Source organism: Cinclus cinclus, chromosome 9 (genome assembly GCF_963662255.1).
Source record: "Cinclus cinclus chromosome 9, bCinCin1.1, whole genome shotgun sequence".
NCBI lineage: Eukaryota > Metazoa > Chordata > Aves > Passeriformes > Cinclidae > Cinclus > Cinclus cinclus.
The window spans coordinates 20435026-20488534 of record NC_085054.1 but is presented as its reverse complement, the minus strand read 5'-3'; the positions used below and the strand labels follow the sequence as shown (position 1 = coordinate 20488534).

Below are 53509 nucleotides of genomic sequence, written 5' to 3'. Positions count from 1 at the left end.
TCCCGGGCGAGCGGGCAGGGCTGGGGCAGCCCCCCTGCGCACCGGCGCTCCATCACAAACTGTTCCTGGCGGCAGGAGCACACCTCGAGCCCTCCGGCGGCCGGTGACACGGAGGGAACGGCGCGGCGAGAGGCATCGCCCCAGCCCAGGACACCTCCCGCCCGGCGGCCGTGCTCTAGAGCGGCCTTGGGCGAGTCCGTGCCCCGGGCCAGAGCGGCGCTGCCCCCCGCGCGGTGCCGGGCTGCGGGGGAGCAGCCCCGCTTTGCTCCGCTCCGCTCCACCCGGTTCGGCTCGACCCGGCTCCGCCCGTCGGGGCAGCGCTGCTGACTCAGCCGCGGGGGGGCCCGGAGGGCGCCCCGGCCCCGCGGGCGTGGCGGGCGGGGGGGCTGCCCTCCGCCCTCCGGGGAGATAAAGAGCGGCGGCCGCAGCCCGCCCGCGTCTCTCGGCGCTGCCGGCAGCATGACGGCCATCGGGGCGCAGGTACGTCCGCCGCTCCCTCCCGCCGCGGGGCCGCTGCCTCGGCCTGTCCCTGCGCGGCCGGGGTCGCTCCCACCCTTCCCGGAGCAGCGGGACGCAGCTGGCCGCGTTCTCTTTCCCGCCTTCTCCGGCCGGCGGTGGCTCCCCGGGACCGCGGTTCCCCCCTCCCCGCCGCACGTGGCTCTCCGAGGGGGCTGGGGGCTCTTGGTCCGACTTTCCATTACATCTCGTGTCGCTTGGAGGGTTTCGGCGAGCAAGGGAAGTGCGCTGCCCGCGCGGGCCCGCGGGGGCTGCAGCCGAAGATTTTGCCCCTCCCCAAGCCTCGAGGTAGCTGAGCCGTGCGACCTCGGGGTGAGGACCGAGGTCCGAGCCGCTGCTGCCGGCCGGAGGAGGACAGACCGGCTGGCTGCAGCTCAGGAGGGAAGCGCTGAGAGCTAGGAGTGCTGAGAGCCAGGGGTCCTTCCAGACCGCTGCTACCACCTCCCCCGTCCCAGCCACCGGCCTCCATCCTCACGGGGCTGGTGACTGCTTCCAGCCTTGCCACAGCAGGCTGTTCTGCCGCAAGTCCCTGGGGCAGGGACCTGGTTCAGCCAAGAACGTTTGTGATCCCGGTCCCAGCTTTGACGTGGGAGCATTGTCTGTGCAGCCAGGGAACCGGGAGAGCTTCACCCACCCTTCCTTTCTCTTGTGTACAGCCTTTCCCTGCGAGAAGGGGTTTGATGTGTGCGAGTAAATATTTTCAAATACTGAATCCCACAGCTTTGACCCTCTGGTTTCATTTCACCCTGAGACAGCACTGTTAACTCTGTTTTTCCCCCTCTCTCCTTTTAGTCACAGCACCTGCTGGCACACCGGAGACCACAGAAATCCTTCTTTGAGACACTCATCAGGAGCCTGATCATCCTCTGCGTGGCCATAGCCGTGGTCTTGTCATCCATCTCCATCTGCGATGGCCGCTGGCTCTTTGCAAGGGGGCAGCTCTTTGGACTGTGGCACTTCTGCACCGTTAGAAATGACAGTGTCCTGAAGTGTGTCACTGACCTCAGCCTGGCCCAGGTGGAGGGGCTGAGCGTGGGGGTGATTCCCATCAGGAGCATGGTGTCCTTTGCTGTTGTGGTTGCCATATTTGGGTTGGAGCTGCTGATGGTGTCCCAAGTCTGCGACGATGCCAATGCAAGGCGGAAATGGGCAGTGGGTTCCGTTCTCATCCTCATCTCTTTTTTGCTGTCAGCCACTGGTGTTCTGAGCTTCTCCATCCTGGTGAAGGACCACCTCACCTTCACAGGCTTTACGCTGACTTACTGGTGTGAGTTCACTGCTGCCTTTCTCTTCTTCCTTAATGGAATCAGTGGACTTCACATCAACAGCCTCACACACCTCAGGAGTGGGGTAGGCAAAATCTAGGCACAAAGGATGTACCTCTGCCTTTGTGTAATCAGCTTTGCCAATTAGACTGGAAAAAAAGAGAGTCTAATGAAGTTTGAAAAGGATGCCCTGTCTTAATTTGTGTGCAAGGAGGGGAAGCGTGAGTCAGTCTTGATGCCTGTAGAAGTACCCACCCACTGGTCAGCATGGAGGGCTGTACAACACCAGCCAAGCAGAGACTGGGACTGGCTGCTACTGCAATGTGGTTTTCTGGAGGAGTGGATTAAAGCAGAGAGTGTCCTGTTAAACATGCAGAGATTTGGAAGACTACAATCTATCCCACATGTTGATCTGAGGGTTACACAACACCTGTACTGCTGTGGGTTTGATGTTGCTGTGCTTTTCCCCATATTCTGTAGTCTGTGAAGAGGGTGATACAACTTCGGTGTGTTTCATGGGTTTGTTCTGGCTCAGGGACAGATGATGTCTGCCTGGCCATGCTAACTGGTGTGGAGTATTGAAAATCTTCACTGGATCTTACTCCTTTTTTTTGCTTTCAAAAGAAAAGGCACACAGAACTTGATCTGGTCACAGGTTTTGTTTCCTTCTGGCACCTTCCCTTTATCTGTTCTTTTCTTGATCAGTTTTTTTGGGGACACTTCGGACAGAGGTGCTGACCTGGACCAGGGGTAGGTGTTGGGTGATGCTGGTGTACAGGGAAGGGATGTGATCCTTTTCTCAGGCAACAGTGCATATCCTTGTGTTTGTGGCCTCTCCCCAGTGTCACCACTCTCCTGCCATCCCTGAAGGACATGTACCAACTGGTCAACCAAACTGGCTCTCTCATAACCCTTGCAAAGTTTATGGTAATAGGGCATTGCTGTGTTTTCTTTGTTTCTTGAGGGAAAGAGGGCCAGGCTCTGCAGAGGCTTCATGGGGTGCTCTGGCTGGGCAGACCATGCAGACCACCACAGCATCTGGGATGTGTTTTGCTTATCACAGTTTCCACTGGGGTAGTGGGAAATCTGCTTATCCTGTAGCTGAGTCTCCTGTAGAATTTCTTTCAGAGAGGAGAAAGCCCTAGATCCTCCTGAGCAGATCAGGTCCTTTTCTTCCTCGGACTAACAGTGAGCCTGGGAGGAGAAGCAGCCCGCGATTGCCTAAGGAGGGGCTGATGGGTGCAGCTCTAATCTGTCACCGCTGGTATAATGTTGAGAGACCTGGCCAAAATTATTATACTAAGGCTGGTTTCCTTCTGCCACTGTCTAAGTCAAGATCTCTACACCTTTACATAGTGTCTAATGTAAAAGGAGAGACCTCATTCGTAGAGCAGATTGCCCTACATGTGTTCTCCCTGTCCAACACAGCACTCGGTTGCTCGCTGTTAAAAATGTTGTCAGAGTATTTCAGGTTTTCTGGTTTACTGTTTGCTTTGTATCCGCTGGTAAAGCTGCTTATATCCTTGTTTTAGAACAAATGTTTCTGCATGTTTCATCCCTGTACTTTGTTGAGCAAGGTTTTAGTTTCCTGTGTAAAGAGTTTGACACAGTTTTTAACTTGAAACAAATGCATCATAGCACAGAGGACAAAAATCCCCTGTAAGTGAGGCATGAGTAAACAGCTTTGTCTTTGAAAGCTAAAACTCTTAATCTGTGCCTAAGCTGAATGTGCCACACTTTGAATGTGCCACACTTTGAATGTGCCTCTGTGGACTCTTGCTTTCAGGAGGACAGTCTCTATTCCTTGTTGGACTTCTGTAATTTAAGACAACACTCCTAAGCCCCTTTGGCAATGCAGGTTCAGACTTGGCTTGATCTGGACAGTGCCAGTTGTACTTTTGCACACAAATCTGCTCATCTTTCTGTCGAGATGATGCAGAGCTGTGCTACCCAGACAGCTCCTGAAGCTCTTGTGATGTTTGGGGCTTTCATGGGGTTCCTTGGCCCATTCTCAAGGACAAGGACTTGTGCCCTTAACTAGCCTCTGGAAAACTGCACTGTGACTGTGTCGGTTTGTGAAGGTGCTTTTGATTTGCTGAACAGCACTGTTGAAGACATGCTGCTGGGCTGAACTTGCAGATGCTTGTGTGAGCTGCTGCTGCTGTTGGCTTTAGCAGAGCCATTTAGGCCAAAGAGACCCTGCAAGGTCTGTTTCCAAACTGCTGCTGCACTTTGGTGTTACCAGGTGTGTCTTAACTAACCAATGATAAAATTGTGGTGCCCATGCCAGGCAGGACAGTTCTCCTACATGCGAGGGTGTCTATAGCTTGTTTAGAAACACGAATGTAACTTCAGAGTGACATTTTGGTGACATCCAGACTTGGAAATTACTTGTGTGTACATCCCTCATGCTAGTGACAGGCTGTGCCTCCATCCCTTTCCTTGGAAGGCAGCCACAGCCAGACCAGGTTCCAGGCTGGTGCTTCCCTCTTGGGTTAGAGGGAGACTGGACAATTGGCCATTGAGTTCACCCTTTTCATGGTGTAGTTGGGAATAAATTTAAGGATGCCCTCTGCTAGCTGAAGAAGAGGCCTTTTGTTGAGGGTAGGGAATCCTCTGGAGAAAACAGTAACTTTTTTTCCCAACTGTTTTGTTTTTGTTTTTTTTTTTTTTGTGTAGTACTGCTCAATTATACTGGGAAAAGATGCATTTTGTCAGCTAAATATTACAAAACAGAGCAAGCTGTGCAGCAGTGGGTCACTGTTCATTTTCTGAAGTGTGTAGAAATGTTAAGTAATATTCCTGAAATTTGTTAAATAAATCGATTTCAAATAAGAACTGTAATTCACTCATCTTTTGACATTGAGGTACAGATTTAAGGGGATGAGTGGGATTTTACAGTCTCACAGGCACTATTCTGTGTGTTTACCCAGCTAAACTGACAAAGAAATGATTGCTTGGTGCTCTGCCAAGCTCTGGCCAAGGGAACTGAGGCCACTACACGCTCCCCTCTCCTTTTCCCTCCCGAGTCTGCACCAGCCCAAGAAGCCAGTACTGCTTTCTTGTCTTGCAAAACAAGAGGGCCAGTCAGCTGTGTTGCTTCGTGGGAATTTGAGATAACCTTGTAGGCGCTTTAATGATTTCCTGCTGTTGCATGTGCTCTGTTTACCAGCTAAAGAGCTCTTTCCTGTGTCCTTCACCTTCCTGTTCCCACACTGCACCCCGTGTCTGAAGCATCCTTGCTCTTTTCCTCAGCTCTGATTGCTTGGCCTGCAAGAAGTGACATCTGAGTACAAATGTATTTGTGTTTTTGTCAGAGCTCACTGTTTTAGCAGGCTTGGTTAAATGTCAGGAAAATAGCTTCCCAGCTACACTGCCGAATGAGTTTATGTAATCTCAAGTTAATTAGCACCTGGTGTTCTCTTTCCAATAGGCGAGGTCATCGGTCTGTCTCAGTTTAACATCTCTTAAAAGCAGGGTAATGAACATCACTTCTTGTTAATGAGCCGTTCAGACTTGGTTACTAACTTTAATTGGACACTTGTACACAAGCCATTGCCTGTGGATAAGAATAAGGAAATGTTGACACAGGGCATGCTAGCTAGGGAAGTATCCTGCCTGGACTGTTTTTCCAGAATCACAGAACGGTTAAGGTTGAAAAGCTGCACTGAAGGTCATCTAGTCCGGCCTCCCTGCTCCAGCAGGGTCCCCTAGAGCATGTTATTTTGATTTTAAATCTCCAAAACCTTCATCAGCTGCGCTTGTAGAGGCATCAGGAATAGGGTTGAGCCTTGCTTGCTTTTGCAAGCCAGAGGGAGGTGATTACAAAGATGTATTACATGACCATCCTCACCTGCTTTCTCTTTCCCTCTGCTGGGGCCTATTGTAAGCTGATAATGGCCCTTTTTCTCAGCCTTCTAAGTCATCTGGCACATGCAAGAAAGGCCTCATTTCTGGGTGAAAACAAGGTGTGCCCCTGGCAGGGGTGTTGCCTGAATTCCTGAAGCCTCTTACCTTCACTGGACCACACTGAACCCTACTGAATCGGTACCAACCCTTCTGAAACAGCCCATCTCAGCTCCCCTGCACCCAACCGTTGTACAAGGTAGTTATTCACAGCACAACTCATTGGGTTTTGCTTCTGACAGTTTTGCTAAGAACTTCCTTGTTGCTGTGTTGGAGAGAAAATCCATTAGGGATTTCCTCTTAAATTCATTAGTTCTTAGGCTGCTGATGCTCAGGCTGCTGGAGCTGCTGCCTGCTGTGCTGGCTTGCAGAAGGACAACTGGCTCCTCAGGGCACCTGGGCTGAATAGCCAGAGGCTGTCACCAGTGTCCCTGAACAATGATAAGTACTTACGTGAAAGGTGGTACTCAGGTCCTATTTACTGGTAAAGTCACCTGCTTTACACTGAATACGCATGAACAAGTGCACTGAAAGGGAAGTGGGTGCTCTCTGTGAATATGGAGTTTGTGTTCACCCTGTGTGCCTTCATCTCCTGCTTTTGCATTGCTCGCTGAGATCTGCTTTCCTGTTCCTCTTCATCTGCTTATAAACATGCCAGTGTTTCCGGAGCTAAGTAGCTGTTTTCTCTAGTATCCTCCAGCACAGCTAAACAGGCAAGATCCCCAGCAGTGCGTGGAAGCCCCCGCAGTGCCTGCCCAGGAGATGGGGGAGGTAAGAACCCTGTGGTGGTGTTTGGCAGCACCTTCCTACGCCCACCAGAAACCAGGGCAAGGTCACAGCATTATAACTCCAGGGGCTGCCTGCTTCTGGTATCTTCCTGAGTGGATGTGCTCTTCCCCCAGAGCTGAGGACTCCAAAATTTAGATGTCATCCAGGAGTGTTTATGGAGCCTCGGCTCTTCATACAAACAAGGCTTACTCTTGATGCCTGAAGTGAACATGTTATACAGAATCTGGGAATAATTCCTTTTTCTTGGTTATTTCAGGCAAGACAAATAAAACCCAAGTGGCCATGTAAAACAGCAATTTATGTTCGAACTGGGGATTTTAAATTATAAAATCCAGCTGCATTTTTTTCTGGACCATATGGTATGCCCCTTCACAAATAGGTATCATGCTCAGCCTGGGCTCCTCCCAGTCTTGTGCTGGTCTGGAGCACTATGCACTGCAGGGCTGAGCTCTTACACTGGCTCGTGTGAGAGCCAATAATTGCATCAGATCTAATGAGTTACATGCTCTTGCATCTCTGAATCTGTATTTCTTCATTTCTGCTGGAAGGAGGCACTTGCATTTAAAACAAACAGCTGCTTTGGCTAGAAGGATGAATGTTTAATTTTCAGAGAGGACATGTACAAGTTGTTTCATCCTTCTTCATCTCATTTATAGGTCAGAGAGAAAAATTAAGGTTACATTTTTTTTGGAAGTATCTGACTTGCTAAATGCACTGGGACAGAGTGAACCCCCAAGAAGTTCAGAGGCTCTGCTTGGCCTGGGTGAGTCAGCAAAAAGTGAGATCTTTCATTCCAGCCTTCAAGGAGGGTCTTTCACTTCTCCTTTGGTCATGGGACTGATCCTGCTTCTGTTCTTCCTTCCATTTGTTTTGGCTGGCTTTTAAAGGACAAAACCAACTTGAAACCCTGCCATTTCCAAAAACAGAAGTTTAAAGTAATTCTTTGTAACACTTACCAGTTTACAGCTTTACATCTCGGGTTCTTTTGTTTTTTGGTTTTGTTTTTTTTTTTTTTTTTTTCTTGGTCATAAAGAGGTTCAGCTCTCCTGCTGCTGGGTGACCTGCATGAGCCAAGAAAGCCAGCCAGGGCAGGGCATGCTGGAGCCATCACGAAGCTCTCCCTGCTGCTTAGTGCCCTTCCTCTCCTGGCTGCCTTCTTTGTGCTGCTACCTGCAGCACCAGGGAAGGTGGGGGATAACTATCAGCACTGCCAGTGAAAAAAATATTCCTGAATCTCAGAGTTTCATAGAGAGCTAACAGCACTCAAAAACCTGCTTTGGTACAGGTAATTTAAGCTTGAATGTATCCTTTGAACTTCTCTGCATGTTTGTCTTCTGATAAAATGGCAGAGGCCTACCAAGTAGGCATTTGGTGTGATTAAAAGGTTGTTGGAGCAGTTTTGGCAGAGGGGTTTGGGGAATGCTGCTCAGGCAGTACTTGACATGCCATGCATGTTTTGCCAATGTCTTGTAGGTGATGGGAGGAGGGAGAAGTGATAAACACCTTTTGCTTTAGGTTCAATAATCTTTGCCCTTGAAGAAATCCAGCCAAAAATCACCCCAACTAGGGAAATCTGGATACAAAATCAAGTAGGTGATTTGATTTCCATTGTCAGATAAATTATTTTATCCCTTTCTCATTCAAAACAGGAACATTTGCTTGATTATGTCCTTAAGAGCATAAAGCTTGGTAGCTCAGATACTTTTTGACAGCATATTACAGTACACAGCCTTGCAAATTTCAGTACACTGAGGAACTATTGACCCTAAAGAGATTTTTGGTAGCCACTATAGTATTGTCTTTCACCAGATAGCTTCTACTGTCCCATTCAATTGAGCTTTAGATGTCTCAAGCGCTTTCATCTCTTCCCTTCTAATACAAGCTGGTCAAGTCTCAGAGGTACAGACACAATAGGGATGAGCTACCTTACTGAAGTTATTTTGGTCACCCTTAGAATATGTTGTAATAGCTTTTTTACCATTTCAAAATGATACAAATATCCAAATTGGACCACCGTTGTTTCCAAGACCTCCATCTTTAAAAGAAGCAAAGGTAAAAACCTGTCTGAACCTGCCACAGTCCCTGGAGCAATAGCTATGCAGTCAGAGGAAACTGGAGCTCAGCTGTGCCTTATGTTCTCAGTACCCACCACCACAACAGAAAGGCTTTGAACCTTGATAAATTCTAGGAATTAATTAATTTTGCATTTCAAACCCATGGAGGATGGCATGTAACTTTCATCATATAAAATTCAATGTCCTCCCAGCTTCTGCAGCAGAAGAAATAGAGAACACAAAAAAATCACCAGCCTGATTTAGCCCAGAACATGTTGGAGAGCCACATGGAAAATGGAAGGTCGCATTTAAAGTAGAACTAGCAGCAGGTGTGGAAAGAAACACAAATTACTGTGGCCAGAAACTCAAGGAAGAGCATAATATTTTGGCCCATTCTGCTTTGCAAAATAACCATGGTGCTGCACAGGATATACATGAACAGCTGTGCTTCAAGAACCGCTGATCTAGAGCCAAGTCCCACTTTGGATGTGGACACAAGACTCCCAGCTCAGTGCATGCGACTCAGCCATGTGTATCTGAGTGTGGAGGAGGTACCCTCAGGTGCACAGGGTTAAAGCACACTTGACCCTTGGAGGGTTCCTCTCCTGTGCTCTGGTGGGCTGGACCTCACCATCTGCATCTCTTGAGTCACGCTGCTTCCTCCGTTACTCCCTGAGGTGCTGAGATGCTGACGCCAGTGTTTGCTTAAATGCCACTGCCTCCATTTTCTCTGAACTTCCAGCTGAACCTAGGTAGAAAGGTCACAAAATACTTAGTTCAGCTAGTTTATGTTGGAACCCTGCAATGCAGAGAGCAGTGTAACAGGAAAATGAAAGTGGGTTACTTTTGCCAAGGTTTGGGCTTATTTATTTAAGCCCCAGTTTAAGGGGTTAAGGTAGGGCCTGTTTCTTGACACTTCCAGTGATACTGTTGTTGCAGACACACAACTTTCTATTTAATTGCAGGTGAAACTGTTCACAGAATCTAGCTGGCCTTAGGAAGTGTTTGGTTTAGATTTTTCCATAATTTTAATTTTAGATATATAACCAGGATATTTTGGCACTCTAAGGTAAAAAAAAAAAAAGCCCCAAGAAAACCCGATATTCTTTTTAAAACCATTTTTATCTGAACCCTGTTGAAAGATCAGAGTATTTCAAAACCCTCCTTCATTTCAATGTGACTTTTTCTTAGGCACTGCATTGCTGCTTTTTTGTTTTTTCCTTCCAATTAGCTCTAGATCTTCTAGGTTTGTATGTTTCCCCCCACCTCTAGCAGCAGCAGCATTTTAGTGCAAATTCTAGCCCAGAAGCCTGGGAGTTGTCATGCAGCTACAATAGAAATAGGTCCCTCTACCAAAAGATTTACCTTATAAGAATCCTAATAAACTTGGACTGGGTGTAGCTTTGATAAATTCCCTCTTAAGGACTGAGTAAATAAAACAGCCACGGATGGGATGGCAGATAATGGTATCATGGGTCAGAACCAGTCAGCTGTCAGTGTGACTGTGCGAGGGATGGTGCTCCCACCCTCGGTTCCCAGGCAGTAATAATGTTATCTGATTTATGAAAGGGGTGCAGTAGCTGAGAGGTGAAATTTGCATCTGGCATACAATTACCTAGGCTTGCCAGGTCTAGGAGGAATTTCACGAGTGGTGTTAGGTAGCTGGGAAGGAAACCCTCAGACAAAAGGTGTAATTCATTGGGGAAGGTATCCCACTGATTAATGAGGCATGCTTCAGCAATAAAACTGAATGTTATACACAGAAAACTCACCTCACCATTAAGAAAACAATAAAGTACAGCCACAACAAAGCCCTAAAAGATAAAAGAACCATGGTCACAGGACTACATTTTCAGCTTTTTATTGGGAATGAGGCATCTCAAGGGAAATCAGACAGCTTGGTTTTGCCATTAAAAACTCAAGTCTGTTGCAGTTATATATTCTACCTATTTTTCTTATTTTGAGGAAATAATAGCTTGTCAAATATTACCTGGAATGATCCAAGAGCCAATTCAAAAAACAGCTGAATTTCCATTGTGCCGCTGCTTGCATCCTCAGGGAAAAAAGCAAAGATGATATAGTGGACCCCAAAGAGAGGGATGAGGAGGAGTGTTGACTTTGCAAGTCTCCTGAGAATGAAAACAAAGGGAAAAGCTGGTATAGAAGGAGCAAGAAATGCTCAGGTGGCCTTGAATGTCTTATAAAGGATGTAAGGGACATACTTGTATTGGTTGAAATCACTGCTCCGTTTTTCAGGGGAGCTGAGCTTCCTCATCAAGATTCTTAAAATGTTGACAAAGAGAATGAAATTAATCTGAAAAATAAAAGACCAGAGTAAGAATGCAAAAGCAACCCACCAAACAACAAACCCAGTATCCATTTGTGTAACTGGCAGGTATCAGCAGAGCCACTTTGGGGGGTTTGGACCAAGCAGAAAGAATAGAGGGGTTGGGGCTGGTCTGCCTATGTCCGTGTTCCCATCCCAGTCTCTGTTCCTGCTTCTCCAGCTTGTTTGGCCACCCTGGGCTTGGGTGCTGGCTGCTGTCCTTGCTGGTTTGCTGCAGCTTTAGTTATGGACATGGTCAGGATTTGTTATCCAGGCAAATCACCAAAGGGCAGGGAAACAAGGAGCATCGGTTTGGTCTCGTCTGGCTGTGGGGTTCTGACAGCCTCAGCACAGTCTGGCCCCACTTTGGATGCCAGCAAAGGGGCAGCACTGAAACTATCATTTGCTAACCGGGACTACAAATGCTCCTTGTTCCCTGACAAAAACACTCCGTGTGGTTTGGGATCACGAGGCAAAGTAGTTAAATGTGGGGAGAAGACAGAGTCGACGCTGGAGTCCTTACTTTCGCATTTTCTCCCTCCCGAAGGGTGGATATCAGATAAAAATGCTGATCTGCTCAGTTTGGGTGCAGATGAGGCAATAGCTGTTTCTGCTCGTTTGACCCTCAGGCACAGAATGGGAGTTGCAGGAGAGGCAGAGCCGCCTGAGCGTGTCTGTCTATCCCGTATCTGTCTGTCCCTGGCCGGGGCAGTGCCTCGCAGCCTGTGGGGAGAGATCTGGGGCTGAGCTGCCCTTGTCTCGCACAGCCTGCAGATCTGTGCCCCTTCTGCAACACCCTGCACCCTTAACCCTGCCCTGAGCCGGGAAACATCCTCTGCACGCCCATGGTGGGCACTGCAGCAGGGCTCTGGGGTGGTGGCTCTCCCTAAAAGAACCGGGTCCCCCGGAGATGGGACAGGCACAGCAAGTCCCTGAGTGCTCTAAAGTTACTGGGTGGAAATGGCCCGGCTGTGACTGCTGAGGGAGTCTGGAGAGGGCTGGAGATTTGGGGAAGCTGCGGAGGGAGGAGGAAAGGAATAGAGCTGGGAGGAGCTAGAGGTGGAGAGCGTGAAGGAAAAAATTCCTTCAGGGTGGTGGGGAGCAAAGGAGGTTCATGTCTGGGTACGCGGGGATTTTTTTACCCATTAGGCCAGGGATGAGCCGTGTAGGCTGAGCAGGATTTTTGCTGATAAGAACCACGGGGGGTGGGGGAGCGTCGGGATCTCTGCCTGGAGGAATTGCCCGCAGGCAGCGCAGGAATGAGCCTGGGAGCACAAAGGTGTTTATCGGTGCTGATTTTCTGCCCTTTGAACTGCTGAAGGCTGTGAGGAATACAGAGATTAGATCTGGGTTCTTGAGATCTGGCTGTTTGTTTGGTTATGGGCTTGCGTAAAGCCTCTTTTTGGGAAAACCTGCAGAGTCATGCGGGCGGCTTCTGCCTTCAGTAGCTAAAGAAGGCAGGATTAGCGTTTTGAGGACACTTGGAAGGCAATAGCGGGTGGGGGCCTCCAAAAGATAAATTAAGATTGTGCTTTTTGTCTTGCAGAATGCCTGGGCCTTGTTGGCTTTTGTATACTGCTGAGTGGCTGCTAGCATGAAGGTTGTTTCATAAAGAAAAATAAATGTCATGGCCTCATTAAGTTGATCCCAAATCACTCGTGCGGTCTGCTGCTTGTCTTGTGGGGATGCAGGATTGCTCACTGGTCAATAGGACCAGAACTTTAACCCACCACCTCTGCTGCCTGGGTTTCCAAGAAGTGTGCAAGAGTTGCAGTTTGTGTTTTGCAAACAAAGTGGCTCTTACTGGAAAACGTGAAAACCTCAACCAGCCCTTGGGGGTCTCGCTTGAAGTGTCAGCAGGTTACTTGAGAGTAACCAGCAGCTCACATTTCTGGGCTAGGGTTTCAGACAGATAATTGCAGCATGGTCTGACCCAGAGCATCTTCGTCAGGCAGAACAACTATCCCAAGCAGCAGCTCCAGCCCCCTGGTACCTAAGGCTCTGAAGGAGAGTACCAGCATATGCTCAAAACACAGGTGCTGAGTATTATACACATTAAACTGCTCTTGTCATCTTGTCTACTGCCCTTGCATTGGGCAGGCTCACACTGATTTTCAACGCCTGTGCCTTAATTCACTGAACAGTGTGCTGTCACTGATATGTGGTGTGTGCAGCCTGTGAGCTGTTTTCATTCCTGAAAAAAAAATCCAGTGGTCGTGTAAGGCAAGTTGGTTTTGGCTTTGCTGAGAGAGGCATTGACCAGCAGACACAAAAGTAATTGTACTGAAATGTACAGCCACTCATTTCTCCTCCACAGCTTTCCTTGAAACAGTCCAAAACAAGCTTCCACAGAACAGCCAAGCTCATGTGAAATCAACAGGATGTGGAAACCTGATCTTCTTCAGGCTCTTGCTTCTTGGGAGGACACTCTGGCTTTTCTTGTGAACTTAGCTTTGGGGCATTAGTTATTGACTAAGTCCTGCTGAGAAGAAGTTGCTTAAGCATGGGTCACACCAGTTCAGACACATGCCTAAGATCAGTTCATTAACATACTTCTAAAGCATGTTGAGTAGATGAGCTCTGACTTCACAGTATTTGAAAATACAGTTTGAATCTGCTTGTCCCAGAAAAGACTTACAAAAATGGACAAAACTATGGGGCCTCTAATGATCCACCAGGTATTGGCATCAGTGTTAATGTCCCAACACCTGTAAAAATAGAAGAGAAGGTCCAGTCAGTTACCAAAACATTGGTATCTTTTCAAACAAGGTTAGTCTGTTTTGCACCTTAGATAGGCTGCTAGCCTCTCTTCTACAAAACTAAATTCCTGTTCGCACTGAGTGGTATAAGGTGTCTGACAGAAAACAGCCCACCTGCACTGGGCAGAAATAGGTCCTCTCCTTAAAGTACAAACACTGTTCAAATTTTTGAAAGGAAGAAGGGAAAGAAACCAAGTTTCATTGTTCAGAAAGTTAAATACAGATATTGAAAACATCATGGTCTGAATTCTTACCTGAAGGCTACCACCTACTCTTGAAAATGCTCAGATGGAATTGGAAGCTTTTTCTCGTGTTGCTCAGCTGTACCTCTACTCACACCCACACTAGGATCCAGGCTCCCACCACAGCAGGATGGTGATAGATTTACTTGTTCCGAGCAATTAGAAATGAGCAGGACCCCATGTAACAGCCTGCACAGGGGCTGCATGCTTCCCCCTGGCATGCCAGCTTCCCCCCTCCATACCACTTACCCAATATTTTCATGGAGCTGCCTAGCAGTTGCCCATGCAGCCACAAACACCATTGGGGCACCTGCAATGAGAAAAAAAACACTGCTTCACAAGTCCATCCCAAAGGCAAGAAAAACCCCCGTTATTCTCACTGAAAAGGACAACCAGTACCCCATCCAAGGGCGATGAACCACCAGAGGAACTTCCTTTCTGAGAAGAAAGAAATCACCAGGAGAGTGTGGAGGTACAGTCCTTCCACAAGGAGCCAGCTGTAGTTAGACATGATGCAGTACTGAAAGAAGACCATGGTGAGCTTACAGCCAGCCTGAGGAAAGAGAGGGTCATTAGCTCCTGCCTGGGTTTGTGCCTACCTTCTAATAGAGAGAGTGAGCTGTAAATTAATCTTGGCAAATAGAGATTTTATAGCAATTAGGGGACTAAATGGGTGTCCTCCAGACAGGGCTTCACATGACAAGAAAGCAGACCTGGCACTCCTAAATGCATTAATCAACTTCCTCACTAGAACTGAATGTGTCATGGACACTTGGATTCAGGTTACTGTCTCAGGGGAATTTCACTATCACCACATTCTTAGTACCAGTAACACTAATATCACCTTAGAGAATCACGTGAGTGTACTGCCAATCTTTTTTTTTCCCAAGAAAAGCAGCTGATAAAGACAAACTAAAATATTCTAAAAATGTTATTTTTCTGCACCAAAATTCCAGCAAATTCAGTGGGATAAATCAAAACAAGCCTATATTTGTTCCTCTCCCTAATTCTTATCTTTTAGTTTAAAGCATTGACCATTGTCTCCAGTGTTGCTCACCCCACCTCACACCTAAAGTTTCAAAATAGTTTGCTGCCAATAAAAAGAAAAAGGAAAAAACATTTCAAAATTCGTAAGGTCCCAGACTCTCTGAATGCAAGCCCTCATCTTACTATCACATCTCACCTTGCAGTGTAAGTCAGCAATATTTAGTGTGTTCTCAGAGAAGGGACAGAGCATACCTCTCTTCTCCCATAACCTTTCATGATGAATATAAAGCTGGGATGGAGATTTCCTGCCCTGTACACTAAATCCTGCTAGGATCCTGCTGGGAATTGAGGGGTAGAGCAAGCTGGTTACCGTGTATGCCCCACAGTAATTTATGTCTTCAGAGGAAAACAAGACAGCATCCTTGATGAAGTTGGATGAGGCTCGCAAAATGAACGATGTGAAGAGATGCATGTGGATGTAGTTCCTTGTGCAGCGAAGTCTTCTGCAAAAGAAAAAGAGGGAGAGATCCAGTGAAGTGACATTCCTGGCCAATGTAAGGAGCCTGTGACTGTAAACATCAGGTTTCAGTGCTTACTAATGATGAACAGACAAATGAAGAACAGTGTTCTGTCTGTGAAAGGAAGACTAATGCATCTCCCAAGAGGGATATCCTAGAGGAGACCTTAAAAAGCTACAGTCATATCTGCTCCTCTCAGGTACTAAAACAAGCTGAATGTTGCCAGGAAAGTTGTGATTTCATGCCAATATGCTTGTTCTAGCATCCCTCCCTCCTTTCTGTAGTAACATGAACCCAAGGTGTTTATTCACATCACACCTGGATGAATTTATTTATTCTACCAGCACATTGCACTTGTGCCTGCAGTGTTTTCCATATTAAATCTGCACATAGTCTGTGTCCAGAGGCTGTGCAGCCTGCATATAAATTTGCAAAGTAGTTGATTTTCCTTTTGCCCAGAGGTGCCGCCCTGACATTTACTGTAAGGGAAATGAATTTCACTGAATAAGCAGCACAGTACAAATTCCAGGTTACAGGGATGAGTGAAGATAAGCTGCATGTCAGATTGCTAATAGAAACCTGAAACACCTTGCCAGAACTTAGTGCAGTGGCACTTAGAGCAAAGTTTTAGCCACAGCCTCAAGTGGGGAAAAGAGCAGCAGGGAGAAAGACACTCTGCCCAAGGGACACTGAAATCATGGGAAGACCTCAGCAGGGAGTTGGTGCAAATGCTATTTGCAACATGCATCCAGCTATGATTTGGAAAGAAAAGGAGAGCATAATATAATCAGCAGCCCAGACATTTTCTAGGAGACAAGATTCAGCGATAAATTTTGTCACTGATTTCTGTGTAGGTTTTCAGATATACTTCAATTTCTAGTTTGCCCAACAAGTCAATAGAAGTATTTGTGTCAGCTGAGATGACCAGAAGTTCTGGCCAATCACAAACCAGAGATGCTTCTCCTCACCTAAAGGAGGCCAGGACCACTAAGGCTAGCATCAGCGTCACAAGGGAGGTGCAGTATCCGATGGTGTACATGGTCTTCAGGGTCATGAAATAGGAACGCTGCAGGGGAACATGCAATCACATCTTTACCTTGCCTGCCTGGTAGAGATCAGCCCACACCAAAGGAAAGATTCCTCCTCCTATTTAATGAATGAATTTTCTTGTAAAATCAACTACTGAGATTTCACCCCGAGCAACCACTTCCAATCATTTGCAAGAAGTATTCATGCTGAAAACCACCAAGAGCAATAGCCCCACCTGGGTTAAATAGCAACATCAATCAGTCTCTCCTAAAAGTGTTTTTCCCCAGGGTCACAGAGCAACAGATCTGTGGTCATGGGCACTCAGACTCACTCTGGCTTCGTTGGTTGTGTCGTTGACATTGTAGCCACAAGCAATGTCAGGTCTCGGGTACGGCTCTGACCAGCCCTCACTTGTACAGTTTCGGTACACAAAACCTGTGTGATAACAATAAAAAAAGACAGAATGGGGTATGACCATTTCCAGTTGTATCTTTGTTTCCTCAGGGTTCAGTCACCATGTAGGGTTGCTCCAGGAGCCAGGAGAGTAAGTTGGCCCAGGCAGTACACTCTGCATAGCTGGAAGAAAATGCGGCTGAGCTGATTCTGTTCATACTTGCCCAGTGTACTTGTGTGGGTCATAATATTGTTTGCCCACTCAGGGGTGACTGTGATGGATGTTTTTATTAATTGCAACATAAATAATACTGCTCAGTACATCTGGTGTTTCTTGGCCGCTATTCCAAGATCAGCAAACACATGACTTGTTCAATCACAGATTCAAACTCCATGCAAACCTGATACTCTGCTGAATGTTCCCACCTCCTTACTGTGGTTTGTCATGCTCCAAATAGAACACAAAACTGTAGATGGTCACAAATTTTCAGTAAGATTTAAATGAATACTAGAAATCTTTTCCCCACACTGGGCATTATTTTACACTGTTGATTTCCTTGCTTACTTGCAAATTAAAGGTTAGGAAGAAATTCCCCTCACTTAAGCTCAACTTCTGGAAAGCTGATTACTTGAGTCCAACTATGTCCCTTGTGGCTGTCTTTGGAGAAAAAGGGGCATTTGCAGAATTCAACTCATTTTTTGGACTAATATCCACAGAGGGCAGTTTGTCTGACCCTCTTCTGCTGGGATGTGTGACTTTTAGACTCCTAATGCTGAGGGAGATGAATGCCCAGCAAGTTGCACATGGATGAATAGGATAGTTTTGAACTTGTCCATACTAAGATTTGGCCCTAAAGAGGAAGTGGGAAGTCCTGCCCAGCACCACTTACAATGTCACTGGAAGAAAGTGGCCCTAGCAGGTGTGTATGTTACAGGCTGAAGAAAAATAAAACCACTGCCCACTGTCCTAATCATATTGATCTGTCTGTTAAGAATTATACTTTGGAAACATGGACTGAAAACCTGGCTTTGTTGTAGTGATGGCAATGTTAGCAGGTATTTAAAGGGGATATGAAACCAGCAGTCCTTCTTAGTACAAGCCTTGCCAGAGGGCACCGAAGAAGTCTATTTTCTTCCCACACATTTAGCCATGAGGGCTTTAAGGTGTCTGGCTCTTGCAAAACATCCCTGCAGTGCTGAGGGAACTGAGGGAGATTCATATGCAGCCCTGTTTGTCAATGGTTTGTCCTCTCTGGCACCCTGCTGGAATTGTCAGGACAGTCAGGGCTCCTGCTATCTCTGGGCTAATGCTGGTGACCTGACAGCATGTCTGCACTTGATTTGAACTCACCTCTGTAAACCTGCAAGGCACAGCACACATGCTTAGAAACCTGAGTGGGAAGAGCTCTGGGTATGTCCTTATCACACTATTATTCTGATTTTTTTTTTAACTTCTTGTTCCATCTTAGCATCTTTGAAAGGGCCAGGCTTGCTTTATAAGCAAGGTTTTCTATGTTTTGCTGCAGTGCTGCAACAACAGGAAAGAAACAGCTCTCCCAAAATGTTCTCCCCAGCCTGTCTTGGCACCCAGCAAGGTGGTGGTGTGGTGGCAGATTCTTTACTTCAGCATCAACTATTAAGACACACTTACTTAACTTGGAGCAAAGCACTGTGCTTGTAAACATGCCTGTGACTGTTTTGTGCTCGAGTCTGTCAAAGCAGATCAGACAAGAAGAGGTGAAGTTCTGTGCTGGTGTGCACATGCTATTGCATTACATGAAAAGCACAGGAGATTATGTCAGGCACATCATATAGATGGAATTTTAGCATTCTAGCATGAGGAAAATTTTTGCAATGCTCCTTCATTATAGGTGACACACACACTGGGGAAAATGCAGCATGGCCCACCCAGAGCAGACTGGGGGTCTGCAGTCGGTCTAAGGGTTTGGTTTGGTGTTTACTGGTACTTGAGAACTGCCTAGACAAGAAGGAACTCTGGCTAAAGGGATAGCTGTGGAACTGGGGCCATTTGATGTGGCCTTTGCCTCTGAATCATCACAATTCTCACGCCTTCCTTCATTCCTTGCCTGAGACATCACGGTCAGTTCTGTTACTTGGTTCCAGATAATTTTGTTTCTTTGGTCTACTATGTAGAAAAGGACCAGACAGTCTGGGCTGCAAATGCAAGTCTAGATGTGAGCACAGAGACGAGGTTTTGGGCAGAGCTCAGAGCCATCCACATGGCTTAACAAATGCCTTTGGCATTTGTGGCTGCCCATCTGCTTTGTAAGTGGTGAGGAGAGAAAACTTTTGCTTTTCTTTTGAAGCAAGCAGATCTTTGTTTTTCTTTTTTAAAATTGTTTCCAACAGGGCAATGATTGTAGCAGAAAATAAACAGAGAAGTCACAAGCCAGCCACAGTATACAATCAAAGAAAAAGGTGGCCGTGAGAATGAGGTTTGACCCAAAATGCCAGATGCAGAGATTGAAATAAGATGCTAATGATGATGGACCAGGTCTTGGGGTTCTGTTTTGAACACTATCACTCTGATTATTGTTTATCAGTTTCTTGATAGGGAAGGCAACTAAAGTTTAAGCTGACTACCTTCAAGATAAGGCAGTGAACATCTGAGATGTAATTATGACCTTTGGATGTACAAATTCCTGCTTTCTTCCCCGATGAGAAGGCCAGAGGCAGGGAGCAGTTCCCTCTAGTGGCTGTACCAGCAGGAATTTCAGTTGCTGCGTTTAAGAGGCGAATGCCAGATGGATAGTTTCTTCAGAGATCTATGCCTTTGTGTAGTTTATCCTTTGGCTTTAAACCAGCTTAAAGGGCTCAAAGGGCAGATAATGTTCGTGTGTACAGAAAGTAGCAAGGTTTCTATTTTAATCTGAGTGGCTCATGTCTGATTTCATTTAAAGAGCATTAAGTGCTTCTCCTCTGAGTTATGTAATCTCTATTAGACACTCTAATACTTTGTCTCCTGTTCCTCCCTTCATAAAATTAATCTGTCTGCTTTTCTGTAAGTGCTGGACTTCATTGATCTGTGCCCTATTACTGAAGAATGCAAAACCCTTCTCATTTGAATCATCAACTCATTTCTTAGGCATTTAAAAGCAGAAATTAACAGAAAGTGGGCTTACTTAATGCCTCATGATTACTGTAGCCTACTGGGAGTAAATTTCACTTAATTTCCAGCTTAGATATCCCAGAAAAAGGACAAAAAGTGTGGCTTGAGCCCACTGCTGTTTGACTGAATTGTTTGGTGAGCCATGAAACCTGAATTTCCATATGCCACTTGTATGGATCCTCTCACAGGCAAGAGAGAAATTCCCAGTGCAGATTTCCTCTTAATTAAGGCAAAAAAAGGGGATCTTTTCCACCTGCCTAGCTGGATGTTTTGCCAAAACTTGTGTGAACGTAATGCTGTGTGAGGTTTTGTCCCCATCAAGCTCCTCTGGGACCAGCCACTGGGTCTAGGAGGTATTAAAAGAAAAGAAATAAACACAGAACCTGAGTGGAAAAAACTCTTTTCCTTAAGAAACCATGCTATAAACCTGCTTTTCAGGATAACATTTAATTCCTGCACTTTTCCCTTCTGGATAGAAAAAACAAACACTTAAAAGATCTTGCTACTTTAATTCCCAGTTTTTCCACGTTCAGCTTAGTGTTGGAAACAGAGCTGCTAAGTAACTATTGTTCTTTAAAAGAAAATTTCATTTCAAATTCAGACCTGATTGTGGTGTCCTTGTAAATAAATAAATAATAAAGTGTTTAATAAAAAACACCTGGGCAAGAAAAGCATCATTTTAGCATTACCTTTTTTCCCAGTCAGCATCTGGAAGAATTCAGGGCAGTGAGCATTGACAGTCTGTCCCACAGTGGCTGAAGGCCAGCAGCTCATGTTATCCCACATTCCAGCACATCTGCCTAGGGGTACAACAAGGAAATACATCTTGTATTATACAAGCATCTCCCAGTGACATAGCACCATGAAGCTTCTTCCAACAATGAAACAGTGGGAGACATCTCCAAGCAGTACAACACCATGCAACATCTCCCACAGACCAAGGCAGTTACAGGAACAAAGATGCTCAGTGCTCTGAAAAGCAAGCTGGATGAGATAGACCAAGTCCTGCTGAGACCTGGATAGGACAGATCAGGTCCTGATTGCTTCAAACCAGCCCCAGCAAGCTCCAAGATCTGTCCCATTCTTGTCATTGATCCCACTGGTCTCCATTAGACACACAAATAGCAATTAGAGTAATTCTGAACTTCACATCAGGCCTTTTGGTACCTAACTGTTTGCTGGCAACTTCTGAATGGCCCTGGAAAGATGAAGGAAATCAGATGGGATTTTTAAACTTATTTTCAGTCTTTCTAACTCTTTCACCTTGAATCATCCTAATGTTTTCCTTACATAATATTTTTATAAATAAGAAAAAAATACAACTAGATGACCCTACTTGAGCAGGGAGGTGGGACCTGATGGTCCATTGGTCCCTTCCAGCCTCACCTATTCTGTGATTCTGTGACTAGGAGCCTAAACAGCTTCAGGATGATACTTAAACCTCAGATCACTTAAATCACAGACTTTTCTGAGTTGCAAGGGACAAGCAAAGAGAGTACAACTCTTAAGTGAATGGCCCATTTGGGGATCACACACACAACCCAGATATTATTAGCACTATCCTTTAACCAGCTGAGCTAATCTCATCATACTGGGGAAAGGATAGAGAGGAACAGCATTAATGTCTTCCTTTCATCAGCATAAATAAATTTTATCACCATAAATCCCCTCTTTCACTGTGCCCAGGCTGTGGTGAAGTGAACAATGACAACAGACCACTCACTGAGTTTGGTTGCCCAGACTCACCCCATTTCACTCAGTTAGGTGCAAGGACAGCTTATTTTGAGGATGGGCTTATCATGGTCTCCTCTCACAGGCAGGGGGGGAGGGAGAGTTTGCTAGCTGCACCCTCAGCTTGACTATATTACCTTCTGGCAGGGCTGGTAGAGATGAATCAGGGAGCTCATCTGGTGGCCAGTGGAGCACAGTATGATGGTGATCTCTATTTAGACATCTTGGTTAGGTCCTGGATGCTGGCATGGATTAATTTTGGCCTGAGGGGCAGAGTGTTAGTGGAGAAGACCTACATCTGATGCTCTTTGTAGCAAGGAGAAACTGCAATCCTACCATTTCTTATTTTGTTCTTCTCCAGATAGAGGTTGAAATCATTCAGAATCATTCCCCTTTGCCTCCACTCCCTGTCAATGGTTTTAGCACAGCCTTCTTTGAGGTTTCTGCAACATAACAGGGGAAAAAAGGCCACTGGGGCATGTCAAGACTACCCTGTGCCTGCTGTATCTGGACATGTGGGGAGAAAGTGCTGACCAAGCACTCTCCTCAAACACTTCATGCTTTATAAGGCCAACCTCCATTAGCCTGACGAAAATATTTACATTTCTAGAAATGTATTGATTTCCTCCTGTGCAACAGTCCTAGTGCCTGAAAATACAGAGCTGTTCACAGCTGAAGAGGCACCTCAGCCCTGGTATCCTCCCTGTGCCCCAAAGTTTACAAGTTTTGGAAAGGATTTACTTCAAAGCAAAAGTTTAAAGACAAACAAAACTTCAACTTTGATGATATTTATGACATAACATGATGGCTTGTTTGGTTTATCGAACCTTCATTCCAACACCACAGGCATAAAACCCCCAAATAAGACCCAATGCACAGAAACACCTGGCAAAATTATGATATTGGGTGGTTTCCATCCAGAAAGAGAAAACAAAAACCAGCTGAGCTATTCCTACTGCATGTGGGCTTCTTGCCGTGCCACAAGGATGAAAGCTGATGTCTCCCACCCCCAGCTAGATAAAGATCCTCGAGGTGGAGACAAAACACAGCACCATCTCCCTCACACAGCCCTGTACTCTTCGGGATCTCCCTCAAGCAGCATTCAGAGCATTCTCCCAGCAGCAATACACGGTGTCACCATGATCAGGGCTTCCAGGTCTACAGTAGCTTCCCTGCCCTGCTCCCTGCTCCCAAGAGAATTTTCCTGTCTTCACTCATGCACAAGAAAGAGCGTAACGGTGACTTGGGTTATGTTAATATTACTCTGCTCCCTTTCCCAAACTAGTGTAATCATAAAAGCAGAGCCCCTTTTCCCTTTCACTGCAGGAGGATAAGAAACACTCACTGCTCGGGTATTTTTGCCTGATTCCCCAGCAATGAATTCCTTTGTGCACTGCAGAAGAGATGGTGGTGGGAGCTTCTCCCCAGCTTTGCCTTTTTTCCTGCCTGTGCCAGTCAAAGCTTCTGGGCAGGTGTAGAAAGGACAAGATGTGGAAAGTGTCTAACACCTTGCCACCTTTATTCCTCCCTGCATGACCCACCAAGGGTATGCACTGGATTCCTCAGCTTTGTTTCTTTCTTCTTCAAACTGAAATTCTTGTATGGGATTTTCTCCAGATGTACTTCAGACATGAAGATATCTTAAAGGCTGGAGGCATTTTCAGGTGTGTTATTTCCCAGAATAGAAGCATTACTCCCTAATTTACCAAGGTAACAAACCCTTATTAGAGTCTGATAGAATTTTAGGTAGAATTACCCTGTTTAAAAATTCCAATTAAAAAGGGCCTTGGATGAATTTTAACATGTGGATCCAGTTTAAAATTGGATTAAATCTCTGCAGAGAAGCTACAATTTGACTGAGATAAAACAAGACTGTCTGTCAAATGGTACTCCCTGCTAGTGCTAGCATGGGTCCACACCTGTATGGTGCTGTGGAGTTTTACTCACCTGTATCTGCTGTGGAGCTCTGGTGCCATGGAAACACAGAGCTGAACATTAGAGCCATATCACAGGATCAAAGCAGAAAAAGAAATAGGCTAACAAACTACCCTCCTCTTTGCTGAAAGAAAAAATACTGACTTATTAATATCATCTAACTTCTTACATGCAATGAGACAGATCTGCCTTGTGGATTAGCTGGAAGCCTGCCATAAGGCATCCTGTCACTTCTATGTGGCTGTAATGCCCTGAAGCTGTGCTCACACCCTTCAGTCTGCAAGGGACAGGGGTAAAACAGTGACAGGGAAAAATACAAGACATCCTAAAAAGCCAGTCAATAGATCTTCCCTCTGATTTCTGCCTCGGGCCAGGTCATAGCGAGACTGTTCTGTGTCTCCAACACTCTCTGTGAGAGAGGAAGGCTTTGAAACTAATACCTTAACTCTAGTTCCACATGGTAGCCAAACTGTGGCCAGGATAGCCTGCACTCAGCACATCTCATGAGAGTTCCTTCTCATGCTGCTGAGAACCTTGCCCATGTTACTGTCCATTTTAAAGGTCACCAAGAATCAATTCAGTCTGCAAGATGCTGTGACACAACCCCATACTTAGTGGTGATGGCTGGTCAGACACAAAAAATAGTCACATGTGTTGCCTGCACCCAATGTTCTCTCCAAGATGCTGACCCAGCAGCTGCCTGGGGAAGCTAACACGCAGTTCACAGGCAAAGTTTAATATTCTCTTGCACATGACCCCAGTTGCTCAGCTGTGAAGGCAAAGCTGTCTACGTGATCAGGACTCAGTACCACAACTTTCCCAGGCCAAAAAACTCCTTTGTATGATGATAAAAATATTTGCTGAAATTCAAGAACTCTGTTAGGTGGCAGTAACTTGGAACAAGGAGGAAGCAGTGAAGACCATCAAGCCTTGTGTTTTAAATGTTGGCTGCTGGTCTTCATTGGTTTTTAAGGTAAATATAGTTAAGTAAATTTGTATGTGCTGGGGTGACTTTTTAAATTATCCTTGTCCAAGAAGAGATGATTGCACTTTGCAAGATTTTGTTGATGGTATGTTCCCTAGTTGTGAGGATTGCAGTCAAGCAACTGGGTTAGAAGGTTCCCACACTCTTCCTGTCACAGTAAGGTCAAAATCCTGCTCTCAAAACCTTGTAACAGATCCTACCTGGTTTTCTGCTCCTAAAGGAGATATGTATACTAAATGCATACGTCCTATGGGAAGGGATGCTGGGATATCTGAGTTTGAGGCATGCAGCTCATGTGAGAACAGCTTTTATCATGTGCATTTGTTCAGCCTTTACCTGAGCTCAGAAGCAGGTCATTTTCAGTCGTTTGGTTCCTTTCCTCCAGGGAAAGAGTCTCCACACATTTTTCTTCCTCCCTTTTCAGGACACTCAGAAGGTCACAGACGGGTGGAATAGCTTTGATCTAGAAATTTTAAGAGCAGTGGAATCACTTTTCCTTTTAAGACTTATAAAATCTCAATAGAATCTACCCTTTTTATGCTCATATTCCCATGCGAATCTATCACTTGATTGTGGGGAATATTTCCTTGAAATACAGATAATTTTCCCAGTTAAGTCTGCATTTTTATAGTAGCAGCAGGCAAGTACAGACTGAGTTTATGCCTTCTGCCTTTTGCTGACATTACTGACATTGAGAAAAATGTGTTATTCTGCTAAATTAAGTACATGAACAGGATGCTCTTCCAAAAGACTGCAGAAACATCCAGGACACTGCTGGAGTCTCCTAGAGTAACAGAGAATTAATCACTCACCCATGGCAGTGTTAAACCATACACCTGGCAGGTCATTTTCCTGGCCACAAGTGATCCAAATATGCCCACTGGTTGCAGACCACCCAAGCCTGTTTCACTGCTACCATCTGGTAGCTGCAGGAGCCCACCTGAAAGCAGAATCTCACCCAGATTTTTGTGAGAACCTAGTTGGGAACTTGTCCTAAGGTAATTTTCTTATCTTCCCATCTGCCTTTCTCATAATACCATGCAGAAATGTTAGTGTTCACGCAATCCTTATGTAGCAATTAAATGTGTGTTTATGTTTTATGCAGCTGGACCAAAATGAATGAAAAAAACAAACAGATACAGATCATTAAAATGACAAGTATTGAAAATAATTTTCAATCAAAATCAAAATCATGCAAAATTATCGGCAGTTTTGTCATTCAGAAAAAGAAGTACTTTTACCCTTTCTATTATTTTACCAGTGTCTATTCTTTTTGACACAATAAACCTGAATACAAGTGGATGTCCATTATGATGAATTAGATAATTTCTCTCTAATGGATAAACCCAAAATCTCAATAAATTCTCACTATGGAACCTGTATGTACATATATATATATATGCATATATATGTATACACATAATGAAGAGATTAAAAGCAAGTCATCAGGCTCTATTAGTTGAAAAGTATCAGATAGAATTTGTTTATGTTCTTTTTCCAAGAAAGTTAACCCTGCAACATCAAATTACTGCTCAACCTAATAAATCTTACAGCATTGTTGATTACTTTCAGATTAGATTTGGGAGAAAGAACAATCCTTGAAAACCTTGTAATGAGAACTATTACTTTTCTACAATTAAATTTTAGCATACCAGACTTTAGAGACCATATTCCCACTATTTTGGCTGGAAATTTTTTGAGTATTGTATTTTTGAACAGAGTTTGATCTTTTCAACAGTGTATCATATCTCATCTAATTGGTCTGGTGTGTTTAATTTCAGTATCTTTCTCCCTTGTCTTTGTGTATCATGGAATAAACAAATTAGAAACCACCTGGTTTTGCACAATGTAATGATTTTTCTGGAATCACACATGCAAAGACTTTATACAAAAGAAACTCTCTTCTGATGACAGGATTTGAATGCTGAGCATTTGAAGTGGCCAACATAACCAGTCTGGTTTGTGTGAGGGTTGTTAACATGATACTGAACATATGTAAAAATAAATGCTAGGAATCTTGTTAACAATGATCTCAGGAACAGGGGAATACTCCATCTTAAAAAAAGCCTCTATATTGTGTAGGCACTGTTTTCCTCTAAGAAATGTTGCTGGTAAAATGTTTGTTTTAGAAAGATAAATCCTGTTTTATTTCTTTATGGCTAGAGTGAGGCCACACACTTTTAGCACCCCCAGTTGTGGAGATCACCCTGATGATCTGATACAGCATTACTTTCTTACACTAAATTTATTGTTCAAGCAGGAATACAGCATAGGTCGTGCCTTACAATTGTTCTTTTACCCCACAAAGTGATTCCACCCTATTCTTTTAATCAGCTGGATACCACTTCGTGGTAATAGATGTGCAACTAATAGGAATTTAAGCACAGGGAAAGCAGAGAGCTTCCAGGTGAGGGTTTAAAGACCTTGTTCTCCACCAACACTGTCCCTGAGCCTGTCTTTGCCAACATTGGCATCCGAGGGGGGCAGGCTGGGTGTGAGCGCTCGGATGTTTGCAGAGCAATGAGAAATCTGCTCCCCATGCCGTGGCCGGATAACCCCACTCTGCTACCAGCTGTGCTCAGTCTCATTCGTGTTTACCATCCACAAGTGGGAGCAAACAGCCTGCCCCTGCTGCTTGAGGACGAGCAGGAAAAGGGCTCCTCTACGTGCGGTTTCTATGTCTCCTCCTCTGCTTCCTAAAGTTCCCTGAAACAGTTTTGATCTCCTTCACATTTCACCAGCTAAAAAGCTGGTGAATTAACTCTATCCCAACTGAAACCAGGTCAGAGAGAAAGCCGTCCTCATATTCTGGTTAAAGGCAAGATACCAAACCCATTCCAAACAGATATAACTGTGATAAATAAATTTCCAGAACAGGAAAAAAGCTGCAGTATTGGTAGCAGCAGCCAACACAGTTTTTAAACTGTGAAATGAATGGATCTAAACATTGTACAGAATTCACAGCCATTTCATTTTAAAATAAGTGGATTTAACGTAATGAGAGGATTTAAGGAGCAAAAGATGCCTGGCAACATCAAAATAGGTATTTTGAAAGATTAGAAGAACCAATAGAAGGAGGTGCTCTTGGGGACACCCTTAGCAGTGACATCTATTTACAGAGTCCTTTAGGAAGCACAAAGAATAAGAAACCAAAATTACAAGAACACCATGACAGTCACAATTTTTATTGCAGAAGATTATCAAAAGGAAAAAGGTTTGAAGATTGCATTCACTCTGCAATTAAAATGTCTAGGCTGAGCTCAGGTTTTCTCAAAGTTGGAACCAAATCCCCTGCTGGGACAAATAAATTGATTTTCCCATTTGTTGAAATGAAACAGTGATTTGATCCTTTCCCAACTTCTCACACCCAAGCTAGACATATTTCACCCCTTGTTTTATATGCATTCAAGATCTGAATAACCTGAGCAGCACCTGGAGATCACAGCCCATATTTCACTCTCCTTTCTGACTGGTCCAAGAGCCTGGAGCTCAGCAGTGACAATCTGCCACAAAAATCTCAGTACAGTGATAAAGCTAAAAAATAGAAACCAAACTTTGTGGTACAGACATCGCTTCACATTCCTTCAATCTAAATCTAATCTGAATGCTAGATGTGGGCATTGTCGCTTAAGGGATTGATTGCTGGTATAAATCAGTAAAACTTCTCTGAATGGAGTCAAATATTTTCTCCTTCATCATAGTACCTGCTGTGTTTGTCAAAGTGGGTTAGTAACACTTCTGTCTTTATAAAGGTGGAGAAACTGAGGCATCCAGCATCTAATCATCTGACCACTGTCAATTGGTGCAGGGAGCAGAAGAAGCAAGAATAAAATTTTAAAATCCTAGGATCTACACAGATCTTTTTAAACAGAGACACCACAACTTCATGGAATAAAGGTGCTCAGAATTACTCAGATAACATGTGATTCCATGCAAACAGGAATAAATAGGTCTGAGCACCTACCGGGACAGTTGAAATCCAGAAGATCACCCAGATGGTCCACATAGTCACTCACAGTCTGTTTTCTTCATCCCTCACGCATCAGAGGTCAGCAGGCTGTTTGTATGCTCCCCAGCGTGGTTCCTAGCTCTTTTCACTTCATCATTTTCCCTCCTTGCTTTTTTCTCTTCCCAGCTTTGACCATCCTTAGCCAATGTTTCTCTCCAGCTGCTGAGCTCTAGAGAGCATCAACAGCCGCAGGACCCCCCCTCCTGTCCACCCTGCAAGCTCTCCTCCTCCCCTGCAGAAGCGCCCTGTCCCAAGAATTACAGCACCTCTCTTGGGCATGTTCCTACTGCTGTCTGCCTCCCTTCCTGGCTATTATTCACTGTTATCGACTGGTGTCGCTAGGGAATGATCATTCCTCAGGCTCCCACGATAAGGGACCAAGCAGGACACCCCTGTAAGATGTCAGCCCCACAGTGGCAGGGGCAATCAATCAAGGGAAAGTACAGCCCCGGACTAAGTGCTCTGCTGAGAAGCCGAGTTGGAGGAATGTGACTCAGGCTGCCTGCACTGCTTCTGCTCTCAACAGCTTTGCACATGCTTCCCACAGGAAGCACACATCCCTGAGAGCCAGAAATCGGGAAGCTGGCAGATCCTGCTGCAGGTGAGCCAGCTGCCTGAATGTCCCACCAAGCCCAGCTGAGCACAGCTGCTAGAGCTGAAGACAACTTCTAGTCTGGGATAAACAGGGAATCTGCTCTTCCCTTCCAAAGAGGACTCCAAATACTCCCTAGATTTCATCCTCTTATCCAGCATCTGAAGAAACAACCAGTCTGCATTTCATCCCAATACTATAGGCTGCAAGGTGTCATTGCATTTGGATCCCACTGGTACCTCGTTGTTTGGATGTAGATTCCAGACATCCTGGGTTTCCCAAAGACAATTCCTTGGCAGTCCCCTCACCTGTCAGCAGAGCACTCTTTGTTGTTCCTCCTCCTTTTTGTTTCTATGGCAAAACTATTGTAAAGGGGCTGTGTGCTTAGCTGGGTATGAGTTCCCAGCTGCCAAGGCAGGTGCTCCAAACCCTTGCTTGTCACATTCACTTCTAGCACAATACTGATAACAGCTTCAAAGTTTCCAAAGACAAAGTTTCCACGGTGTACCAGGGCTCTTTCTCAAAGCATGACAATCCTCAGCTTGTCTCAAAACATCTTTTACTACCTATTCCAATTTACCATTACCAGACAAGTCAAATTTCATGAAGGGCTGCCCAGAACACAGATGTTCCCCAGGTTTACCAGTAAAGTCAATGACTGGAAAAAATATATGGTTAATTGCCTGTGCACTGAAAATCCTGCCACTGGATGAAATGAGTCATCCACTGAGCAGCACAATGAAGGAATTTGGGTTTTCTAGCAAGTGCTGCCCTTTCCATGCCCATCCAGACTCCAGCTCATCTCGATATGTGAACCATTAAGATTGCTGAGTTGCAATGCTCCCTCTTTCCCTACACACCACCCTTGTATCTCCCCACAGTCCCAGAGCAGCAGTCAGGCAAGCGGCAGCCTTTGCTTAACCCCACACTAGCTTTGTTCTGCTCATCCACCACACTCACACAGCATCCATTTCTCTCAAAATGGCAAATACTTCAGTCTTCCCTGGCCCTTCCCTGCTACACTAAACTTGCAGGGAATTTCATTTCTTGAAGACATCTGCTTCCCCACAGAGTTTGGTTGAAAATATCAAAGGGTTAAACAAACTGTTGAAAGGGGGTCTGAGAGGCAGCCAGACAATGTCACTGTAGTAGCCTGAATAAACCACACTGACAATGTTGCATCATCTCAGTGGGGAGCCAAGTCTTTCTCTCTCTTCCTTTGGCTGAAGGAATATTTTATTATTCCATTCATATTGCAGCATCTTCCCTTAAAGCCAGTACTCTTTCTTGCATTTGTGTAATTCGGAAAGCTTTGCTTCTGAATGTACTTTGAAGTGTGGGGCTTTTTCCAAAATAGGCTCAGGAGTCTGGATAGTTGATGTTGGATTTAAACACTTACGGTGTAAATTAATAATCTGTGATCCTCCCATTTTATTTATGCACAGGCTGAGCGTTTGAAAGAATACGGATGTAAAATAAAACCTGGGAAATTCTCACCTGTGCAAATCATTGATTGACTTACAGCAGATGTCAGCCCAGTAATAGGGAGAGCTGGGAAACCTAACAGCAGCAGCAGACTACAAAGAATTATTACCGAGAATTCACAGAACCTCAAATGAGATTGTTTGTTTAATTAAACAATAGCTGTGTGCATTTGCTTTTATACCTACTCAGAATACCCCTTGACAATTTGTCACAGTTTGAATTTCTTTCAAGGCTGGTATTTAAACTGAAAAAGAAGCATCTCAATTTGTTCACTCCTCATTTTAACTTGAGGAGTAAATAAAAGAAATTACTTTTCTTGGTACTACTCTGATTGTAGCATTGTTTACTTATCAAACAGTTACTAACTTTGATGGTAAATATTTATTTATTAATACTTAAAAATTCCATTAGTGCTTGAAATTGCTGATTTTTCTCCTCCCTTTGCTAAATAATTAAATTGTTTGCAATGCCTTTACTACAGCTTGGCAATCAGGCCACGCATTTTTCATCTGACACTTGGAATACAGAGACAAAACTTTGGCAAGAATCAACTATTTAAACCCAGGTTAACATTCTTTATTTATATCAGCCTTCCCAAGGAAATCTGAAGGTTTTTTGGCTGATAATCCCCTCTTTTCACCTACCTTTTCCACTCATTTGCTGCTTCCCAAGAAACTTTAGAGTGCTCCTGTAGAGGTGTATCATGTTTAGACTCCCTGATGTGGAAGCAGACATGGTTTTTGTTTTGCATTCAGCTGTCACTGTCCAAACAGACTGATGTACATGTGAATTGTGGGGGAAAATATTCTGTTTTACCTCTATGTTAGAAAAACTGAAAGTGAACAATTTTATTCTTAGAATATGTAAGGAAAAAACTCATTGTGGAAACAATTCTGGTTTTTATATTAAGCCGATATTTGAGACATCATGTCAAGGTTATAGGAATAATTTTTTCTAACCATAAGCAATTGCATCTTACTAAAGTATGGGAACTATGTTCTGGGATCTGAATTTTATGATCTGAAGCTTTTCTTGTTTACATTTTTATCCAAAATGAATGTTGTCCAGATCACCTGTCTGAAGGGGAGGGGAAAAAAGAGAAGAAAACTTTGCTTTCTTTGCTTTCCCTTCTCTCCTGTACCCACTTAGGTAAAAAACCCTCATAATTTATGGGTGGTATGAAAAATACACGGAAGAAAGGCTTTCAGGGTTACTTTCCAAGGGATGGTTCTTTAATCCTAAAAGCAACAACATGTAAGTGGGGAAGAGTGGTGGGGGGAGAAAAAGAGGGTTTTTTTAAAAAAAAGTATTGTAATAAACCTTTCAAAATCTGTTTTAAACCAAGTAAGACCAATTTAGGCGTTAAAAGATGAGAGTTTTAGAGTTTTTAAAAGAGAAAAAACGTGCCTCTGCTCTGTCTGTGGCCGCACTGGGATTCCGGAAAATGACGCTTACTTGGCGGGGGGGTGGTAAAAAACAAAAAAAAAAAAACAAAACAAAACAAAACAAAAAAAAAAAAAAAAAAAAAAAAAAACCCCACCACTTATTTTACTCTTTTTTTGTGTGCTTTCGCCATCAGAGGAGCTGGAGTGCCGCTGTGAGGATCTCGCCCGGCCCAGCCGCGAGCGGTGCGGCCCAGCGCGGCTGCCCCGTTGCCGAGCGACCGCCGTGGGGCCGCCGTGAGGGCCGGGCCGGGCCGGGCCGGGCCGGGCTGTGCCAGGGCTTTGCCAGGGCTGTGCCGGGCTGTGCCAGGCTGTGCCGGGTTGTGCCAGGGCTCCGGGAGGGCTGACAGGGGGAACCGGGCTGTGCCGGGGCTCCGGGAAGGCTCAGAGAGGGATCCGGGCCGTGCCGGGGCTCCGGGAAGGCTCAGAGAGGGATCCGGGCTGTGCCGGGGTTTCGGGAGGGCTGACAGAAGGATCCGGGCTGTGCCGGGGTTTCGGGAGGGCTGACAGAGGGAACCGGGCTGTTTTGGGATTTCGGGAGGGCTGACAGAAGGATCCGGGCTGTTTCGGGGTTTCGGGAGGGCTGACAGAGGGATCCGGGCTGTTTCGGGGCTCCCTCGTGCTGCGGGAGCAGCAGGTACGTGCTGTGTGTACAGCGATGCCTTTTCCAGCCTCATGCAGCAGTAATGGCTCTGCACCGCATCCTTTGGTGCGGTGAGGTGTGCGAGGAGCCCCGAGACACGAGAAGGGATCAGAAAGCCCGAGTGCTGACAAGGACAAGGGCGATTACCTGGTCTGAGGGCGTTTGGGGTGAGTTTTGCCTTAGGCTCCCAGTGTGTGTTGGAGTTGGTGAGCCGTGATGGCATCATCACTGTAAATTCTTGAAAAGGTTACACCAGGAATCCTTTGAGGAGACTTATGTCTCCCTGCACCTTTTCCAACCTCGTGTTGTCAATGTGGAATGCTTACCACGAGAAGGAGGGTGGCAGTGGTATAAATTAAAGTTGAAGAATACAAGTGGAAAAAATGTAAGCCTTATCCTTGTGTTTAGAAATTTTGTGCAGTGTTTTTGTCTGAGTTTGGTCTTGCTACCTCAGAAGAAATTTACTGTTGTGCTTTACAATAATGCAGCTCCTCTTACAGGTTTTCTGTTGTGAGTGGAAAATTTGTGCTTGGAGTTATTGAGTGGAAAATATTATGAAGGCCAGGTCCTGGTAACACATTATTTTAAGCTTCTTGCTTATTTATTATTTAATACTGCACAAAGCTATAAATCAAAACTGTGCTTTATGAGCTTGAAGCACCTCTCAAGTTGTTCCTGAAAGATCTAAAGCAGACTGGAAAATCAAACAAATACCAGAGAAGAGACCATAAAATGTAATGGAGGAGGTGGAGTAATGATTCAGCTTTGAAACTGTCGAGCACTGCCTGCTTGAGGGCTGAAAATCACAGCATGGCTTTTGAACTCAGTACTTGTTCCAAAAGTATCTTGTCTTTTTCTCCACATGGTTCTCCAGTTCATACAAGAGCCAAGGGCTCTGTGTGCTGTGTTTATGAAGATAATTTCTGGTGGATGCGTCATGTCTGGTGTATTTATTGTGTAAAATTTGCACTTGTCATTAGAGAAGTTTATGTTCTGATAACTCTGCATACTTAACATAGGATCTGTAATGCCCATAGCTTTCTGTGTTTACAGTTATCTTCACTGAACAAATAACCCAGATTATGTTATCCAAACAAAAGATTCAAATGCCAGTTTTCTCATCTCTCATATTAATATTTAAAAATTTAAAATTAATCTGCGAGTTAGCAACTCAAACACCCAGGAGAGAATGGAAGAACATCTCGGCAGAAAGCAGTTCAGATGGTGGAATTAGCAGAACCTGGTCTCTTCTTCTTTGCTGGGGGACATGAAGAAAGAGAGAGATGTTTTACACAGACCTGAAAGGCAAATGTCCCCAGCAAGCCTTAGAACAGATGCCCAAAGTGCTAGGCCTCACAGTGGAAGCAAGTTTTCCTAGAATTATTCTCTCTTTGCACACACAGACTAATCTACTTCAGCAGGGAAAAAAAGTAGCTCCCTCTCCTAAATGTTTTTGGGCAGTTTTAGGCAACAGATATTACCAGTGTGAGAGAAGATATTTTGATCATTATGTTGTTTTCATTTGACCACAGGCACTAAGGAATTTTACTGCCACAGAGAGCCTGTTTCTGTCCTGACATGGACCTGGTTCAGTCAGCCTCCCCAGACATCACAAACATTCAGGGCTCCTTCAAGAAAGTACCCAGTGTCCTGAGCAGTCCCGTGGAGGAGCCCAAAAAAAGACGTGCTGTCCCCAGTCACCTGCTGGAATCAAGTACGTTCCTGCTCTCTGACTGTTCCCAAAATTGTGGCAATTCTAGTACACACTTGGCTGGTTGCTTTTTTTTTTTTTTTTTTTTTTTTTTTTTGTGTTTTTTTTTTTTTTTTTTTTTTTTTTTTGCAACTCCCATCCTGTTGCTTAAATTGCAGCTTCCTGAGAGCCCAAATCATGGGAGGGATAGTCAGGAAAGAAATGGTGGCTGTTCCTGGCTGACCCTAAAGTTTTGGGGTGGCTTGTTGAAGCCATGATGCCAAGAGATTAACTGGTGGCAGGATCATGGATCTGCTGGGGTAATGGATGGTGCCATAACTTCCCATTTATAAATTTGTGCCTACTTAAAAGGAGAAATAATCTCTTTTTTTTGCCATTGATAATAAATCGGTATAGCATGATTAGACTACACCAACGGGAGTACCACTCATCATGTGTGTTTCTGGTCTCTTTTTCTCCCTGTTTTGTGATTTATAGAGATTTATTCAGAACATCAGAGAAGCAGGGTTGTACAGGCTGAGCCTGCTGTGTTGCACTATGGAGGATATGAAGTTGGAAAACATCACCAACAGATGCTGGTAAGTTTTAGACCAGGGATCCCCTTGGGGCTCATAAAAGGACAGCAGAATCTGAGTTGACTTCTTGTGGTCATAAGGCCTTTGCCCTGCAGAGTGCTCTAAAAAGCAGCACTTAAATTCAATGGTCCTGCGGTAACAAAAGAGACAAGTACCATCACCCTCCTTTATACTCCCTGTTTCCCATGTCTGCATCAGTGTTTGTGATTTGTGACTTGCACATCATGAATGAAGGATTTGGGCTTTAACTCCACATTTGTTTTCAAAATGTCCTTGGACTGTCACTGTGTCTGCAAACATGTTCACTGGTGGGAAAGTTTTGAAAGCACCTCTGGTCTTTTGCCAAGAACAATTTATTCTGAGAAAGGAAATTCTATGCATAGGTTTGATTGCCTTTCCTTGTGAATGGTTTGGCTGTTTCCTTTTCTGCTCTCTGCTTTCCTTTTGTCTGCCTTTGTTATTCATGTTTTAAGTGTGTTGAGACAGAGGTTGGTAGTTATGTTGGACTAAGTTCTCCGTATGCAATAAAAGTAAACAATTGCAGGAGGCTTTGCAGGATGAACTATCCAAAAGTTTGTTGGTTGTACACCAAAACAGAACCATGAAGTATTATGGAATTCCTGTTATTTCAGATGTCCCTGAAAGTGATCAATAAATTGTTTGTTCGAAATAAAATATTTGTTCCATTTGCACATAAGCAAAACAGCATCAGGATTTGATTCAATAGTAGCATCTTTGTAGCAAGACTAACTGTTATTCCTTGGTTAAAAACTGTGACATGTTTCCAAAGAATAAAAACACAGGATGTAAGTTTTGCATAATTTTCCTTTAAATTCAGAGCATATTTAGAATTATTTCTGCTAAATCTAAAATTACTACTTCTTTGCTATGGAAGGTTTTACTAAAAGCACTGTTGGCATTCTTAACTGACTTCTTATATTGTAAAGTGTTTTGTGGTTTTTGTATTCTTTTGTTCTACAGAAGCTGATAAATATTTCTACCAATGCAGTAAACCTTCACATAATACCACCCCAGACAATGTACTTTCAGATCAAATACAACAAAACAGTAAGTGTCAGAAAGTCTTCACACTGTTCTTTGCATGCAGCACAGGTTTTGTGCCATATAGGCAGCTTTTACATGGCTTCTGTCTTGTTTTGGGTCATTTTCTAGCACCGTCTTGTACCTGGCTTGTCCCTTGTGGTTACTGTTGATTTTTGCCCTGATGAATGGAGATATTACTATGACTGCATCCGGATTCACTGTGAGGTGAGGATTCATTGCAAAACAAAGAGTGGTAAAGGAATGAAACAAGTATTAGAGCATGATGATAGTGATAAAGGTGCAGTTAATCTTCTAGAGACATACAGATTTATTCCCAGTGAGTCTTGATTGGAGTATTTAACTTAAAGCATTAAAAATTTTTCTCTGTAAACATCCCAGAGCAGTAGGCAAGATTACATGACTTATTCTGCTATTCTTTGCCAGTAGATCACTTTTTATGACAAATAAATGGAATTAATGTCTTATCTGAGCAGCTTAGAGGAGCTCTAGAGAGTTGCATAAAGAGTGGAAAGACAGGATCCTTTAAGGTTTCTTCCAGCTCTTCACATTATATGATTCTATGATTTACTAATTGTAATGTATAAATATTTGCACTTTGTTTGGTTGGTTGTTTACAGGGAGATGATACTTTAATTGTTCCCATGCATGCTTACCCTGCTATGAATGTTGTAGAATTTCCATCATTTATAAATCTGTCTGATGTATCGATTGGTCAGAGGTGAGTAAAGGACACACATTTGTCTACATTTTGCATCATTATTTCTACAGTGGTTAAAGTTCAGTTGTTCTGATGTGTTGGAATTTTCAACACTTTCTTTTCTCATCATCTTTCATGGGGAGAGCCATGGGAATAGGCTGATTTCTGGTTCTGTACTCATTGCTCCAGTTTGCATTGTTTGTACTTCCTAAATATTGCAGTGTAAGAATTTGAGGATGGGCATAAATAACTTCCAAAAAGCAATTTACATTTTTTTCCATAATTAAATTCTATATGGGTAGGAGAAAGTAATGTCCAGCATTCAAATCAAGATTTAGTGTTTATTTGCTGGGGGAATGAAGGATCTGAAATATTTTGCTATTTTGTAACAGTGAGAAATTGTGAATTTCACATTAATAATCCACCCCTCTAATGCAGGTAATTTAGTGCATGGTGTGTATAATAAAATTTCCCAGCTTGTAATTGATGAACAACTGTACTTTGATTAATTTAATTTTTCCTTTATCTCTTTTCAGTAAGGAGTATGTTATCCCATTGCAGTGCAGCTGTCCCATAGATTTTGAATTCCACATTGATATTATTCAGCCTCACAGAGCCTTCACTGTCCAGCCAACATTTGGTAGACTGACTTCTTTAAAATTATAAATGCTAAATCTATATTTATTAAGTGTAGTTACTTGTAGCAGTTATTCAGTGCTGTACAGAAAAAATATTTGCCTCAGGCAAAGCTTTTGCAGGTAAATGCTGCCAGTCATTTGCCAGCCTCATGGCAAATAGCCATCTTGGCTGTAAGTTTCTTTAGGCAATGCCCAGCTGTGACAAATTGCCAGCTCTGGCAAAATACAGCACGTTCCAAACGGTCTGTGCAGCCTTTATCTTCATGGAAGAATACCCTGAAAAAAGTGTCATCCAAGTAAAACTTAAGTCAGAAATTTTGGTAGCCTGAAACTATGGCTGAAGGCCATCTGAAAAGTACTTAAAAGTTTCAGCTCCTACTCAAAGCCATTGTGCTCAGAGTAGTCATAGTATCATAGAATCACTTAGGTTGGGAAAGACCCTGAATGTTTAGGGATATGAATGGTAGTTAAGGAGGTTGAGAAAATAATGTATTGAGTAGCAAGGAAATAAGGTCAAGCAGAGACAGGTAATGCATCAAATCCAGATGAGTCCCCTAGCTTGGAAAAGCACAGAGGAATGTTTATAAACGATTTGCTTGTGAAAGCAGAAGGTGCCAAAGACTTAAGACTAGCAGATGCAAGTGCAGAATTTCTACATAAAAACAGGCAGTCATTTGCACAGCAGTATGAAATATTATAGCCCTACTGTCGAATCTTTCTGCTATTGCAAAATATCTTCTATTATCTGGCAGCAGACACTTTTTGGAAGACGCTTTGAGACCTGAAAGATTTTCCATGTCTGCTGCCATCCACTCAAACAATTAAGTTGTTTAAAAAAAAGGTAGCCCAGAATCAATTCCAGCACACTTATGGACTATGGACTCTATGGACTCTTACTGTTTTTCTCCTCTAATCACAGGAATCATTCCAGGCAATGGAAAAGTCAAAGTAACTGTGAAGTATTCCCCACTTGAGTATGGAACAGCTCAAATGGCAATGCAGTTACGGATTTCAGAGTTTCACTCAAAACCCTACGTGTGTGTATTCACAGGAACATCAATACCACATCTGGCTCTGACGTATGTATGGCTGACTGGTCTTTGAGTGTTTCAGCCCAGGTCTAGGAGATATTCATGTAACAGGATTTCATAAGATTTTGCTATCATTTTAAGCATTGGTTTCTTTGGAGACTTGAAATGCACTGATGTAATTGTACTGTTGATACGTGTGTCTGATTTTTTACACTGTTTGTTTAGAACATCCTTAGTCTATATGAAATGATGCAAACAAAATAAATATAATGAGAAGTTACAAATCCTTAAGGAAATGTTGAGCATCCTCAGCTTCCATCATTCCCACTCATTATTCTTATTGTTGAGGCCTTGCAAGATGCAGGGGATTTCAAGCCTTTTGGGCTGTACTTAAATTTTTTGTGAAAAAATTTGACGTATGTGCCATTTAGAGAGTATTTACAAAAGAAATATGTGTCCTTCTGATATCTAGAAAAGGCTATTTTGATGAACAACAAAGTCATCCAGAGAAAAAAGCTGTGCCTGGAAAACCCGTGCTGTGGAGAAGAGACCGGGTCAGCCAACTACAGTCGAAGCCTATTCAAAAACTAAAGGTGTGAAAAGATAGTAATTGCAAGTACTTTTCTTGGCTGGAAATCTTTCATGTTTCTGTTTCTTCCTATCAATTTATATCTCATAGGAAATTGAATACCAGAACCTCAGATTCCCCACAGACTTGTCAAATCCATATGCTGTAGCTACTGTTTTGATTCAGGAGCCAGGCAAATTGAAGTTAAAGGACATAAAGGAAGGTAAAGTAATTAAGCAGCATAAATTTGGCCTTAGCATTATTTGTAGCTCTGATGAGGAGCTTGGCTTCAGAATTGCTGATGTGACTTGTTTCTGTGAGAACTCTCAGCTTTATGTATTAATGGGTAAAGTCATCTTAAAGGATGGTTTTCACAATTAAAAATCAAATCTAGGCTTTGGTGTGATATGGCTTTCTGATGTTCCTGCAGCCCTTTCGCAAGGCAAAGAAATGAGAAAAACCAGACAGATGAAGGATGCTATATTTCAACAAAAAGTCAAACAAAATGTTCAGGAAGAGGAAGCAAATCATCTAAAGTGGTAAGTGTTAGTTAAACATGTTAGTTAACCATGTTAACAAGACTGGGATTTGCTTAAACAAGCAAAATCTATGGATGATGTATGCAATATCCACTAATGCAGAGTGCTGCAATTCCACGTCCTGATACGTTTATTTTAAGCCTAAATTATTGTTGTTTTATTTGTTTTTTTTCCTCTCCTGCTAAGAGCAGACTCAGTAGTGATCCATAGTAATACCCAATGAGGACTTTGATTGCGTTATTATTCCACTCAGAAAGGAACCTGCTGAAAACCTGCTTCACCTAACCTTGTTCTCAGGCATCTCATCTTGTGCCCTTAAGGGCAAAGGAAGATTTTGTCATGGCTGTCAATAAATTGAGGCTAAAATGAATAATGGAGTAAGAGCAGCATTACACCTGGAAGTGTTGAAAAACACGTAGATGTAGTGCTGATAGATGTGGACATAGTTTAGTGGAGTGTTAGGCAGCATTAGGTTAATGACTGGGCTCAATGATTTTAGAAGATTTTTTCAACCTTAATGATTTCATGATTCTATTGTACATCAAAAGGTGCAAAGCAGAACACAGTTGGATCTGTAAGCACATCATGGTTTCATTTGAAATCCATAGATCAGCTCATACACTGAATGTCATGGATACCTGGGCACCACAGGAAGAGAGGGAAATAAGTCTGTTAGCCTTTGAGTAAAACATACTGTGCATTAAGAAAAGCATTTTTCTTATCTCCACTGTAAATACAGGCAAGTTCATAAGGGAAGTGATCCAATCTCTGTGGAGTTTAAAAAAGAGATTATTGAAAACCGACAAAGGGAAGAAGAGCAATACAAGGTTGGTCTTTGATGTTTTTTTCTGTAAATTTAAAATAAAATTTATACTTTCAGATTATGCAGTGCACTGTGAATTGTGTCAAGCTCTCTACGTGTTCAGTTTTTCTTCCTTAATCAGTGCAAACCTGTGCTAGTGGTGTTGTTACTGCAGTCATATCTTTATTGTGCTTGCGCATCACTGTTTCAGGGGTGTTTTTATCTTGAAGGTAGACAGAGAGAAGAGTAAGGTATTACCAGAAATGTGACAATATTTGCCCAAATGAGCAGATTTGCACCCAGCCACTCAATCTCATCAGGGTGCCACATTCCAGCATAATCCTGTCAGCACCAAGGCCACATCCAACATTCTGTTTGTACTGCACCTATGAGGAGCTACTATCCTGGATAGCTCTCATTCCAAGAGCTAGATCCAGTCAGCACTCCCACACAGAGCCATGGGGAGATAATTCATCAAGTTGCACTTCTGCATTTTCATCCTCTCTCTCTTTGGTTTCTTCCAGTCACTATAGGATGCAGGTCCTCTTCCACACAGGTGACAACAGCAATAAGCAATTCTTGGTGGCAAGAAATATTTTTCCTAGTGTGGCACAGCCCTCAGGGACAGGTGGAGTCTGTCCCTCTTATCCTGCCTCCTGGGTATTCAAGTAGCTTCTGGCATCCTACTGACTTCCAAGTGTTTGTGGGAGTGAAATTATTTATACATAGGGTAAAGGCTTGATTTATACACTGAATTAGGCAATATAAAACATTACATTTAATACTGAAAAGAAGGAAATGAGTGAAAAAAAAGCTCTAAATTGTGAGATTGATGTAATACTGAATTAGATGTAGGTTAACTTTATTTAGAAGGTCCTATTTCCTAACCTGCTGATATGGCTATACAAAGCAAACCATGGTTTTTTTTAGGACAGACATTTGGTTGAAACTCAGACCTGAAAAGACATTTTTTTTAGTTTGTTTGACTTGCTTAAGGGTTGCAATAATCACACCCTAAAAGGTAATGAAGTCTGTGTTTTGTTAAACACCTCCAGAGTGTTACATTGTGAGTTTCCCTAATTGTATTGGAGGAAAGAATTCACAACGTACATTATGCTAGTGTGATTTTTCTTCAAATTAGCTTCAAAGAGGAGATCCTATCATAGGACAGGAGTTTCAGAGGGGTGAAGTAGAAGTTTCCTTCAGACGTGTTACCCGGCATGTTGACCAGGTTTGTTAATGTTTTTATAGTCTCCTATATGCATGCTAAATTATTAATTATTAATTAATAATTTTCCTCCTGATATTCCTATTTCTTTGTCAGTGCCTTCTTTCCCATTTTACTTTTAGGTAGGGCAAGCACCATGCTACATGTACAACTCATCTTCTAATGTTCTAATCTAATATGAGAGTCCAGTGGAAATCTGCAGGCCTAACCTGAGATTTATATTGCTTGTTTCTGAAGGATCTCTCAGGAGAAGCTTTCTCATGCCTCAGTGTAAGGTTAAGCATATCACAAGATTTCCAACCTTTACCTGCAGGTCAGATTGACAGGAACCTTTCTAGTACTTAGATTTTTTTTGCCCTTCTCTTTGGTGTCTTTCACTCTTCTTTGGGTATGTACCATTACTGGAGAAAGGATACTGGTTTTGCTGGATGTCTGGTTTGAGTCTTTGCAACTATTTCAACTTCATGTCTGTGCAAGATAAAGTGTGTGTTTGGTGGAGCCCTTGTCCATTCTCTATGCTGTCCAACTGCCCATGGAGTGCATTGAAGTCATAGTCTGTGTTGGTCATTTGTCTGTATGCAGACCGTGCCACATTATCTCTGCATTTGCTGTGCTACATCTGCAAATATTTGGTGATTATCTCCCATTAAGCCCTGCCGTGAAGGCTTCTGGTAAACTGCCAAAGCTGCAAATATTTTCACTGGACCTAATTTCAGTATTTAGAAATAACATAGAGATTCAGGCCAAAAAATGGCTTGGGATGGAGAAAATTTCTCCTTTATCTAGTTGTAAACATGGTTGTCCTTTTTCTTTTCTGTTTCCTTTTTTAAAAATACACTGTGCAGCAACCAAGTGTCCATCCCACATTCGACTTGCTCCATAATAACCCTTGGGACAGCAGAAAGAGGATGTTCAGGAAATTCCAACAAGCAGCATACAAGGTAAAGTGAACAATCAGAATGCAGTGTGAGGGCATGACACCTGGGAAACAGCACAAAAGAACATGCAACCAGCACGTAAGGAGTGTTCACAGCTAGCTAGGAATTTGGTAGTTTGGTAAATATGCCCCTACCTTACCAGGAAATAAGGATCTGGAGTAAGTTTTGTATTTAACTCATCTTTCATATTGCAATTGATATTAAACAAATGCAGATAAATTCAGATTTTTTTAGAGAAAAGATACTTGTGTACAAAAAAAAAAAAAATTTGAAAATGCATATAGAGTACTGCACCCACTTTTGGGCCCCTAGTGCAAGAAAGACTTCAATAAGCTGGAGTGAGTTCAATGTAGAGCCACCAAGATGTTCAGGACTTAGAGCACTTACTCTCTAAGGAGACACTTAATCTGGAGAGGAAAAGTAGAGGGAGAGAGCAGCACTTCCAGCTCCTCTGAGGTTACTGATGATGGAGAATCTGTGCAATGGTGCATGATGGGAACATGGGAAACAACAGGTCGAAATTCAAATGAGGGAATAGACCTGGAAACTAAATATTATCTTGCATTACCACTTCTCTTTCCCCAGTAAATCTTAATGTAGCAAGCAAAATGGAAATGGCCTGCTCTTCCAGTCCAGTTTGGATATTCTTCAATCTATTAATAATACTGAGGTCTTGAAATTAAATGCTCTTTTCTGTATTTTGCAAATAAAGAAATGACTAAATGTCCCCAGCTGGTATTAACACCTACGATTCTACCTTCTTACCCTGTAGGAAATGGGCAAAAAACACAGTGAAGGTTGCTGTTTACTCCCCTCATTCTCAGAGCCACAAATATTCATATGGCCCTGGTTAAATGACCATTCACCTTCTATTTAATCTGTATATGGCAGTAAACACAGCTGAAGGATCAGGACCTAGCCGAAAAAAAGGTCTGATTAACCTGTAAGACTAAATTAAAAATTTTAACTGTATTTATTGTGTAATGTCATTATAGAGTTGAGATCCATTCTACATCTTTCCCTCCCATTTTCTCCTGAACAGAAAACAATATTAAAAATTCTAAAACAGAGATGTCTGAGTGAGCTCTGGAGAATAAATACAGGTGTAACATATACAGTATTTCTCTGGCTGTAAATCTCAGGGTGTTTGACTTAAATTTAAAAATCATTCCCTCAGATTTTGGTTCAGATTCGTCTAAATCGTTTATTGCTTCTGTTCCGTGGACTGACCAGGGAAGCCGGAGGTCTGGAGGAAGGGTCTGTGCCTGGTAAGGATTAGAGGAACAAGTTGATAAGAGTCCTTAAAAAGGAGTCTTCCAGAAAAATATAGAAATATGACAAGGTAGAGGCATAGAGTGATTTGAATTGGATGGCCTTTAAAGGCCTTCCAGTCCAACCTCCTTGAAGTGAGCAGGGACATTTTCAACCAAAGCAGGTTGCTGTACAGCCTGACCTTAAATGTTTTCAGGGATGGGACATCCACCACCTCTTTAGGCAACTTGTTCCAGTGTTTTATCATCCTTGCTGAAAAAAAATTTCTTCCTTAAATCTAGTCTGAAACTACCTTCTTTTAGTTCAAAACCATTACCATTTGTCCTATGGCAACAGGCCCTGCTAAAAGGTGGGAATGGCTGTAGTCAAGATACATCTATTTTCCATACATATTATTTACCATGTTTAAGCAATGTGGTTAACTATTCTTAGGAACCTTGCAGTTTATCTACTTAATAACAGGGCAGAAGCTGTGGATATTCCATCACTGGAACTGTTCAAGTCCAGGTTGGGTGGGACTTTGGGCAACCTGATGCAGTGATAAATATCCCTGACCCTGGCAGAGGGGTTGGACTAGGTGATCTTCAAAGGTCCCATCTGACCCAAACCATCCTATGGTTCTATGTGTAGGCCTGAGGAGCAATGAAAAGGCAGACAGGACTGTCTGAGAGACAGGGAGGTGAGCAAATCAGGTGGAGCCCAAGAGGTGAAGGTCACAGGATGAGAGGAGCTTACCGTAGGGGGATGGAAGGGGGAAAGACAGCTGAATGTGATAAAGGCAAGATGTCTGAACTCAGTGAAATGAGACAGTAGGAACCATGAGACACACTGCCAGGTGGCCAGTACTGGGCTGAGTTTTTGTCCTAATTGTTTTCTCATAGAAGTGTTTTTATCAATCACTTTTTTTTTTCACACTGAAAGTGCTGGTCTGGAAAAGTGACTTGTTATTTAACATTGTAGAAGAAAACTGGCTTTGGGTGGGAGTCACAGTTGGGTAAATGGGAGACAGAGAAGAATTTGAGTCTCTTTATTTCCCACTCCCTTGTAGACATACACAGTTTGACAGGTCCTGAGACACACTGTTCCATATTAGGCCTTTTCCTGCTTCTGCAGATAGGCACTTTTCATTCCTAGGATGCAGGAGATGCAGGAATGCTGCAAATAGAAGGTGTAATGATATTTAGTGTAAGAGAGACCTCTGACTTGTCTCAGCCTTGCTGAGAACCATGCTGGAAGGAGTGGGCTGAAATGTCTTTTTGGGAAAGGGGAAATTAAATCTGTCTGCTATTCAAGGTATTGTACTTGTATCTTGTAGACGTGACATCTAAAGTCTTTAGGAAGTATTAACTTACTTTTTATATTAAAATTACTAGACATCCTGGTTTAGGAAGAAGGTAAATACATTTTGTGGCTTGATTCTATTTCTGAAACAGTGTATTAAGATATATTACAAAATCTTAATATTTGGTTTCCACTCATGACAGAAAGCAAGAGTTTCAGCAAAGCAGAGAAGAGTGAAGAACATAAGGACTTTTCTTTCAGCATATCTGAAGATCGTATATTGCCTTTTGAATTCCCCTTTTTCAGTTCCCGTGAACTAGACAGTTTTTTGGTAGGTACAGTAATTCAAATGTTAGTCAGCTCTCTAGACAGAATTTCGTTGAAGACATTGGCCACAGGGCTGGTAGTCCTTATATTAAAATTGCACAGTGTGACTAGTGTTTTGGGGTTCTGACAAATTAAGCCAGGACTTCAGATTTACTAAGGGTTCTGCTGAAAACAGTAAAAAAATATTTTCATTCTCTTAATTGTATCCTAAAACCATGAGCAATTTATTCATGTTCAGAGACAGTTAACATCCATTTTTCAGAAGAAAAAAAAAAAACTGAAATGCTGGAGTCCAAGAAAGAATAGCAGAAGTATCAAACTATATAAAATAAACATTTGCACAATTATTTCCATATGTTTTCAATTAGCTGTACTCCTGGATTGCTGCCAACATGAAACAGAATGCCCACCATATTACTGGTTTCAAATACTGTTCTGTTTCAGGCACCTGATGCTCTTGGCCTAGTTCCTATTGAATCTGTGGACGTGAAAGTCGAACACGTTCTTCCATTTCATGACTTGAAGGTGCGTCAGTGCAGCTCCCTCATGTTTCTATTACCTGTCCAGTTAAATGTTTCCAGCCTGATTCAGTGGCCTCTGCACAGCCCAGTGAAAGTGTTGCCTTGAAAAGGCTGTATGATTAGCATGCTTTTATTCAAACCAAATCTCACCAGTTTCCATAAGTAACCAACTTACAGTCAGCAACAGCCTCCTCTCTCCAGACACAGATTAATCACTTCAGCTGAAATCACTGAATCTCAAAGATCAAAGTCCGAGTGAAGTATAGCTTCTTAAAGTTTCAGTTATATATGTTCTGGGAGAGTGTTCCAAGTGTCTTTGACCATGGAGATGTGATGTGTCCATGATCAAGCCAAATGTTCCAGTCCATTTATGAGATAACTGAAAGTTATTATTGTCATTTCCTGCAGCACATCTTTTTTCTTTGCACATAGGTTCCTCAGCATTGCAAAATTATGAAGTATCAGCCATTTTGTACACACTATGCAGCTACAAGTTACAAACCTGTAAAACTTTCTCGACCACTGAGGCAGGGAGCCCAGGTAACAAAGTCATTCTCAACCCTAAATTTCCACAATTTTATTTGATTAATTTTGCCTCAACATTTTATACCGAAATATTTATTGTACTCTGAAAATCTTTGATGTCTGTGTTTTTCAAGGATGAATTGATTCAAGTAGTTCCTTCTCCTGAGGGGCAGCTCTCTCAGAGGAAAGATTTTGACAAAAAAGCAGCAGAAGAGGATATTAGCCTGTTAGACCTGGTTCCTCCCCGAGCTTTAGTCCACCCAACAGAGAGCAACCCACTTCGCATTTTTGTAAGTAGGAGTTGGCTTCTGTAAAGAGCCTAAGAAAGGAGCAGAAGTGTGCTTGTTTCATCAGAAGCCTCATGTGGAATTTGTGGGCAGTTTTCTTACTCAGATTGGTTATAAATCTGTCCAGAGTGAGAGCAAACCTTCATAGTACAAGCTGTGATAGCTAGGAGTCAGAGAGTTCATCCCACTGAGAGGGGCACCATTTCAGTTTAGGGTGGGTTTTGATCAGTTCAGGGGAGGGATGATAAGACAAAATTGCAATGATAGCAGAGAACTGGAGACTCTTCCAGTCTGACATTCCACAAATGATCAATAATCATGGGATTTCTGGGAACTCCATGGAGCCCCTCCCTCTTCTCCATTTGTTTCTCCATTTGGATGTTAGAGGAAAAGTAGAATCTTGGCATCTCAGTCCATCTGTAACCATCATATTCTTGCCCAGGTAGGTAGGATAGGTGCAGTCTTTTCTTGCTGTTCAGCTGGGTGACTACAGATCTGCCTAATCCTTGGGTAAACTGAGAAAAGTAAAGTCAGACTCTACTCATATTGCATCCTGCTCCCTTAGAGTTTCTAGTTCTCACAGCATCCCAAACCACATTTCCAAATTATTAGGCACAGAGATTCAAAAAAATCACTGCCACTTGTATGGGAGGGTTTTCTGTTACCGTCATCATGTAGATTGTGCTACTTGGCACCAGCTGCAGGTGGTATTTCTCACAGTGCAGCAGGGTCTGGAGGTCCCCGAGGTGTCTCTGAGGCAGAGACAGCAGTAGGGCTCAGTGCAGGGCTGTGCATGGGCACAGGCAGATGTCCCAGCCAGGATGGCACCGTGCCTGCCTTGGGTGGCCTCTGGCTCCCAGCCCTCCCTGGCTGCAAGGGGCCAGAGCCCACTGTGCCAGTCTGGTGACCTTGGCATAATGTCTATGATGTAGACTTGTCCTCCTCACATGCAGCCAGGACTCCAGTGCTGATGAGATCCTCTGTGCATCTCTTTCATCCCTCTGTCACATCAGTGTAAGAGCCAGGCACAGCTTGATCCCACACTACCCAGCACTGGGCTTTATCCTGAAACAGATGCTAGTGCAGGGAAATGGATGGCAAAATGTTTGCTGGCTTCCACCATAGCAAGTCCATTTTCCCTTCTTGGATTCTGAACTATTCAGAGAATCAGCAGTGGATTTCACAGTAATTAGGCAATATTTTTTTCTTCCAGACTTGGATACAACAGCTAAATTGGCTAAATTGCTGTATTTTAGACAGTAGGGATCATGAGTAAGTCAGACAAAATTGTAGGATGAGGGGAAGATACAGAAAATAAAGGATCATATCAAACAGAACAGGCACAGTGAGACAAAGCTGTGAGTACGGGGAGACTACATTAGTTATAAGAACTGAATTTTCATAAATTTGATTTATTACAGTACTCAGACCAATTTATTAAAATAATCTCATCATTGTTTTTAGAACCCCATTCCAGGATTAGTTCCATTTTTACTTCCTTTGACCTATTGTGAATCAAATATTGAATATCATCTTTGTCCTCATCCAAAATACACCTTCACCAAGGAATGTCCCAAAGGATCCAGTATTCCAGTCACACAAAAGAAATTTCTGGATCACAAGGTATGACCTTTTGGGTTTATTGTGTGGGTACCTGTCTTGTGAATGCTCTTCCTGAGAACTTGCTCTAAGGAATCAAGATGGAAGGTAGAGTCATTCTAGATATACTTCCAAATATAAATTATGCATGCACCTAAATAGTCAGTACATGAGTTAGAATAACTAGTTCTAGTTAGGCTTTATCCATGTCTCTTATTTATGCCTAAGTGTTTCTTTGGTCTTTCCATGTGTTCACTGTTGTATTTTCATGTCCTTACAGTGATGGAAGGATCTTTGAAATATTCAGCTCCTCAAATTCAATTTTCAGCCAAGATGCTCTGTTCTGCAAGCCTCTCCCCACAGCATTATGTATTAGAGGTCTGATTGTGTATCACTTATCATTTCAGGAAGTGATTTGTGGAGTAATGGAATGGAGAAAATTCTCACCACTGGAGTATTCCACTTTTTCTAACATTGCCACATTGACAAATACAACACTGAGGTAAGAAAGAATTTGTTGAACATAAGAAAGAATAGAATATACAATGACTCTATCCTGCAGTAATTTCTGCTGCCTGTAACTGTACTGATCAGTCACTAGTCCCACAGATGAAAGTGGGCCTACAGGTGGAATTAATTGCTGCTCAGAAATCCAAAACCAACAGAAAAAACTCCTACTGAACTCCTAGAAGGGTGGGTTAAGAACAATATCATTAGAAGAGCTTCCTAGTCCAGGAAGGAGAATTCCAGTCTGGGCTTTCAATAACATCTCTCCTGACAGGTTGTTGACTCAGTCCTAGAAGATCCCAGAAGGTACAAACTTTGTCTGTCTGTAAAATCTTTAATTTCTGGACATTTGCACCCACTGGTAGCCAGCATCTCTAAGGCTCACATTCCCTCATAACACAGCAGTTTCTGGTGCAGAAAGATTTTCCACCAATATTTAAAAGTACATCATCTTCATTGTAACTGCAAATGCAGTGAAGCTTCAAAATATGAAAATACCATTAGTATTAATACATTAAACTAATACCATTTCCATCACAGGGATCCTTACAGTTTAGATATGCTTCCAAGAGATGTACCACCAGTGCTGAATGACTTACCTGAAAGAGACAAAGAGAACATAATTGACCAGTAAGTTTCTTCTCTATTCTGTATATGGTGTTATTGACTATGTCTAAACTACTTCTGTGGGTGTGTCAAAGCCTGTCCCAAGAGATCCTCAAAGGCAAAAGCACAAAGTCTCCTTTGCATAAAACATACTTTTGTTCTGGTTGGCTAAAAAAATACTTTCGAAAGGACAAAGGCAAATTGTTCATTATCTTACTAATTTTTAGTGAGACAGATGAAGCTGAGTTCATCATGATTCTTACTCCAGAGATGGTGAAAGCTGAATTTCCACAGACTGGGGGTGCACTCTCAGAAAAAGATGAAGAAGAATCAGCAAAAAAAGAAAGGTATTTTTTTTTTAAATTAGGAGAGAGGAATGAAATCTGAAGTCAAGCATCCTTTTCAGAATTGCAAGGAAAGTCATAATGAGATGCTTTAGAGGCTCCATCACAAGTGGGATGCAGATCTAGTACTTTGAGAAAATTGCACTGCAAATTCAGTATCTGGATTTTACTTCAGAAAGCAGCTGTGAGCATGATGCATTGGCCTGGATCTCTCTCACTATGGTTATATCAGTATGATCTAACAATTGAGGCAGTTTGCTTGCTTTCTTAGAAATGTTCAACATTCTTGGACCATTCTTTTGCTTTTCATTGACCCTTTTGGTTACATATTTATTAATGCTGCCAGAGAAAATGACCCTTAGAATTTCCCACTGGCATCGTGATTTTTTCTCTGGCTTTTCCTGTGAGTGTTTCATGTTTGCTCTGCCTGAGCTTCACACTCCAGCAGCATACATCACAGCAGGCAGTGTGGGTGACAAGTGACTGCAGAGCAACACAGGTGAAAGTGCTGAGTTCTAACCGTGGAGAAAGTGAATTCATTTCTGTCCAACAGTTGTCCCCTCTTTAAAGTGCTCATGATGTGGCTTAGATAACAGGATGTGAAAGATAACCTGAAACTTCCAGAGCTATCAAGGGATTTGAATGTCTGCTTTACTTTTAGAGGGGAACAATTTGATTGGCGTTTGAAATCCCATTCAGCTCTCAGCCATTAAACTTTAAAACTGTGCTGCATATTGTGAGGTCTCTGACAAAACACTGATTGCTGTCTCGTGATTACTACAGCACTGATTGAAAAGAATTGTAAAAATGTAAATGTGATGCACTCAGTGCTGGTTTTTACATTTTATGACACTGGTTGTCAGAACATGGGGATTTGGGGCAGCTTGTGTAACTGAAGAGTGACCTTTTTCCTCCACAGTGATACAGTGCTGGATGGAGCTTTTCCTGGGAGAGTAATTTTGTAACCTTAAGTTTCTTCCTTAAATCTTAGATGTTTTCTGAAAAAAAAATAAATAAAATTCAATATTAGACAACTCTGAGTATCGATATTTACTTGTTGAAATCTTCCCTATTATTTTGGGTTTGTAAAGAGAGAAGCAAAAATTTCTTAGCAAACAATGAAGTCACAATCCTTTATGTTGTTACTGAAAGATTCTTTGTTGTTACTGGATTGGTGTTTCACTAGATGACAGCTATTGCTCCTTTACAACAGTTTCAGCATTTTTGTCCTTAAGGCAAATCAAGTTTTCATGTGGCTGCTCTTGTTCTGACAATCACAGCATGCATTCCTACATGGATAAAATGTATACTCAGTCCGTTTGTGTTTACCTGTCAGATGGTTAACTTTCCTAACTGGCCAAGACAAAGAGTTAAGTGTTCTTTCTACAGTTTTGCTACTTTTCCAATTCTGCATAAGTAATGGAATACCCTCCGTGTTCATTATGAAAAAAGAAGTCACGAGTGCCACTTTCTTTGGATTTTGAAGACATTCCTAAGTAGTTTCTGTGATTATTATAATTACAAATGATGCTTTAAATTTCTTGCAGAGACCCACACAATGGTCCAGATGGACATTTTCAACTCCAGAACAGCAAGAACAGAGAGAAAGTTCGAAAACATCTGGAGACATTGAAGCTGAAAGCACTCAATAAAACCCTTATTCTGGGATAAGAGTAATTTTACAAAGTGCATGGCCTGGCCCTGTTTATCCTGTTAATGTATAAGGCCTTCCCTATCCCAGCTACATTCTCTTTTGTTCAGTGAGGTCAGCAACTTCACATGCAAAGGAAGAGAACCACCAGTAATGCCACCTCTGTCAAGGACTCTCACTGTGCCCCCTACCCCAAACACAATAATTACTCCAGTGAGAAACCTCAGCCTTGCACCTGCTTATTTTGTTGTGGTGAAAAGGACCAGAAAACCTCAGTACTACCATGTAAATAGTTTGGTAATTAATTTACAGCCCATAGTTCTCAAATAAAATGTGAAAAGACCTCATGACCAAAATCTTCTGATTTTTTTTTTTTTAATTATGACCTGTCCTTGAATTTTTTCAGGTAAGTTGCTAAACCTCGGACTTGACAGTAAACTATAAATTTGATATTTTTAAGGAAAAGGAAGCCTGAACACCATTACTGTCTGCAAAGACAGTGTCCAAACAAGTCTCATTAGCTGTTCAGGGATTTAATTCAGTGCACAGGTCTTGGTAAAAGCATGCATGGGTTGAGTGAATGAACTGCAGAGCCTCATGAAAAACCTATAATGCTCTGGGTTTATTTCCTAGGGAAGGAGATTTCTCAGCATATCATCTTGCAGCTAAGATGTCTCCTACTTTCTTGTCAGCAAGCTGGACTTCAGACAAAATTGTTTTTATCCATACTGAATTGATTGCTCATTTTACAGAGTGGTCCAGGCTGTTTGTGCTGAAAAGCACAAATCTGTACTAAAAGGCATGGAAATTGCAGCAACACAGATTCCTAGGAGCCATACTTCTTTCCAGGCATACTTAAAGCTCCTAAGAGAAGAAGTTTATTTCATAGAATGATCAGTGTAGACAAGCTGTAAAAAGCCCAGGGAGATAGAAAATGGAAAAGCAGGTTGGAAAATCTGCAGAATAGCCTGTATGATAGTAGCTACAAACTGTCTCTGCTCTCTTCAAAGAAATAAAAAGCTATTAAGTTTCTGCTAACTGTCTAATTGACAAGGGATTGTTCAGAATGCAGGTCTGGTTATCTGCAGATTTCTCTGACTACAAACAACTGCTTGAACTTGTACACATTGCTTTTTTTCTTCTACAAGTCCTGAGGGAAGCAGCTGATCTTTTAAGAGATGAGCTAAGAGTTGAGTATGTTTATTAACATGACCATGACAAAAACATTATCACAGTTTACAGTGAAAGCATTCACAGTTCATAATTCACTGTTTAGGTAAATCTAGCATAGATAATTCTTTGGAACTGTTATCTATCAGCTAAATATCTAGTTTACTAAAGATGAAATAAGTGTCCAGAAACAATAGTGATTAAACAAAGTTTTTTGTTTTGTTTTTGTGGTGTTTTTTTGTTGTTGTTTTGGTTTTTTGTTTTTGTTTTTTTTTTTTTTTTTAAACAGCAGTTTCACCCTGCCTCCCTCCTCCAGAACAGTTTCCTGGACATCCCAATGGAAATTAATCATGCTTCTCCATTCTCCAGTGGTAGACACCAGGCTTCAAGGAAATTAACCTCCTTTCTGTAGAAGTCATCCTCCTTTCTGTGATTTAAGGTTTTTAGGGTCCAGGTTTCGGTGTGCAGAGAAGGTAAGAAAATACTATTACCTTGCACTAAAATCTTCCTAAAATTCAAAGGCACTGCTGGTAGTGTGCAGATGTATTGCTTTATATCCCTCCAGGATATGGAGGCGATAAACCATCAGAGCCAGTCCAGCTGTGTCTAGGAGCATGAAATTTGGCTAAATAATCTGAAGTCTTAGGTTTTCATGAGACCACTTAAGTCAACCCCTGGCTGACTACTGAACACTTTCAGAAATGGGACATAAACCTTAAGAATTAAAACCTGCAGTTGGTGGCTTTTCACAGTTCTGTTTTCAGTGTTTGATAAAAAAGACTGAGATGTTACAGAAAATTAATTGGTAGAAAAAGGAGTGATACAGTAGAAAATATGCCTTATTTGGGGAATCTAAGGGCTGCATTTTACTGATGCAAGTGGGAGAGTCAA

The 53509-nt window shown here is 42.8% G+C and overlaps 3 protein-coding genes across 3 annotated transcripts; 2 read left to right on the top strand and 1 right to left on the bottom strand.

The window, feature by feature from the left end:
• The first annotated feature begins 459 nt into the window (after positions 1-459).
• TMEM37 (transmembrane protein 37) lies at positions 460-1881 on the top strand. Its single transcript, XM_062498105.1, has 2 exons — positions 460-480; positions 1309-1881. Exons 1-2 carry the CDS (start codon positions 460-462, stop codon positions 1879-1881), a joined length of 594 nt encoding a protein of 197 aa, XP_062354089.1.
• A 7220-nt stretch (positions 1882-9101) lies between these two features.
• Positions 9102-28754, bottom strand: SCTR (secretin receptor). Its single transcript, XM_062498139.1, is given in 15 exon segments — positions 9102-9278; positions 10303-10344; positions 10521-10659; positions 10753-10844; positions 13495-13564; positions 14107-14167; positions 14257-14410; positions 15215-15347; positions 16331-16428; positions 16723-16826; positions 20604-20714; positions 24902-25028; positions 28530-28628; positions 28631-28687; positions 28689-28754. Coding segments are annotated over 15 exon segments (1530 nt in total).
• Positions 28755-34096: 5342 nt separating this feature from the next.
• Positions 34097-51468, top strand: CFAP221 (cilia and flagella associated protein 221). The gene is made up of 24 exons (XM_062498453.1): positions 34097-34450; positions 34925-35025; positions 36004-36090; positions 36196-36291; positions 36705-36805; positions 37321-37424; positions 38342-38501; positions 38926-39046; positions 39133-39244; positions 39452-39560; positions 40300-40387; positions 41504-41593; positions 42436-42531; positions 43706-43796; positions 45285-45412; positions 45853-45933; positions 46362-46469; positions 46589-46744; positions 48206-48364; positions 48748-48842; positions 49388-49477; positions 49681-49800; positions 50717-50758; positions 51345-51468. The coding sequence occupies exons 1-24, from the start codon at positions 34315-34317 to the stop codon at positions 51466-51468; spliced, it is 2595 nt and encodes an 864-aa protein (XP_062354437.1). The 5' UTR covers positions 34097-34314.
• Positions 51469-53509: the final 2041 nt, after the last annotated feature.

What these genes read in the sequence shown, in the direction of transcription:
- TMEM37 (XM_062498105.1), top strand. Translation starts at nt 460, where the DNA reads ATGACGGCCATCGGGGCGCAG. An exon ending in TGACGGCCATCGGGGCGCAG is followed by an intron (nt 481 to 1,308) that starts GTACGTCCGCCG and finishes CTCTCCTTTTAG; the next exon opens with TCACAGCACCTGCTGGCACA.
- CFAP221 (XM_062498453.1), top strand. Translation starts at nt 34,315, where the DNA reads ATGGACCTGGTTCAGTCAGCCTCCCCAGACATCACAAACATTCAGGGC. An exon ending in GATGTATCGATTGGTCAGAG is followed by an intron (nt 36,806 to 37,320) that starts GTGAGTAAAGGA and finishes ATCTCTTTTCAG; the next exon opens with TAAGGAGTATGTTATCCCAT. An exon ending in AGCCTATTCAAAAACTAAAG is followed by an intron (nt 39,047 to 39,132) that starts GTGTGAAAAGAT and finishes TATATCTCATAG; the next exon opens with GAAATTGAATACCAGAACCT.